Below are 72089 nucleotides of genomic sequence, written 5' to 3'. Positions count from 1 at the left end.
AGCTCCACAGAGAATGTGGGTCTACTATCGTTCGTGCTTCATAGCTCCATAGAGAACGTGCGTCTATTAGCGTTCGTGCTTCATAGCTCCACAGAAAACGTGGCTCTACTGTCGTTCGTGCTTCATAGCTCCACAGAGAACGTGCGTCTACTATCGTTCGTGCTTCATAGCTCCACAGAGAATGTGGGTCTACTATCGTTCGTGCTTCATAGCTCCATAGAGAACGTGCGTCTACTAGCGTTCGTGCTTCATAGCTCCACAGAAAACGTGGCTCTACTGTCGTTCGTGCTTCATAGCTCCACAGAGAACGTGGGTCTACTATCGTTCGTGCTTCATAGCTCCACAGAGAACATGGGTCTACTTCTGATCTTTACATCAGCAAAAAAACATATAGTCTGTCTCTGGTTTTTACACCAGCAGTATTATATGTAGTCTGTCTCTGATCTTTACACTAGCAATAAAACATAAAGTCCGTCTCTGGTTTTTACACCAGTAGTAAAACATGTAGTCTGTCTCTGATCTTTACACCAGCAATAAAACATATAGTCTGTCTCTGGGTTTTACACCAGCAAAAAAAAATATAGTCTGTCTCTGATCTTTACACCAGCAGTAAAACATGTAGTTTGTTTCTAATAATTACGAAAGCTGTAATAACATGTCGTCTGTCTCTGGTCTTTACACTAAATGTAATAACATGTCGTCTGTCCCTAATATTACACAAACAGTAATTAAATGTCCTCTGTATGTGATCTTTACATCATCATTAAAATGTAACCAAGTTTCAACAAACACTTACTTACAATGATCAATTAGCAAATTCTAGGAACTTTACGAACCTCGGCTAATTGAATGCAAGATATTGGATATAAACACATATCATATAGAACTAATTTATACGAAACAAATTAGTAACAATCACTGATATATCATTATCATACACGTTAAAATAAGTGAAAATAAACTTTGAAAAATGATAGATTCACACAGCGATCAGTCATGAACACGAATCCAGTGATTGGTGGAAGACTTTAGTCCGTTATGCTGGCCATCCACGTACGTCTTTGAGCGGAAAGTATCAAAGCGATTTCAGGTGAAGTAGTCTATTCTTAATCTCCCCATTCACACTGGTCGTGTTTTTAGAACATAAATGTGTCAAAAGAGAACAATAGCCGGCCACAAACTGGGACATACTCAAGTCATTATAGTCAATGTCGGAATGACCAGATATTTGAGCCGGTACAATGGCATGGGGCCATAACTGGGGGTGACGAAATGAAATATCAATTGATTTCGCAGATTTACCTGATTTCAACTTTTTGGAAGGTGTAAATACATGTTGCTATCTCCTGTTGTCGCGGAACGTCATCATGGTCACGTCCAATTGAAAAAGAAGCCAGCTGCTGTTTCAACGTATCTATCTCGCTGAAAAGACGCTTCTTATCTCCATGGGCCGTTTTCTCTTCAACTTGCCGTCGTAAAATGTCCCTCTCTCAGCAGTGTGTCGAAGTCAAATTTTTTTTTGTCGATTTTGCTCTTGCAGTAAGTTCTCGCAATTCCCGGGACAATAGCTCACCCTTTTCCTCTAGGTCGCGGATGGAACCCTCAACATCCACTGCGTTCTCCAATCTCGCACCACCAGACGCAATTCTTCAGATTTAATTCTTAACAATGACCGCTCGGCTGGAGGCGCGGTTAACAATGATTTAAGCGCTAAAAAACAGCGCCACCTATCAGAGAATTATGGGAAAAGAGTGACGTCAGAGAGCGCTTAATAATTATCGTATTTATGTCTAAATACTTAAATTAAATATCCATTTTTAATGGATGTGTTATCATGTACTTTTATTTTGACATATTATTGTCTGCAAATAAATCTATCTATATGTTTTAAAGAGTTAACGCATTCCACAATGTCAAAAGGGAGGTGAATTTTCAATGCTCAGCGACACAACGTTGTTAGGAAACGTATCCTTTGCCACTTCCACTACTAAAATACTACTGTTCACATTAACCGTATATATTCTTCGTCATAAGGCTGGGATGTTTTGGTATCTCGGTAAAGTTAATATTATTTATTAAGCTTTTAATTTCCTTCTCGGTTGCATTGTAATTACTCGTCTGAATCCTGCGTACCATATACTTTAAACATATTTACAACCATGTTTAAAAGTGTGCACACTTAATAGTATACCATTTTTACGAGTGCCCACTAATCAGTTAACCCATTGGGTTCGTTTGTGGTTTCGTTGGCCGTACCAAAGAGGTCACCCAAACTATATTGTTACTTGATTTATTAAAGCTGCACTCTCACAGATTTACCGTTTTGACAACTTTTTTTTATCTTGGAACGAGCAAATTTTTGCAAAAATCCATGGAAACCAGTAAGACTGCTGACAAAAAATCAAATCAAAGATTTTCATATTTAAGTTCAAATATTAGTGTTTTATGCATTTTTCTTAAACCGTTACGCCATAAAGCATTAATTTTCGAACAAAACTGTGAAAATATGCAATCTGATTTTTTGTCAGCAATTTTTTATTATTGGTTTGCAGATGTTTACGCAAAAAAATGCTCTTTCCAAGACAAAAAAAAATGTAATATTAGTATGTCTGTGAGAGTGCAGCTTTAACAGTATTGTTTGCTTTGTGCTTGTTTTTGTTAGTTTCTTTTTGTGAACGTTGTCATTTGAGTTGTGTGTCACTAAATATGATCATAATAGCATTTATCTCACTGGGTTTGGCTGTGTAGCGTTCTTTTTGTCTTCCCCCATAATGTGCAATCTTATCTTTGAGTTGCAATGTTTTAGTCTATTAACCAGAGACTGTGGACAATTACTGATGTTGACACGGCATTTGTAATATACTGATTGCAATTAACGTATTGAGGAAGAACAAATAAGGAAATAATTGTATGCAACTGGATGTCCTGTCCCGAGAGAAATGTCCACTCTGGACAAGTGAACGAGCAGAGACAATCACAATATTCGTATCTGTAAGATGAAGAAAGTATACTGCTAACGCTCTGACCTAACGCCAAAAGAGTAAGCGATAAAAAGATGGCTGGCTTAAGTCGATTGGAGGTCTTAAATTATCATCGTGTTTTTCCTTTGATAATCAAAATTTGTCGAAGGCTGAATAAAAAAATCAAATTCTTGAAAACGTTACAACCAACATGTATCGAGGTGATCAGTTTCTTCAATTGCATGACAAAACTCATTCTGTGTTAATGTAATCGCTGATTTTTTTTTATCCAACTTCAGAAAACCTTTCTGTATTTGCGCAAAGTTGTTTGATCACGATACAATCTGTATTAAATATTGACTATATTATTATACTTTAATGTCAGAAACATGCTTAAACGCACGAAGTTAGTAAACTTAATAGAATAATTAATATCGTAAGCCAGAAACTCGTTAATAAAATGTAAGCGCTAATAGGATTTGATGCGCCGCCGCATTTGTTGTTAAGAATCTGATTCATTTTAATCATTTTGGTATAAATATTTATATGAAAAACTACAGAAACAAGTACAGTAGTTGAAAGGTTAATAAATCCCGTTTCATGGCACAGGGTCAACGCCAAAGACATAGAACACAAAAACAAACAATCACAAATCATGAAACAACAGCACAAAACTCCACCTTTTACATATATAACATATATACAAAACTAGGAGTAAAGGAATTATTTTAAAAAAAAATATCGAATTTAAAGTTTCCTGCAATAATAGATAAAAATCGTTAAACTATTCGATTTACTTAGTTGGGGAACAGATAAATACATAGAGTATATTTGTTAATTTCAGTGATTTTCATTGTATATTATTTCACGAATGACAAAAAAAACATATTTTACTAATGGCAATTACTATATTTAAGATAAGTTTTATACTATAATTCCACACAATTTTTGTTCCTGCAGTCCAGTCCCGTGTCAGTTTGTAATGTCTTTGTTTTGTATTCATGACTTCTTGGATACTGTTGTGCTAATAATCGTTGATCTCTCAGTTTAAACCCCTTAGTGAATAACTGACGGTAACCCCATGATTTCACGGTGTATTCACATTAATGTTTATTGTGCGTGGTGTTTTTCGTCATCCATGTTGTCTGTTAGAATATTGTACCAATAAATATTTCGACTGCTGTTATTGGTCTTATAGATTCCTTTGTTCTCCATGTTGTCTGTCTGTCGTTAGAATATTGTACCAATAAATAGTTTGAAAGTTGTTACTAGTCTGATAGATGCCTTTGTTCTCCATGTTGTCTGTCTGTCGTTATAATATTGTACCAATAAATAGTTCGAATGCTGTTTTTCGTCTGATAGATGCCTGTGTTCTCCATGTTGTCTGTCTGGCGTCAGATTATTGAACCAATAAATAGTTCGACTGCTGTTATTAGTCTGATAGATGCCTTTGTTCTCTATGTTGTCTGTCTGGCGTCAGAATATTGAACCAATAAATAGTTCGACTGCTGTTATTAGCCTTATAGATTCCTCGGTACTCCATGTTTTATGTCTGTCGTAAGAATACTGTACCAATAAATAGTTCGTTTGGTGTTATTGGCCTCATGGATTCCTTTGTTTTCCATGTTGTCTGACTTAAGTAGTTCGTCTGCTGGTCTGGTTCATACAGGTTCCTTTGTGTTCTATGTTGTGTGTGTGTAGAGTTAGAATATTATACTATTAAATCAATTGACTGCTGGTCTTGTTCCTATAGGTTCCTTTTGGTTCCATTATGTCTGTCTGGCATTAGAATTTCGTACTGTTCAATAGTTCGCCGGACGGCTGTTCTTGCCCCTACAGGTTCCTTTGTGTTCTATGTTGTGTGTGTGTGAATAGAGTTAGAATACTGTACTATTAAATAGTTCGTCTGTTGATCTGGTTCCTATAGTTTTCTTGGTGTTCCATGTTATCTGTCTGGTGATAGAATATTGTTCTGTTAAATTGTTCGACTGCTGGTCTCGTCCCTATAGATTCTTTGTGATCCATGTTGTCTGTCTGGCATTAGAATATTGTACCATTTATAAGTTCGTCTGATGGCCCTGTACCAATAGTTTTCTTTGTTTTCCATTTTGTTTGTCTGCCGTTATGATAGTGTACCATAAAATAGTTCGACTGCTGGTCTAGTCCCTTTGGTTCTTTTGTACTCCATTTGTTTGTCTGTCTGGCGTTAGAAAATTGTGCCATTAAATAGTTCGACTGCTGTTCCTTTGTATTATCAATAAGGTGAAAAGATACCGAAACCCTATTCCTTAGAGAGGTTTACACAAGTTCAAGGAATTACAAGATTTATCACTGCCTATCAAGATTTATCACCGTTTTCTTTTCTGTCTGTCTAAAATTATTCTATAACGAGAGGGATGTGCATTTAACACGAACCCACTAGTTCGTATTATCTAAAAGCAGTTGACACGCAAAGGCACGTACTTTTGGTTTAAGTCGATTTATAAAAAAGTGATATTTAGATTTTTGGAAGCATGAGCTAATCTCTGCTGAAACTAGGTATATACACCTGTTAAATCATTTGAGATGAAAACAGAAAAGCAGGCATACAATTGATATTTTTAATTCTTGAAATGATGTGCAAAAATAATTGCGTAATAAAAGAATAGAAGAGAACTATGTTATGAATATTCAAGTTAACTTGAACAGAACACCCGTGCTCAAAATGGACTTTAAAGGAATCGTATAAGAGACAGCGTTAGTATATCCATAATCATCAAAAAACAAACTATAAAACCAAGCGCCATATTGACTGATAAGCTAAGCCTTTCTTATGTGTCGAATGTAGCTTGACTGAGACTTTAAACGATCCGATCGAAATATAAAAAAACCTCACATTTGTTTCGTTAAATATAAAAAATAGAATCATTGTATGACATCTTAAATGGGATGCCATTTATTGATGCCTGGTTTATTCAGCTTTATAGAACATCAAATAATTGCATTAACGTTATACCTAAACATAAACATGTTTAGCCTTCAATTACACATTTACATTTTTAGACGCTGGATTTTGCAGGAATGTAAATGAACGCTCTCGAAATATATTGTCTATACATTACAAACAAGCAACAAGTTAGATATGATGACGCAGGACAATTGTTTTTAAACCCTCAGACGACCTCCTGTATGTTGTTATGACAGGTCGTTTGTCAAAAATATTGATTACAGTTATGGTAAAGAGAGGAAATTCCGAATTCCCTAGTTTTTCACGAGGTTATTTTCTTAACCAAAACATTACATAAAGAGTCACATACAAGTTTACGGACCAGGCAATCAGGCTGAGCACGCAATGTCTCTCTATACAGTTGTATAGACAAACGTGAGACAAAGATAACTTTCCCATTTCTTCACCATTTTAGATGAAACATCGCGCAGTCTACGCCTCTTACGGAGCTCCGCATTCGGTCTTTTACCAAAGTTTGATCGAGGGTTAAGTTTCTTCAAACACTTCAAAAAAGATATTTCACAATACGGCCGTCTGACGAAGCACTGTCAAAACAGTATATTTGAAACAGGTTTGTTGAAGTGTTTGAGGAAACTAATCACCTAATCAAACTTCGGTAATAAAACGAAGGCGGGGCTCTTTAAGTGGCATAGACTGCCCTTTGTTTTATTTAATTTGGTGTAGTAAACGAAAAGTTATCTTTGATTTAAGTCTTCATTTTATGCAAAATGTTGCCTTCCGACGTAGCATATACAGTGTGTGTATACCACGTGATAAATTGCGTCATAAATGCTACGTCGGACGGCAATATTTTGATTTGAACAAAGACTTTAAAAAAAGATAACTTCACTATTTCTTCACGATTTTAAATGAAGCATAGCGCAGTCTACGCCGCTTACGGATCCCCACCTTCGGTCTTTAACCAGAATTTGATTGCGAGTTTAGTTTCTTAAAACACTTCGACAAACCGTTTCACCTTACGGCCGTCTGACGGAGCACTGTCAAAACATTATTTTGGAAACATGTTTGTCGAAGTGTTTGAAGAAACTAATGAACTCATCAAATTTCGAAAATAAAAGAAATGCGGGGCTCTTTAAGCGGCATAGACTGCCCTTTGTTTCATTTAAAATGGTTTTGTATATGAAAAGTTATCTTTGATTTACGTCTTCATTTTAAGCAATTTTTGCCGTCCGACGTAGCATATATGACGTCATTTATCACGTGGTATACACACACTGATATATGACGTAATTTATCACGTGGTATACACACACTGAGAATTCGTTCTTTCTCTTTTGCTAATCAACCCGATATCAAAGGGACAATGGATAAGCTTAGTTAAGTTGAGTTTTTACTTATTTCTCTTAGCTTAACTGTGGCCCAAACTGATACTTAAAAGAATCACGATCAAGTACGTTTCTTGCTAGAAACCAGTACTCATGCCAAATGTTGGAGGTCATGAGAAATTTCTCTCCTTTGGGGACACAACCCACAATCTCTTGAATGTAGGGCGAACACCTTTACAAAAAGGCCACTATTATCCGATAGTGACCAAAAGGCAATAGTGTTACCGTAAACAATCATGGCTTTTGCCATTAAATTATAATGTATTATAGTGATAGGTGTAAAGGATATTTGTTGATGTCATAAAGCCGCGAATGAGAATATTATTTGTCTATGGCCGCGAGTGAAATAAAAACAACAACAACACTATATTTCACTGAAATCAACAAATGTTCTTTTTATTTCATGTATTGTTCGAGCTGTCTCTATTTTCCCCACATTTTAAACCCTCCGATAATCCATTGGGGCTGCAGTAGAAGGGAAGTAACCGCTGCGTGGAGTCTGCTCCCAAAAAGCGCAAGCTGTAAGCCCAGTTAAATAAAGTATTTCAAAGGTTATTGAAATGTTTTCAAATATTAATATCTCAAATTTCATTTAACTAAATAAAAAAATCATCGGATTCAGATAAAACAAATAGACCTACATGTATATTTTAAATTTAAAAGGAAAAACTTATTCGTTATTTGCGTAGTAGTAGTATATTTGACATTAAACACAGAATTTCATCGATAATATTCAATTTTAGTTCGGTAATAAATCATATTTCTGAAACGTTTTGTTGTTAAGAAAATAAGGCAGTTGAGATATAGTTGTACCTGACCCGAACTTTATTTTATTACTTAAGGTTACTTTCCTTATCATAAAATTTGCCACTTAATAAATAATTTGGACTACACATGATACGACCTTATGGTATTTTTTCCTATTACCATGAGCATAAGAGGATCCGGGTAGGGGGGGGGGGGTGCTAAATAAGCCCAAGTCTACTTTTAATCAATATGGGAGAAAAACGTAAAAAAATCCTCAAAAATGGCCCAGACCCCCTTCGAGCACTTTATTTAAAACAAATTTCGATCCTGGGGTTGGGCGCAAAAAGTTAAGCCCTAAACGTTAAATACTGGAACCGCCCAGGGAAGGTTTCCAATTATAGTGAATGTCAACGTGTAACAAATGCGTAGTATGTTGTTGTTTTTTGGTAATTTCTGTTGTATTTGTATGAATGTCATTACAATTGCAACTTATCCTTACAAAACAACTTGGGAACAGTAAGTTAGTCATTACGACTTCAACTTGGCAACAGTAAGCTGGTCATTACGACTTATACTTGGCAACAGTAAGATGGTCACTACGACTTCAACTTGGCAACAGTAAGTTAGTCATTACGACTTCAACTTGGCAGCAGTAAGCTAGTCAGTACGACTTCAACTTGGCTACTGTAAGCTAGTACTTGAAACTAGAACTTGGACGACAGAGAGTTGACATTAAAAACTTTTGAGTTGTTTAATTTGAGCGCTTCATGAATGCTGCGGCGGCTTTACGTTGTTGTCCTGATAGACAACTGATTATCACATAATCCATTAGGCGATGTCCCGATGATCGACGTTCTGAAATACTTTAAAATTGAGAGAGAAGCGTTTTGATTCCCTGGGATGAGAGATAGCACTAAATCTATAATGTATGCTTTTGTAAATTAGTTCAGTAGAAGACTTTATAAACCTATTTGATATCAAACAAACTAGTGCATGACCATTTGACATTTCGGTTGGGCTCTAGCAATTTGTGAAGAAAGACTTTATAAGAGGTTTTAGCAGCTTTACTAATGTTAAAAGTTAAAGTATTATTATATATACCGGTAATTTATGTTAACATAAAATAGCATCTTTTCAACACCCCAAGACCCCAAGGTTTCTGGGGGGGGGTCTCTTTTAAATGGTAATGTTGTTTTTCATTTAAAAAAATGTTTATTTTAACAGTGTTGGGGCCATTTGACATTTCGGGCCTATATTGAGTGAAATTATCTCCCGCCATGTTATTGTCTTTACTCTGCCTCTTCCATCCGATATTTGAAAAGGCTGTCAAACGAACAGAACCTGTTCTAAAGTGTTTCGTTTGTCGAACTGGCTATTATGTTATCATCAACGCAGTTCCAGGGTAAATTATAATACTGGAGCTACTATTATTCGTGCTTCATAGCTCCATAGAGAATGTAAGTGTGCTAACGTTCGTGCTTTATAGCTCTATATAGCACGTGGGTTTACTATCGTCCATTCTTAATAGCTCCACAGAGAACGTGGCTCTACTAGCGTTCGTGCTTCATAGCTTCACAGAAAACGTGGGTCTGCTAGCGTTCGTGCTTCATAGCTCCATAGAGAACGTGCGTCTACTCGCGTTAGTGCTTCATAGCTTCACAGAAAACGTGGGTCTGCTAGCGTTTGTGCTTCATTCATAGCTCCATAGAGAACGTGCGTCTACTAGCGTTCGTGCTTCATAGCTACATAGAGAACGTGCGTCTACTAGCGTTCGTGCTTCATAGCTCCACAGAAAACGATGCTCTACTGTCGTTCGTGCTTCATAGCTCCACAGACAACCTGGCTCTACAGTCGTTCGTGCTTCATAGCTCCACAGAGAATGTGGGTCTACTATCGTTCGTGCTTCATAGCTCCACAGAGAATGTGGGTCTACTATCGTTCGTGCTTCATAGATCCATAGAGAACGTGCGTCTATTAGCGTTCGTGCTTCATAGCTCCACAGAAAACGTGGCTCTACTGTCGTTCGTGCTTCATAGCTCCACAGAGAACGTGCGTCTACTATCGTTCATGTTTCATAGCTTCACAGAGAACGTGGGTCTACTATCGTTCGTGCTTCATAGCTCCACAGAGAACGTGGGTCTACTTCTGATCTTTACATCAGCAAAAAAACATATAGTCTGTCTCTGGTTTTTACACCAGCAGTATTATATGTAGTCTGTCTCTGATCTTTACACCAGCAATAAAACATATAGTCTGTGTCTGGTTTTTACACCAGCAATAAAACATGTAGTCTGTCTCTGATCTTTACACCAGCAATGAAACATATAGTCTGTCTCTGGGTTTTACACCAGCAAAAAAATATATAGTCTGTCTCTGATCTTTACACCAGCAGTAAAACATGTAGTTTGTTTCTAATAATTACGAAAGCTGTAATAACATGTCGTCTGTCTCTGGTCTTTACACTAAATGTAATAACATGTCGTCTGTCCCTAATATTACACAAACAGTAATTAAATGTCCTCTGTATGTGATCTTTACATCATCATTAAAATATAGCCAAGTTTCACCAAACACTTACTAACAATGATCGATATGCAAATTCTAGGAACTTTACGAACCTCGGCTAATTGAATGCAAGATATTGGATATAAACACATATCATATAGCACTAATTTATACGAAACAAATTAGTAACAATCACTGATATATCATTATCATATACGTTAAAAGAAGTGAAAATAAACTTTGAAAAATGATTCACACAGCGATCAGTCATGAACACGAATCCAGTGATTGGTGGAAGACTTTAGTCCGTTATGCTGGCCATCCACGTACGTCTTTGAGCGGAAAGTATCAAAGCGATTTCAGGTGAAGTAGTCTATGCTTAATCTCCCCATTCACACTGGTCGTGTTTTTAGAACATAAATGTGTCAAAAGAGAACAATAGCCGGCCACAAACTGGGACATACTCAAGTCATTATAGTCAATGTCGGAATGACCAGATATTTGAGCCGGTACAATGGCATGGGGCCATAACTGGGGGTGACGAAATGAAATATCAATTGATTTCGCAGATTTACCTGATTTCAACTTTTTGGAAGGTGTAATACATGTTGCTATCTCCTGTTGTCGCGGAACGTCATCATGGTCACGTCCAATTGAAAAAGAAGCCAGCTGCTGTTTCAACGTATTTATCTCGCTGAAAAGACGCTACTTATCTCCATGGGCCGTTTTCTCTTCAACTTGCCGTCGTAAAATGTCCCTCTCTCAGCAGTGTGTCGAAGTCAAATTCGTTTTTTTGTCGATTTTGCTCTTGCAGTAAGTTCTCGCGATTCCCGGGACAATAGCTCACCCTTTTCCTCTAGGTCGCGGATGGAACCCTCAACATCCACTGCGTTCTCCAATCTCGCACCACCAGACGCAATTCTTCAGATTTAATTCTTAACAATGACCGCTCGGCTGGAGGCGCGGTTAACAATGATTTAAGCGCTAAAAAACAGCGCCACCTATCAGAGAATTATGGGAAAAGAGTGACGTCAGAGAGCGCTTAATAATTATCGTATTTATGTCTAAATACTTAAATTAAATATCCATTTTTAATGGATGTGTTATCATGTACTTTTATTTTGACATATTATTGTCTGCAAGTAAATCTATCTATATGTTTTAAAGAGTTAACGCATTCCACAATGTCAAAAGGGAGGTGAATTTTCAATGCTCAGCGACACAACGTTGTTAGGAAACGTATCCTTTGCCACTTCCACTACTAAAATACTATTGTTTACATTAACCGTATATATTCTTCGTCATAAGGCTGGGATGTTTTGGTATCTCGGTAAAGTTGATATTATTTATTAAGCTTTTAATTTCCTTCTCGGTTGCATTGTAATTACTCGTCTGAATCCTGCGTACCATATACTTTAAACATATTTACAACCATGTTTGAAAGTGTGCAGACTTAATAGTATACCATTTTTACGAGTGCCCACTAATCAGTTAACCCATTGGGTTCGTTTGTGGTTTCGTTGGCCGTACCGAAGAGGTCACGAAAACTATATTGTTACTTGATTTAATAAAGCTGCACTCTCACAGATTTACCGATTTGACAACATTTTTTTTGTCTTGGAACGAGCAAATTTTTGCGAAAATCCATGGAAACCAGTAAGACTGCTGACAAAAAATCAAATCAAAGATTTTTATATGTAAGTTCAAAAATTGATGTTTTATGCATTTTTCTTAAACCGTTACGCCATAAAGCATTAATTTTCGGACAAAACTGTGAAAATATGCAATCTGATTTTTTGTCAGCAATCTTATATTATTGGTTTGCAGATGTTTACGCAAAAAATGCTCTTTCCAAGACAAATAAATGTTATATTAGTATGTCTGTGAGAGTGCAGCTTTAACAGTATTGTTTGCTTTGTGCTTGTTTTTGTTAGTTTCTTTTTGTGAACGTTGTCATTTGAGTTGTGTGCCACTAAATATGATCATTATAGCATTTATCTCACTGGGTTTGGCTGTGTAGCGTTCTTTTTGTCTTCCCCCATAATGTGCAATCTTATCTTTGAGTGGCAATGTTTTAGTCTATTAACCAGAGACTGTGGACAATAACTGATGTTGACATGGCATTTGTAATATACTGATTGCAATTAACGTATTGAGGAAGAACAAATAAAGGAAATAATTGTATGCAACAGGATGTCCTGTCCCGAGAGAAATGTCCACTCTGGACAAGTGAACGAGCAGAGGCAAGCACAATACTCGTTTCTGTAAAATGAAGAAAAGCTAACGCTCTGACCTAACGCCAAAAGAGTAAGCGATAAAAAGATGGCTGGCTTAAGTCGATTGGAGGTCTTAAATTATCATCGTGTTTTTCCTTTGATAATCAAAATTTGTCGAAGGCTGAATAAAAAGATCAAATTCTTGAAAACGTTACAACCAACATGTATCGAGGTGATCAGTTTCTTCAATTGCATGACAAAACTCATTCTCTGTTAATGTAATCGCTGATTTTTTTATCCAACTTCAGAAAACCTTTCTGTATTTGGGCAAAGTTGTTTGATCACGATACAATCTGTATATTAAATATTGACTATATAAGTATACTTTAATGTCAGAAACATGGCTAAACGCGCGAAGTTATAAATCTTAATAGAATAATTAATATCGTAAGCCAGAAACTCGTTAATAAAATGTAAGCGCTAATAGGATTTGATGCGCCGCCGCATTTGTTGTTAAGAATCTGATTCATTTTAATCATTTTCGTATAAATTTTTATATGAAAAACTACAGAAACAAGTACAGTAGTTGAAAGGTTTAACATAAATCCCGTTCCATGGCACAGGGTCAACGCCAAAGACATAGAACACAAAAACAAACACTCACAAATCATGAAACAACAGCACAAAACTCCACCTTTTACATATATAATATATATACAAAACTAAAGTGTTTATAAAGGATATCTATTTTGCCGCGTTTTATTTCACGTTTGTAAAGGAATTATTTTTAAAAAAAATATTGAGTTTAAAGTTTCCTGCAATAATAGATAAAAATCGTTAAACTATTCGATTTACTTAGTTGGGGAACAGATAAATACATAGAGCATATTTGTTAATTTCAGTGATTTTCATCGTATTTTATTTCACGAATGTCTGAGTGGCAAATATAACAAATCCCTACTTTACTCCGAAACCGGTTATTAGTTTATTATAACCATTTATAACTTTAAGAACGATGAATTATTTATTTTAGTTAGCCACAAATTGTATACTAGCAAAGAAAATAATTTCAAATTATCGTCCAAGATACATTCATACAGTGTTTATGTAAAGAATCCTTCATATTTCAGAATATGTGAAAATCATTCACTTAAACTGTGTCAACTTGTAATTCATCAGATAAATCTCTGGCGTATTTTCTTTAAGATAAGTTTTATAATATAATTCCACACAATTTTTGTTCCTGCTGTCCAGTCCCGTGTCAGTTTGTAGTGTCTTTGTTTTATATTCATGACTTCTTGGATACTGTTGTGTTAATAATCGTTGATCTCTCAGTTTAAACCCCTTAGTGAATAACTGACGGTAACCCCATTATTTCACGGTGTATTCATATTAATGTTTATTGTGCGTGGTGTTTTTCATCTTCCATGTTGTCTGTTGGAATATTGTACCAATAATTAGTTCGACTGCTGTAATTGGTCTTATAGATTCCTTTGTACTTCATGTTGTTTGTCTGGCGTAAGAATATTGTACCAATACATAGTTCGACTGTTGTTTTTGGTCTTATTGATTCCTTCGTACTCCATGTTGCCCGTCTGCCGTAAGAATATTGTACCAATAAATAGTTCCACAGCTGGTATTGGCCTCATAGATTTCTTTGTTCTCCATGTTGTCTGTCTGGCGTTAGAATATTGTACCAATAAATAGTTCGTCAGGTGCTATTGGCCTAATAGATTCCTTTGTACTCCATGTTGTCTGTCTTAAATAGTTCGTCTGCTGGTCTGGTACCTTCAGGTTTCTTTGTGTTCCATGCTGTCTGTGTGTAGAGTTAGAATATTATTCTATTAAATAGATTGACTGCTGGTCTTGTTCCTATGACCTATAGGTTACTTTTGGTTCCATTTTGTCTGCCTGTCGTTAGAATTTCGTACTGTTAAATAGTTCGACTGCTGGTCTCGTCCCTATAGATTTCTTTTTGTTCCAATGTGTCTGTCTGCCGTTAGAATTGTACCATTTAAATAGTTCGTCTGTTGTTCTTGCCCCTATAGGTTCCCTATTGTGGCGTGTTGTCTGTCTGGCATTAGAATAGTGTACCATTTATGGCCTTGTACCAATAGTTTTCTTTGTGTTCCATTTGTTTGTCTGCCGTTATGATATTGTACCATAAAATAGTTCGACTGCTGGTCTAGTCCCTAGTTCTTTTGTACTCCATGCTGTCTGTCTGGCATTAGAAAATTGTGCCATTAAATAGTTCGACTGATGTTCCTTTGTATTATCAATAAGGTGAAAAGATACCGAAACCCTATCCCATAGAGAGGCTTGCACAAGCTCAAGGAATTACAAGATTTATCACTGCCTATCAAGATTTATCACCGTTTTCTTTTCTGTCTGTCTAAAATTATTCTATCACGAGAGGGATGTGCATTTAACACGAACCCACTAGTTCGTATTATCTAAAAGCAGTTGACACGCAAAGGCACGTACTTTTGGTTTAAGTCGATTTATAAAAAAGTGATATTTAGATTTTTGGAAGCATGAGCTAATCTCTGCTGACACTAGGTATATACACCTGTTAAATCATTTGAGATGAAAACAGAAAAGCAGGCATACAATTGATATTTTTAATTCTTGAAATGATATGCAAAAATAATTGCATAATAAAAGAATAGAACAGAACTATGTTATGAATATTTAAGATGCCAATATTGATGCCTGGTTTACTCAGCTTTATAGAACATAAGTTAATTGCATTTACGTTATACCTAAACATAAACATGTTTAGCCTTCAATTACACATTTTTAGACGCTGGATTTTGCAGGGATGTGAAAGAATGCTCTCGAAATATATTGTCTATACATTACAAACAAGCAACAAGTTAGATATGATGACACAGGACAATTGTTTTTAAAACCCACAGACGACCATCTGTATGTTGTTCTGACAGGTCGTTTGTCAAAAATATTGATTACAATTATGGTAAAGAGAGGAAATACCGAATTCCCTAGTTTTTCACGAGGTTATTTTCTTAACCAAAACATGACATAAAGAGTCACAAACAAGTTTACGGACCAGGCAATCAGGCTGAGCACGCAATGTCTCTCTATACAATGTATTTTGATTGCTGTCGTTATAGACCAACGGATTATAGACACTAAGATATATTATGGTACTCATGCCAAATTTTGGAGGTCATGAGAAACTTCTCTCTGATGGGGACCCAACCCACAATCTCTTGAACCTTTACCAAAAGGCCACTATCATCCGATAGTGACCAAAAGGCAATAGTGTTACCGTAAACATTCATGGCTTTTGCCGTTAAATTATAATGTATTATAGTAATAGGTGTAAAGGATATTTGTTGATGTCATAAAGCCGCGAATGAGAATAATATTTGTCTATGGCCACGAGTGAAAAATAAAAAACAACACTTTATTATACTAAAATCAACAAATTGTCTTTTAATTGCATGCATTGTTCGAGCTGTCTCTATTTTCCCCACGTTTTAACAATCCGATAAACCATGGGGGCTGCAGTAGATGGGAAGTAACCGCTGCGTGTAGTTTGCTCCCAAAAGCGCAAGCTGTAGGCCCAGTTAAATAAAGTATTCCAAAGGTTATTGAAATGTTTTCAAATATTAATATTTCAAATTCCATTTAATTAAATAAAAACATCATCGGATTCAGACAAAACAAATAGACCTACATGTATATTTTATATTTAAAGGGGGGGGGGTGCTAAATTCACCCAAGTCTACTTTTAATTAATATGGGAGTAAAACGTAAACAAATCGTCAAAAATGGCCCAGACCCCCTTCGAACACTTTAATTAAAATAAATTTCGATCCTGTGGTTGGGCGAAAAAGTTACGCCACTAAACTTTAAATACTGGAACCGCCCAGTGTAGGTTTCCAATTATAGTGAATGCCAACGTGTAACAAATGCGAAGTATGTTTTTTTTTGTAATTTCTGTTGTATTTGTATGAATGTCCTTACCATTGCAACTTATCAATAATATAAAATATACAAAAAAACTTGGCAACAGTAAGCTAGTCATTACGACATCAACTTAGAAACAGTAAGCTGGCCATTACGACTTCAACTTGGCAACAGTAAGCTAGTAATTACGACTTCAACTTGGCAACAGCAAGATAGTCATAACAAGTTAGTCATTACGACTTCAACTTGGCAACAGTAAGCTAGTCATTACGACTTCAACTTGGCAACAGCAAGCTAGTCATAACAAGTTAGTCATTACGACTTCAACTTGGCAACAGTAAGCTAGTAATTACGACTTCAACTTGGCAACAGCAAGATAGTCATAACAAGCTAGTAATTACGACTTCAACTTGGCAACAGTAAGCTAGTCATTACGACTTCAACTTGGCAACAGTAAGCAAGTCATTATGACTTCAACTTGGCAACAGTAAGCTGGTATTTCGACTTCAACTTGGCAACAGTAAGCTGGTCATTACGACTTCAACTTGGCTACAGTAATCTAGTCATTACGACTTCAACTTGGCAACAGTAAGCTGGTATTACGACTTCAACTTGGCAACAGTAAGCTGGTCATTACGACTTCAAGCTTCGTGTCCAGGGGACAATTTCCATTAAGATGTTACTGTCATATTTTCGTTAAACACAAAGGAAATAAAAACTATAAATATTCTGCCATTCATGAAGTTTAAAAAGATGTAAGGTTATTGAAAATACAATTGAAATCCTTAATTGAAATGGCCACCATGTACGAGTCATCATCTACCTCAGAGGCCAGGGAATCATCCAACATCTGTATATAATAATAACTGCTGATGTGATGGCAACAGTAAGCTGGTCATTACGACTTCAACTTGGCTACAGTAAGCTAGTCATTACTACTTCAACTTGGCAACAGTAAGCTAGTCATTAGGACTTCAACTTGGCAACAGTAACCTAGTCATTACGACTTCAACTTGGCAACAGTAAGCTAGTCATAACGACTTCAAATTGGCAACAGTAAGCTGGTATTACGACTTCAACTTGGCAACAGTAAGCTAGTCATTACGACTTCAACTTGGCAACAGTAAGCTAGTCATTACGACTTCAACTTGGCAACAATAAGCTAGTCATTACGACTCTAACTTGGCAACAGTAAGCTGGTCATTACGACTTCAACTTGGCTACACTAAGCTAGTTATTACGACATCAACTTGGCAACAGTAAGCTAGTCATTACGACTTCAACTTGGCAACAGCAAGCAAGTCATAACAAGCTAGTCATTACGACTTCAACTTGGCAACAGTAAGCTAGTCATTACGACTTCAACTTGGCAACAGTAAGCTAGTCATAACAAGCTAGTATTTACGACTTCAACTTGGCAACAGCTAGCTAGTCATTACGATTTCAACTTGGCAACAGTAAGCTAGTCATTATGACTTTAACTTGGAAATAGTAAGCTGGTATTACGACTTCAACTTGGCAACAGTAAGCTGGTCATTACGCCTTCAACTTGGCAACAGTAAGCTGGACATTACGACTTTAACTTGGCAACAGCAAGCTAGTCATTACGACTTCAACTTGGCAACAATAAGCTAGACATAACAAGCTAGTCATAACGACTTCAACTTGGCAACAGTAAGCTGGTCATTACGACTTCAACTTGGCAAAAGTAAGCTAGTCATTACGACTTCAACTTGGCAAAAGTAAGCTAGTCATAACAAGCTAGTAAATACGACTTCACCTTGGCAACAGTAAGCTAGTCTTTACGACTTCAACTTAGCAACAGTTAGCTAGTCATTATGACTTCAACTTGGCAACATTAAGCTGGTATTACGACTTCAACTTGGCAACAGTAAGCTGATCATTACGCCTTCAACTTGGCTACAGTAATCTAGTCATTACGACTTCAAATTGGCAACAGTAAGCTTGTCATAACAACTTCAACTTGGCAACAGTAAGCTGGTCATTAAGACTTCAACTTGGCTACAGTAAGCTAGTCATTACTACTTCAACTTGGCAACAGTAAGTTAGTCATTAGGACTTCAACTTGGCAACAGTAAGCTAGTCATTACGACTTCAACTTGGCAACAGTAAGCTAGTCATTACGACTTCAAATTGGCAACAGTAAGCTAATCATTACGACTTCATCTTGGCTACAGTAAGCTAGTACTTGAAACTATAACTTTGACAGAAAGTTGACATTATATTTTTTGAATTGTTTAAATCAAGCGCTTCATGAACATTGCGGCGACTTTTCGTTTCCGACCTGTTAAACAACTGATTATCATACAATCCATTAAGCGATGTCCCGATGATTGACGTTCTGAAATACTTTAAAATTGAGAGAGAAGCGTTTTGATTTCCTGCAATGAGAGATAGCACTAAATCTGTAATATATGGTTTCGTAAATTAGTTCGGTAGAAGAATTTCAAAACCTTAATGATAACAATAAACTAGTGCATGACGATTGGGCTCTACCGAGTTGAGAAGAGAGACTTCATAAGATGTTTGAACAGCTTTACTAATGTTTAAAGTTAAAGTATGATAATTAATGTAAACATAAAATAGCATCTTTTCAACGCCCCAAGATTTCTGTATTTTTTTCTCTTTTAAATGGTAATCTATTGTTCGTGCTTAAGAGCTCCACAGATAACGTGGGTTTACTACCGTTCGTGCTGTATAGCTCTACAGAGAACGTGGGCCAACTATTGTTGGTGCTTAAGTGCTCCACAGATAACGTGGTCTTCTATCGCTCGTGCTTCATATCTCCACAGAGAAAATGGGTCTACTATCATTCGTGCTTATTAGTACCACAGAAAACGTGGATCTACTATCGTTAGTGTATAAAATCTTCACAGAAAACATGGGTCTACTATCGTCCGTGCTTCAATCACCTCCACAGTTAACGTAGGTCTACTATCGTTTGTGCTTCATAGCTCCACATATAACGTGGGTCTACTATCGTTTGTGCTTCATAGCTCCACATATAACGTGGGTCTACTATCGTTTGTGCTTCATAGCTCCACAGATAACGTGGGTCTAATATCGTTAGTGTTTTATATCTACACAGAGAACATAGGTCCACTATCGTTCGTTTTGAATAGTTCCACAGATAACGTGGTCTACTATCGTTCGTGCGTTATAGCTCCATAGAGAACGTGGGTCTCCTATAGTTCGTGCTTCATAGCTCCACAAATAACGTGGGTCTTCTATCGTTCGTGCTATACAGCTCCACAGGGAACGTACGTCTTCTATCGTTCGTGCTATACAGCTCCACAGGGAACGTAGGTCTTCTATCGTTCGTGCTATACAGCTCCACAGGGAACGTAGGTCTTCTATCGTTCGTGCTTCATAGCTCCACAGATAACGTTGGTCTTCTATCGTTCGTGCTATACAGCTCCACAGGGAACGTAGGTCTTCTATCGTTCGTGCTATACAGCTCCACAGGGAACGTAGGTCTTCTATCGTTCGTGCTATACAGCTCCACAGGGAACGTAGGTCTTCTATCGTTCGTGCTATACAGCTCCACAGGGAACGTAGGTCTTCTATCGTTCGTGCTATACAGCTCCACAGGGAACGTAGGTCTTCTATCGTTCGTGCTATACAGCTCCACAGGGAACGTAGGTCTTCTATCGTTCGTGCTATACAGCTCCACAGGGAACGTAGGTCTTCTATCGTTCGTGCTTCATAGCTCCACAGATAACGTTAGTTTTCTATCGTTCGTGCTTCATAGCTCCACAGATAACGTTGGTCTTCTATCGTTCGTGCTATACAGCTCCACAGGGAACGTAGGTCTTCTATCGTTCGTGCTTCATAGCTCCACAGGGAACGTAGGTCTTCTATCGTTCGTGCTATACAGCTCCACAGGGAACGTAGGTCTTCTATCGTTCGTGCTATACAGCTCCACAGGGAACGTAGGTCTTCTATCGTTCGTGCTATACAGCTCCACAGGGAACGTAGGTCTTCTATCGTTCGTGCTATATAGCTCCACGGGGAACATAGGCCTTCTATCGTTCGTGCTATACAGCTCCACAGGGAACGTAGGTCTTCTATCGTTCTTGCTATATAGCTCCACAGATAACGTTGGTCTTCTATCGTTCTTGCTATATATCTCCACTGAGAACGTGGGTCTAGTATCGTTAGTGGTTCATAGCTCCACTGCAAACGTGTGTCTTCTATCGTTCGTTCTTAATAGCTCCACAGAGAACGTGGGTCTACTTTCTTTCGTGCTTCATAGCTCCACAGGGAACGTAGGTCTTCTATCGTTCGTGCTTCATAGCTCCACAGATAACGTTGGTCTTCTATCGTTCGTGATATATAGCTCCACAGGGAACGTAGGCCTTCTATCGTCCGTGCTATATAGCTCCACAGAAAACGTTGGTCTTCTAGCGTTCGTGCTATATATCTCCACTGAGAACGTGGGTCTACTATCGTTAGTGGTTCATAGCTCCACTGAAAACGTGTGTCTACTATCGTTCGTTCTTAATAGCTCCACAGAGAACGTGGGTCTACTATCGTTCGTTCTTAATAGCTTCACAGGGAACGTGGGTCTACTATTGTTCGTGCTTTATAGCTCCACAGTAAACGTCGGTCTACTATCGTTCGTGCTTTATAGCTCCCCTGAGAACGTAGGTCTACTATCGTTCTTGTTTTATAGCTCCACAGATAACGTGGGTCTACTATCGTTCTTTCTTAATACATCCACAGGGAACGTGGGTTTACTATTGTTCGTGCTTTATAGCTCCACAGTAAACGTCGGTCTACTATCGTTCGTGCTTTAAAGCTCCCCTGAGAACGTAGGTCTACTATCGTTCGTGTTTTATAGCTCCACAGATAACGTGGGTCTACTATCGTTTGTGCTTCATAGCTCTACAGATTACGCGGATCTACTATCGTTTGTGATTCATAGCTCCACATATAACGTGGGTCTAATATCGTTAGTGTTTAATAGATCCACAGAAAACATGGATTTACTATTGTTTGTGCTTCATACAGCTCCACATATAACGTGGGTCTAATATCGTTAGTATTTTATATCTACACAGAGAACATAGGTCCACTATCGTTCGTGTTGAATAGTTCCACAGATAACGTGGTCTACTATCGTTCGTGCGTTATAGCTCCATAGAGAACGTTGGTCTCCTATAGTTCGTGTCTCATAGCTCCACAAATAACGTTGGTCTTCTATCATTCGTGCTCCATAGCTCCACAGATAACGTTAATCTTCTATCGTTCGTGCTTCATAGCTCCACAGATAACGTAGGTCTACTATCGTTCGTGATATATAGCTCCACAGGGAACGTAGGTCTTCTATCGTTCGTGCTATATAGCTCCACAGAGAACGTGGGTCTACTATCGTTCTTGTTTTATAGCTCCACAGATAACGTGGGTCTACTATCGTTCTTTCTTAATACATCCACAGGGAACGTGGGTTTACTATTGTTCGTGCTTTATATCTCCACAGATAACGTGGGTCTACTATCGTTCGTGCTTTATAGCTCCACTGAGAACGTGGGTCAACAATCGTTCATGCTTTATAGCTCCACTGAGAACGTGGGTGTACTATCGTTCATGCTTAATACACCCACAGAGAGCGTGGGCCCAACATTTTTCGCACTTTATAGCTCCACTGAGAACTTGGTCTTCTATCGTTTGTGCTTAATTGTTCGTGCTTTATAGCTCCACATAGATCGTGGGTATACTATCGTTCGTGTTCCATATTTCCACAGATTACGTTGGTCTACTATCGTTGGTGCTTCATACCTCCACAGATGACATAGGCCTACTATCGTTCATAGCTCCACAGAGAACGTGGGTCCACTATCGCTCGTTCTTAATAGCTACACAGAAACCGTGGGTCTACTATCATTCGTGTTTACTAGTTCCACATATTGCGTGGGTATACTATCGTTCGTGCTTAGTAGCTCCACAGAAAACGTAGGCCATTTATTGTTCGTGCTTAAGAGCTCCACAGTAAACGTGAGTCTACGCTCGTTCGTGCTTAATTGTTTCACAGAGAACGTGGGTCTCCTCTCGTTCGTGCTTAATAGCTCCAAAGGGAACGTGGGTCTACTATCTTTCGAGCTTTGTAGCTTCACAACTCTAGAACGTGGTCTACTGTCGTTCGTGTTTCGTAGCTCCACAGATTACACGAGTCTAATATCGTTAGGACTTAAGATCTCCACAGGTAACGTGGGTCAACTATCGTTCGTGCTTAATATCTCCACAAAGACGTTGGGTCTAAGTACTATCGTAAGGGTTTAAAATCTTCACAGAGAACATGGGTCTAATATCGTTCGTGATGAATAGTTCCAAAGATAACGTGAGTCTTTATCGTTAGTGTTTAATATCTCCAAAGAGAACATGGGTCTAATATAGTTCGTACTACATAGCTCCACAGATAACGTGGGTCTAATATCGTTAGGGTTTCAATTCTCCACAGAGAATATGGGTGAACTATCGCTCGTGCTGAATAGTTCGCCAGATTACGTGAGTCTACTATCGTTCGTGCTGAATAGTTCGCCAGATTACGTGAGTCTACTATCGTTCGTGCTGAATAGTTCGCCAGATTACGCGAGTCTACTATCGTTCGTGCTGAATAGTTCGCCAGATTACGTGAGTCTACTATCGTTCGTGCTGAATAGTTCGCCAGATTACGTGAGTCTACTATCGTTCGTGCTGAATAGTTCCACTGATTACGTGAGTCTACTATCGTTCGTGCTGAATAGTTCCACAGATAACGTGAGACTACTATCATTCGTGCTAAATAGTTTCACAGATAACGTGAGTCTACTATCGTTCGTGCTGAATAGTTCCACAGATAACGTGAGTCTACTATCGTTCGTGCTGAATAGTTCCACAGATAACGTGGGTCTACTATCGTTCGTGCTTCATAGCTTAACAAAGAGTGTGGGTCTTATATCGTTCTTGCTTTATAGCTCCGCAGACAACGTAGGTCTACTGTTGTATGTGTTTCACGGCTCCACATAGAGCTTGGGTTTGCAATCGTTCGTGCAGAGTTATGAGGAATAACAATTTGTTATCACGAAAAAAACGACAACAGTTGGAGCAAAACGTCAACCAGGATTTGTCGAATGAGGTTGTCACCTCCGGTTTGGTTTTCAATGTTTTTAAGGAGCTCTCGGTTCTCAAGAGGGTGGTACTAGCTACGCAGAAGGTTGGCATTTTTCGACACGCATACTCTCGAAATAGTAGATATACTATTATCTGTTACGGCGAACATGGGTAGACAATGAAGGAGTACTCTGTACGCAAGAAGGAAGGTGGGTTACACCCACTCTAATCACAAATCTACTCTCGTCGCATCACGATTTCTGTAGTTAAACAGCATTCTATATACAGTACATGAAGATACGATGGCCAGAATTTGTGTGTTATGTGTATCACTTTGAATGTATTGTTGAACATCTTAACGATTAAAAAGGGAGGAGCAAACGAATTAAACTAGTCATTTAGATTATACACAATATGGTCTGACTAAAGGAGATCACAATGCTTACATGTATTTAGCAGGCGAATAACCAAATTATGACATCATGTCAGTTAAGTTGTAAAAGTGCAATTCTGAAAAATAAAGCAATGTCCTTTATTTGAGGCCGATATGTGATATCAAGAACGTTATATGTCACAGATAAGTAAACACTTGTTATTAAATTCGTGGCTACAATAATGGCCTTCAGCATACATAAACGAGTGAAAAGAAAAATCTCACCCAAATGGGTGCCTAAACGTTATGCACCAGTCAATTGTAACCACGCCCCCCCCCCCTCCCCCGGTCCAGGGGTATACCAGGGATAGCCGGGGAAATGGGCCCTGTGTTTACCTTTCAGGTGGCCCCGCAGTGCTGGGTGAATGGGGTGGTTTTGTCTTCGCGCAAAATATAGCGGGGAAAGGTCCTAACCTAAGGTCCCTTGGGTGCGGGGGCATTTGGCGGGGATTTTACCATCAGTTCGTCCCTACAGAGCGCGGATTTTAGCCGGGGTTAGCTGGACCGAAAGTCAAAGTCCCCGCTATTCCCCGGACCTGGGCGTGGTTACAATTGACTAGTGCATTAGCAGGCCTCAAAGCACATCATTTCTCAAGTCTTCTTCGTGGCTCTATTAATGACAATAGCACACATTTACTGACGTCGCACGGTTGTTTTGTGTCGTGTTTTGTTATTCAAACGGGACTGCAACTAAAATTAAGTGAAAAGCGTCAATCGGTCAACTTACTGGCATTTAGATGCCCCATGGGACAAATATAACCCGCTTGTAATGACACCGTTCAATTCAGGGAATGGAGGTTATACCACTGCCAAGAACGTATATTCAATTACCACTTCAACAACTGTTCGGCGTATATCAATCACTTAGGATTATTAGTTCAAGAGTATATATAGATGAACTGCCAATAGCTTTTTACCCCTATGAAGTATCATTTTTTTAAATGAAATTAATGTATAAAAACAAATAAAAGTGAGGTCATCGGAAATTTGTTCTATTTTGACAATTCAAGGGCCATTACTCCAAAGTGAATATTGCAATTAGATTAATCTTAGTCGAGATCATAAATAATGTAGTCAAGTTTGTTAAAGTTTCATTTTAAGGGCTATAACTCTGGAGTAAGATCTGGCTGTTGATCGAACGAAGTACATGTGTATTATGCAAATAAAACAATTTAACATAATTCGTTCAAGGTTGGCTGACAAGAGCGGAAAATGCATGAGAAAACCCGCCAACATGATCCTGTATGTCTGCAATGCTATGCAGGTGACATAAAATACTTATTCAGTAAAAAAAAAATGTAAACAGAAGTTTTTAAAAACAAAATGGATTCAATTACTTGACCGTTTTTTTTGGCACTCGTGAATTATTACAGGTCAATGCCAAACAAAGTCTGTCCTTTTTTCATCCTAGGTTAAAATGAATTGAACTGTGTGAGATTTTATTGCGACAAAGCTGGGGGGTTTTATTTCTGAATGATGATCAAGTTTAATAAAGAGTGAACTGAAAGGGATGGTCTCTGGAGTGTAACCAATGTTGTTGTGGTTTTCCCTTATTTGACCTAGTGACCTTGTTTCAGAACCTAGATGACCCAGCAATGTACTTGACAAAAATAAAAAATAAATCTTCAATATAAGGCCAAACATTTCCATTTTGTTGTTGTACTGAAAACATTATATGTATTCAAAACGAAAGGTAAAATACATTTGTTATAATTTATTATCCGTTTTATATACCCATTACAGGAGTACAACATTGCGATATAACAAACAACCATAATAGATTGATACTAATGCAGTATACTGGAATATGACACACTAGGAGTGATGGATTCACATTGATGAAGGCATGATTTATACATGTAGTATGGAAACTATTTCTTATTATAATCACACTGTTTTTAACATTGTAGCTAAAATGATGATTGTACGCAATCCCTGACCGACACTGCCTACTATGTAACTTAGGGCCAATTTCAATGAAGATTTTAGTGTTCAAGAGAAAATATTTTAGTGTTATATCTTGGTTACTTTTACATATATTTCCAAGAACAATACTTAGTTTTTATTCAATTTGAATTTTTAATTAGTGGCCATATGTGATGGTCATACATATTGAAATAAAAAAGACCCTTTAATGAAAAAGGCCGGGAGCGAGACAAATCGGCCCCTTACCAAATCGGCCTACTACCAAATCGGCCCCTAAGATGTTTCGGCCCTGCCATTTCGTCCCCTTAATTAAATTGACTTGAGACGTTTCGGCCCCTTACTGATTTTCAACAGAGACATTTCGGCCCCTTAATTCTATTTTATTTTTTATTTTGAATATAAAGAAAAAAATATAATTTGTCAAATTTTATTTCAAAAGAAGTTGTAAATTAGATCTATAAATGCCCAAATAGACAAATATTCATGAAAAACATTGATAAGATTGATAAAAAAAAAAATCATTAAAATCTAAATTTAAACCCTTATTTTTAATTTAAAATGTTAAAAATGGAAGAATGTATTTTGTGACTGTAAAATATTAATTGATCAATAAAGACTTCAAAGAAAATTTGTCTTTGAACCAACAGGCCCATAGGCTTTTAAATTAAATGTTCATAACATTTTTTGGTTATATATTAGATAATCAATTTTAAATAAAAAATATATTATCTATACGGTCTACTAAATTAGTGACATCATTCATTTGCTCAGTGAAAACATAAAAAAGAGATTCTAACAATAATATGCAATATTTTACACAAACTGCAATCAATATATAAATATTGCATGGCTTCCAGTGTGACACAGACAGTATATATTGTCAACATGAGGGAAATGCTGTTACCCAAGGCAAATGTTGACAATATGAACTGTCACTCTAGTAGACATGCGATATTTTATCTCACAGATTTACCATTTTTACAACTTTTTATTTTTCGTCTTGGAAAGAGCAAATATTTGCATAAATATCTGCAAACCAATGATATAAGATTGCTGACAAAAAAATCAGAGCGCAAATTTGCATATTTCCGTTAGAAAATTAATGTTTTATGGCTTAAACCATTACTAACGGTTTAAGAAAAAATGCATAAAGAATGATTTTTTTAACTTAAATATAAAAATCTGCGATCTAGTTTTTGTCAGCAGTCTTTTATCACTGGTTTCCATGGATTTTCACCCAAAATGGCTCGTTCCAAGACAAAAAATAAAAAAGATGTCAAAATGTTCAATTTGTGAGAGTGCAGCTTTAAAATGCAACAAAAGAAGTATTGATAAACAACAAGTTGCAAACACTGGAAGTTGCAGCATAACATCACAAGGGCTTTCCTACTCAGACTTGGGGAGACCAGACATGAATAATTTTAGACACTCATGCTATGTGACAGTATCATGTCAACTCGTCAAAACCGTACTGTCGATGTGTGGCAGTATGAAATTACCAATGATGGGTAAATGAGAATTTAACACTGCAAAGTCGAGTGAGGTATAATAATTATAATGATGATTATCGCATATCATTAAGCAGTAAAAGCATTTGGATTTTTACAGTGAGCATAACAAGTACATGCAATATTGATAAACGAGGACGATTGACCAAAAGACTTAAACAAAAACAAACATGAAATAAAAGGAACAAAACATCCTTTTTGGTTGTATCACAGTTAAGCTATACATGCCTAAAACATAACAATATTGAATGAATGTATGGATCAACTAGGACTCGATGCACAAACATTGTAACTACTTTATGTTATGTTCGGAAATAGCATTGTGTTTCCATAAAATATTTAAAGGCGAGAAAAAATATGTTTGTTTCAGAACAATAGTTATTTGTAAACAGATAAATCTCTAGAAACAAATTGCATAATAAAAAAATAATCAAAAGATTTTCCAGCCTACCTACCCTATTTATTGGTGTATGCATGAAATCGGAAACGAACACTATTTTTTACGCCTAATTCTCGTGCATCTACGATATAACAATAATTCCTAGCTAAAAAAATAAATTAACCAATCAAATTCATCAAATTGAACACACCAATCATCTCAAATACATCAACAAAATTCAATCTTCTTGAACCTAGCCTATGACTATATGTATTTTACAATGACCTACTGGTTTTGTAGTTTTATTCTTATTTATTTTAGCTTGACTTGAAGACAGCTGAAAGGTGATATCAAATCATTCTGGAGTCTGTTTCCTGCAGAGAAATTTGCACTGGTGTCCTTTTTGTGAGGCGTCGAGTCCACTTCCCTGGTCCGGCTCAAGCCCACAACCTCTTGGTCGAGAGGTGGACACATATACCACTAGATAGACCAAGCTCACCCCTCGATGACCTAATGACATACAATGGTTGTGTTTCGTAGGTTTTTTAGAGTACCACATTAGAGCCATCATGATCTAAGCAACAACCGAAATTAAAATAGTACTATACGGATAAAAATAAAATAAGTTAGCCAACAGAAAATGAGTGGGAAAAGTTAAGTCCATGTATTTTTTAAATGCAGTTTTGTTATGCAACAATCAAAATCAAACTAGTGGTATCCTTGAGGAAGCAGAATTCTAAGGTGGTGTAATGTGCTAAGTACCTTGCATAGGATTGGGTTGTATAACATTTGACATTGAACAGTTTTAGCAACAAGCCCAAGGTGTAAATATGTCTACATTAAACAACTTGACATTATTAATCTGGCACATCATTAATTTGAACAGAATTTGGTGCAAACTAATATTATCAAAAACAATATTCTAAAATGCTTAACAGAATTTGGTTAACAACAGTTGCAAATGTATGATAGGGACATCTTTTTCAAAGAGGTACTATTTATACAAATTTACATGTTTGAAAACAAAAATGTGTTCAAATGATTTGAGTATTGTTTGTGTCCAGTAAAATCATTGGAGAAATAAAAAAATGGGATAAAAATTCAAACTTGAATGAAAATCGTCATCCCTTTTGCAAATCAGTCACATTTTATTACGTGTTTTTAGCTTTATAAAACAAGACATTAATTTAACAAAATCAGATCACAGGATGATGAATGTTTTCCCATTGATGCATAATTCAATAAATAAAATGATATTTTTTTAAACTTCATCAAATTGTAAAAGTATACTAGCACAAATTAAAAAAAAAATATTCCCCCACCACCTCCTCCTCTCAATATTTTCTGAAAAGTCTGCGTATAAACAAAAGAAAACAAACTCTTGCCTTACTAGCAATACACCATCCTATTTTAAGAAATTAAAAGTTTAAAGTAGTAATAACAGAAAGATATTGCAAAAAAAGGAATTGTATCTTAATCATAATTCTTTAATAATAAAAAGAATGAAAATGCGAATATAATGTATTACAAATGTAATATGTTCATATATTAACCTGACAGGCAACAAAATAAATTAATATAAATATCAAAATATAGTTGAAATTGAGCTGTTTAAAGCTCATGGTGGGTTGAAATGATAGTCTGTAATATGGTGGACAATGTTTAACAAAGCGGATATATATACATCCTGATGTCAGCATTCAAAGTAGAACTGCCATAAAAAAAGATAAATTTAAACGTAAAATTTCCCAACCACTACAAATCAAGCATCTGTATTTTCGAAGTTGAAATAATAATTTAAAATTTTGACATAAAAATGCATTCCATACTTTTTATCATTTTTTTTTACAGAACCAACTTACACATAGTGTAGTATTTTCTTATGCAGACTTGTGCTGTTTTCAAATGCTTTATGTTAATTTATGCATTATTCAACTTCATGTAAATCAAACGAGAATAAGTCGTCTATCAGTGGCAGCCATGTTTAAAGACTCTACATCAAGTCGTTCAAAAGGTAAGATGACGATAAAGATAACTCCTGACAAAGTAATCTCTATGTGTCTGCCAGAGTGTTTTGCACGCAACACAACAAAGAAACAAAAATGACCATTCACCCTTATAAATATACCTAAGACTATTAAAATTGAGATCTAAAGCCAAGCTATTCATCATATGGTCGAACAAGAAAATGGTAGAGGAAAGCCGCTTTCTTCATGTCCTCAGATTTTACTGCTGTTCTTCGAGACTTGGTCATTCTTACTGGTGGGGGACGGAGGAATTTGTCTCCAAATAATGGACCTGAAAATTTATATACAATTTTATACATGTGGTATAAGCTATATTTCAGGTGGGATTTGAGTACAGGGACTCTTATCTGCCCTTATTATTATTATAAGGAAGGAAAAAGTTTAGCAAGCACTTAGCTTCATGTAAATATAAAAAGATATCTGATGTAAAATTAAGCCAATCTATGGTGCTATTAAGAAGCTTGTTTGTATTATTTTTTTCAGAATAATTTTGACATTCACTTTTTCTATACGGTACATATACGGTATCTTCGTATTCAAGACTTGCAGGTCTATAACAACATCGATCCTATGAAAATGTTTCATCTGTTGTCTTTGAAAAATGGACAAGCTTAATTCATGTGAGCATAAATATTTTCCAAATTATCCTTTTTCAATTGTAATGACATTTATCCCAGTATGGTTATCTTTTAGTATGCAAATGAAGAAATCAAAATGTGCATGTCGTAAGGTTAAATAAAGCAAGTTCACTCAGTAATTCTATTCCAATGAAAAGGTCATGACTTTTAAATCCGCCCAGAATAACACAATCAGGCTCAACATTTCAAACTGGTTTCGATTCACGTTTTAAGTCACCAAACTGCATTGATAAGTACTATTATGGATATTGTGGAATTTTAATCATATTTATGGCATTCCCAAATCCTTTCATCCGTGACACTTATTCACCCATAAGTGGTCTTTGAGTATTCCTGAAACTTCAATACTCCAGCAGTCAATCATGGTTTGAGGCAGAGCTTTGAAACTTTTAAACACTGAGTTGCAAACCATAGTAATATAGAGAACATTATTTCTGAAGTATAAAACTCACTGAGATATCACTCCAAAGTCTAATACTCAATTAGAAACTATTCCCTAGACTTATATCCTGTGAGATATAACTCCCCTAGTCTAATGCTCACTGAAATATTATTCCCTAGTCTTATATCCTGTGAGATATAACTCCCCTAGTCTAATGCTCACTGAAATATTATGCCCTAGTCTTATATCCTGTGAGATATAACTCCCCTAGTCTAATGCTCACTGAAATATTATTCCCTAGTCTTATATCCTGTGAGATATAACTCCCCTAGTCTAATGCTCACTGAAATATTATTCCCTAGTCTTATATCCTGTGAGATATAACTCCCCTAGTCTAATGCTCACTGAAATATTATTCCCTAGTCTTATATCCTGAGAGATATAACTCCCCTAGTCTAATGCTCACTGAAATATTATTCCCTAGACTTATATCCTGTGAGATATAACTCCCCTAGTCTAATGCTCACTGAAATATTATGCCCTAGTCTTATATCCTGTGAGATATAACTCCCCTAGTCTAATGCTCACTGAAATATTATTCCCTAGACTTATATCCTGTGAGATAAAACTCCCCTAGTCTAATGCTCACTGAAATATTATTCCCTAGTCTTATATCCTGTGAGATATAACTCCCCTAGTCTAATGCTCACTGAAATATTATTCCCTAGTCTTATATCCTGTGAGATATAACTCCCCTAGTCTAATGCTCACTGAAATATTATTCCCTAGTCTTATATCCTGTGAGATATAACTCCCCTAGTCTAATGCTCACTGAAATATTATTCCCTAGTCTTATATCCTGTGAGATATAACTCCCCTAGTCTAATGCTCACTGAAATATTATTCCCTAGACTTATATCCTGTGAGATATAACTCCCCTAGTCTAATGCTCACTGAAATATTATTCCCTAGTCTTATATCCTGTGAGATATAACTCCCCTAGTCTAATACTCACTGAAATATTATTCCCTAGTCTTATATCCTGTGAGATATAACTCCCCTAGTCTAATGCTCACTGAAATATTATTCCCTAGTCTTATATCCTGTGAGATATAACTCCCCTAGTCTAATGCTCACTGAAATATTATTCCCTAGTCTTATATCCTGTGAGATATAACTCCCCTAGTCTAATGCTCACTGAAATATTATTCCCTAGTCTTATATCCTGTGAGATATAACTCCCCTAGTCTAATGCTCACTGAAATATTATTCCCTAGTCTTATATCCTGTGAGATATAACTCCCCTAGTCTAATGCTCACTGAAATATTATTCCCTAGTCTTATATCCTGAGAGATATAACTCCCCTAGTCTAATGCTCACTGAAATATTATTCCCTAGACTTATATCCTGTGAGATATAACTCCCCTAGTCTAATGCTCACTGAAATATTATTCCCTAGTCTTATATCCTGTGAGATATAACTCCCCTAGTCTAATGCTCACTGAAATATTATTCCCTAGTCTTATATCCTGTGAGATATAATCCCCTAGTCTAATGCTCACTGAAATATTATTCCCTAGACTTATATCCTGTGAGATATAACTCCCCTAGTCTAATGCTCACTGAAATATTATTGCCTAGTCTTATATCCTGTGAGATATAACTCCCCTAGTCTAATGCTCACTGAAATATTATTCCCTAGACTTATATCCTGTGAGATATAACTCCCCTAGTCTAATGCTCACTGAAATATTATTCCCTAGTCTTATATCCTGTGAGATATAACTCCCCTAGTCTAATGCTCACTGAAATATTATTCCCTAGTCTTATATCCTGTGAGATATAACTCCCCTAGTCTAATGCTCACTGAAATATTATTCCCTAGTCTTATATCCTGTGAGATATAACTCCCCTAGTCTAATACTCACTGAAATATTATTCCCTAGACTTATATCCTGTGAGATATAACTCCCCTAGTCTAATGCTCACTGAAATATTATTCCCTAGTCTTATATCCTGTGAGATATAACTCCCCTAGTCTAATACTCACTGAAATATTATTCCCTAGTCTTATATCCTGTGAGATATAACTCCCCTAGTCTAATGCTCACTGAAATATTATTCCCTAGTCTTATATCCTGTGAGATATAACTCCCCTAGTCTAATGCTCACTGAAATATTATTCCCTAGTCTTATATCCTGTGAGATATAACTCCCCTAGTCTAATGCTCACTGAAATATTATTCCCTAGTCTTATATCCTGTGAGATATAACTCCCCTAGTCTAATGCTCACTGAAATATTATTCCCTAGTCTTATATCCTGTGAGATATAACTCCCCTAGTCTAATGCTCACTGAAATATTATTCCCTAGTCTTATATCCTGAGAGATATAACTCCCCTAGTCTAATGCTCACTGAAATATTATTCCCTAGACTTATATCCTGTGAGATATAACTCCCCTAGTCTAATGCTCACTGCAATATTATTCCCTAGTCTTATATCCTGTGAGATATAACTCCCCTAGTCTAATGCTCACTGAAATATTATTCCCTAGTCTTATATCCTGTGAGATATAACTCCCCTAGTCTAATGCTCACTGAAATATTATTCCCTAGACTTATATCCTGTGAGATATAACTCCCCTAGTCTAATGCTCACTGAAATATTATTGCCTAGTCTTATATCCTGTGAGATATAACTCCCCTAGTCTAATGCTCACTGAAATATTATTCCCTAGACTTATATCCTGTGAGATATAACTCCCCTAGTCTAATACTCACTGAAATATTATTCCCTAGTCTTATACTCAAATAAAAATTATTCCCTAGAATTTTACTCACTGAAATATAATTACCTGGTCTAAAACCCTAGGAATTTTTTTCTCCAAATCTAGTACTCAATAAGATACTGTTCCCTAGTTTATTACTCACTGATAATCTTCCCTTATCTAATACTGACAGAATTAAGTCACTTTTCTAATACTCTGTTAGATATTATTCGAAGTCTAATACTCACTGTGATACTGTCCCCAAGTTGAATACTCACTGTGATATTATTCCCTAGTCTTATACTCACTGTGATATTATTCCCTAGTCTAGTACTCACTGTGATATTATCCCCTAGTCTTATACTCACTGTGATATTATTCCCTAGTCTAATACTTAATGTGGTATTATTCGCTAGTCTAATACTCACTGTGATATTATTCCCTAGTCTTATACTCACTGTGATATTATTCGCTAGTATAATACTCACTGTGATATTATTCCCTAGTCTAATACTCACTGTGATATTATTCGCTAGTCCAATACTTACTGTGATATTATTCGCTAGTCTAATACTAACTGTGATATTATTCGCTAGTCTAATACTCTCTGTGATATTATTCCCTAGTCTAATACTTACTGTGATATTATTCCCTAGTCCAATACTTACTGTGATATTATTCCCTAGTCTTATACTCAATATGATATTTTTCGCTAGTCTAATACTTACTGTGATATGATTTGCTAGTCTAATACTCACTGAGATATTATTCTCAGTCTAATACTCACTGTGATATTATTCCCTAGTCTAATACTCACTGTGATATTATTTGCTATTCTAATACTCACTGTGATATTATTCCCTAGTCTAATACTCACTGTGATATTATTCCCTAGTCTAATACTCACTGTGATATTATTCGCTAGTCTAATACTCACTGTGATATTATTCCCAAGTCTAATACTCACTGTGATATTATTCCCAAGTCTAATACTCACTGTGATATTATTCCCTAGTCTAATACTCACTGTGATATTATTCCTAAGTCTAATACTCACTGTGATATTATTCCCTAGTCTAATACTCACTGTGATATTATTCCCAAGTCTAATACTCACTGTGATATTATTCCCAAGTCTAATACTCACTGTGATATTATTCCCTAGTCTAATACTCACTGTGATATTATTCCTAAGTCTAATACTCACTGTGATATTATTCCCTAGTCTAATACTCACTGTGATATTATTCTCAAGTCTCATACTCACTGTGATATTATTCCCAAGTCTAATACTCACTGTGATATTATTCCCTAGTCTAATACTCACTGTGATATTATTCCTAAGTCTAATACTCACTGTGATATTATTCCCTAGTCTAATACTCACTGTGATATTATTCTCAAGTCTCATACTCACTGTGATATTATTCCCAAGTCTAATACTCACTGTGATATTATTCTCAAGTCTCATACTGTGATATTATTCGCTAGTCTAATACTCACTGTGATATTATTCTCAAGTCTCATACTCACTGTGATATTATTCCCAAGTCTAATACTCACTGTGATATTATTCCCTAGTCTCATACTCACTGTGATATTATTCCCAAGTCTTATACTCACTGTGATATTATTCCCTAGTCTCATACTCACTGTGATATTATTCCCAAGTCTAATACTGTGATATTATTCCCTAGTCTAAAATTGATTTAGACTTTATTCAACATTTACAAAACTAACTGAGATATTATATTGATAGTCTAATACTCACTGAGGTATTATTACCTTGTGTAATACCCACTAAGAAATTATCTCTTAGTCTAATACTCACTGATAGTATTCTCTAGTCTATTACTCACTGATAGTATTCTCTAGTCTATTACTCACTGATAGTATTCTCTAGTCTAATACTCACTGATAGTATTCTCTAGTCTATTACTCACTGATAGTATTCTCTAGTCTATTACTCACTGATAGTATTCTCTAGTCTATTACTCACTGATAGTATTCTCTAGTCTATTACTCACTGATAGTATTCTCTAGTCTATTACTCACTGATAGTATTCTCTAGTCTATTACTCACTGATAGTATTCTCTAGTCTATTACTCACAGAGATATTTAATGTCCAGGTTATTATATTTCGATTCTTCCAACAGCTGTCTCAGGAAGGCACACAGATACTTGAACACGTTCCTATGGCATAATGGCACTTCAGACATCACCTACAGCAAAATAGCATTAAATTTCATGTCACCGGATCAGAGCAAGACAGGCTTAACTCCATTTCGAATTCTTTGTAAAAGCCTAAGAAGGAGTCAATTGTTTTGAATTTATGAAAGGAATAAATAACTTTAACACGATACTTTGTTTTAATATTTGACCTAGTGTTTGATCAGAGTTGACCAATATACACTGGTATTTTATATCATGTTGACAAATTTTCTTACCAAGTTTCATGAAGATTGGATAAACATTATTACGTTGCAAATATGTGTTTGCTTTTACCTAATGATCTACGTTTTCACAACTGGCTTAAATATCATAACAACAAGTATTCTGACCAATTTTCATAAAAATTTGTTGTATTTATTGCATGGAAAATAAAAACGTTTATGCAAAATTGATAACAACCAGGGCTTTAAAAACCGGCAATTTGCAACAATGGACATTCAGGTTTTTTAAGAAGTGACATGGCCATGTTTGTGAGAAATATAATCCACATATCTGATTGCTGGACTGGTTACATTATTTTTCATATGGCATATTTCACTTTACCTGTTTACATAGAAGATGGTTGTTACTAACGCTGATGCAGTTTTCATACAGGCTGTAGGGTATAACTGGCTCAGCAAGGGATTCAAGGAAGAGAAGAAGGGCCTCACACACGGAATGGATACCGCCTGCTGAGAAAGGGTTAAGGTTCCATGATAAAATATTTACATAAAATTTTCAAGTGAGAATGGTCTAGTGGCAAAGGCGTGTTACTCCCACAAAGAGGTCTTGGGTTCATGCTCCACAGGGAAATGATCTCTTGACCTATTAAAATGGACACAAGTATGTAGGAAACTGGATCAATCTTCATTCATTTCAGCCTATAGCATTTTTTTACAATTAAGCTAAAAAATATAGTATTTACTAAAACAATTGGACAATATCACATGCATGTACCCCAGTATATCTGTTGATTTGATTTCATCACTCATATTCACTAACGTCAAATTTTTACAAGTATCTTTTATCTTTTACAAAAGAGATATAAATTTTTACAAAATATTTCATCTTAAGCATATGCAGCAAATAAAAACCATTAGGCTTATATAAATTTCTAGATTTTCATCTTTTTTTAATGGGGGTGGGGGTGCCATTTTATTTTTTAATTTTCTCAGATAATTGTTTCACTGTCGAATATATGCTAATGCTCTTTTTGCTAATGCTCTTTTTTTTATTGCATAAGGGTCATAAAAATGTGTTTCTAGATGAACCACGAACACGATCGTAACAACTCTCCTTTATAACATTTAACACTGACACCGCAGGCATGAGTAGGTGCTGTTCCCAGACAGTACTGGGAAACAGTACGCTAATACAGACCCTAGCTCAACATTTTTATTGGAGTCAGTCAAATTTAAGGGTGGTGAAAAAAGAGGGGTCGGGCAGGGATGAAAATCTAGAAATAAATTTATATTCCCCTTATTGTCCTTCAAATAGCAATATAACAAAACAAAAATATTTTCAGTTTTGACTTGAGTCCCTTAACTTAGTGAATATTGTCCCAGCTCTCCAGCCTATTTCCAGTTACATAAATATTTCTTGTTAAAAACGACAGTAACAAATAGAAGCACATCTCAAAAGGTCATTCTTTCATACAGAAAAAAAAACATTCCCTTAAGGGTATTAATTTTTTATTCCCATACTAAAGTCATAGACCAATTTAAGAAATGATAGTATTCATCAGGCTTGTATGTTTAACCAATTACTTGCTGACAAGGAGTCGCCATATATCAATCATTTTAGGGCCGCAACTAAATATGAGCAGACATGGGGAATATTTACACAACCGTTGTTTACAGCTTTTTACGAAAATATTTCCACATCGTGACTAGGTCCATCAACCAAGCTGTCCAATATTCATTGATCCTGTCGAAAAATATTACCAGAAAATAAAGATGAAATATTGACTACAGGAGAAGAAATTGGAAATTTAGAAGATGGAAGCAATAATTCATAGATGTAATGTCAGTTCGGCATTTGAGTTTCCTTTCAAAACGTCATAATGTCTGTGGCAAGTAATAGGCTCCATTTTAATCAATTACGGCGCAAATAAAATATCATGGTTGTCAAAATAAGCACTTTCTTTCTGCTTCAATTTGAGAAGTTTGCAATTTGTGACCAGGCATTTAATGGCCATCATCAATCTGTGAAGTCATTACAGCATCCTAGACTCAAGACTCCGGTTGATTATTCAATAACTTTAATATAGTGTTTAGGTCTTTCCTACCGACATCAGGGGCAATACGCAATTAAAAAATTCAAATTCTCATCACCTAAAGAGTCAAGTCTTGGTGGGTTTTTTTTTTATCAGACTTTAAAGCAAGATTGATAACTACAGCCTGCTTAAAGAAAATTATAAAAAAATTGTCAGAAATTGAATTTAGATTTTCACTCGCAAATTAAAATATTCAACCCTGTGACTGTATTCTCCATTTATGCTATTTTTAGCATGCTCAACCCTATATGTATCCTACATGTACACTTAATTTTATTCTAAAAGTGCATATTTCTTTTTTCATTTGTCACAGTTTTCCCGCATATGTCTGCAATACCATGCGCTTTACGCTGCTTTTATATTTTATTTTGAAATCTGCTTTTGTATCATTATTTTTGCAATTTTGGATTTCAGTTTTTTTCCAATATTATATTCAGAGATACCAGATAAGCACATCATCTGAATGATTTTGTAACCATAGTTTTAATAAAAAAAACTTTTAGTGATAATTTGAATTCTCTTGTTTGTTTATAATTTCTATTTCTTTTAAATTGATGTACATAATTAATCACTTAATATGATATTATTTTTATGTCTTAACTATACTCGGCAAAAAAAGTCATGCGACAACGTGTTCCCTAATGATTTTTTCAGGCGCTTTAAATATCCATTAATAATGGTATTCATTTTGTGAAAGTATTTTTTATTTTGAATAACTGTACGTATAGTAAAGATTATTCATTGGACATTCACTTTAAGATAATACCGTTAAAATTGGGAAGGGGTCTACAGTCAACAAGAGCCGTCGTAAGACAGCGCGCTTGACTACGCTGCTTTGACTTAGAATACAATAACGTCCTCAGCCAAGTGCCCATCTGTCACTGGGTGTTTCGCCCCTTATCTCGGTACACCCTCTAGATGGCGGGGCAGGTAGTGGTGATCAGTCACTACCTCGTCTATGTTGGCTTCCAAGTCGGTTCACTGCGTCGTAGCCAGAGCCACCTGGACGCCCTCCCTGCAGTTTTCCCAAGAGCGTGGACGGCGGTCTTTCTGACTCGTCCTTTGATGCCCACAGCTCCCAGCATTTTCCACACTGACTGTGAAGGAAAGCCTCTACATCCAACTTCCACTGGGAAGATCCATGTCTTCCAACCCCTCTCTCTACAAGTGTCTACCAAGTCTTGGTATTTTCCCTTCTTCAGCACGTATGCCTCCTCACATCTCTCTTCCCAGGGTACTGTTAGCTCCACCAATACAACCAGCTTTGGAGACGTGGACCAAAGAACTATGTCTGGCCGGAGGGTGGTATGGGCCACTTCCTCTGGAAACTTCAACTTTTTCCCCAGGTCTACCAACATATCCAAGTTTTGAGATTCTTGTAGGATGCCGCTACATGTTGTTGTTGCCGGCTTCTTCTCCCCTTGTCTTAAAAAGCTGATTTACTGAGAGACTGTCTGTTTCAAGGGTCTCTCTTTCCTTCTCTCATTTTCTAAGATGTTTGCCATCTCTCTTAGAACCTGGTCATGCCGCCAGGTATATATAATGATGTAATAATACCAAGTTTGGTCTCTTTATGTCAAACCTAACTAAAATTATTCGATACATAAGGTGACTTTGATGCTGTCCTCCCACCAGCCCGCCAAAACAATGACGCAAGTCATTCAAATAACTTGATTTCCCATTATGAACATATGGTTAAAAATATACAAATATGCCTTTCAAAGGAAATTAAAAAAATATATAAAAAAATTCAAGGGCCATAATTTGTATTTAGGCTTAAAACGGAGTTATGTTTCTTGTTGTAAGATGGTCATAAATAATTTTGAATTTTATTAAGTGCATTTAATGAACGGTATAGAAGTTTTTTTTATTAAAATCCCAACTTTTACTTGCCTAAAACTTTAACCAAAGTCAATCAGGGGCCATAACTTGTATTAAGGATATGGAGTTATGTAACCTCATTGGGTGATGGTCCTAAACAATTGTGTGAAGTATTAAGTCAATTGAATGAAGGGTATAGAAGTTATTAAACAATATCCCAATCTGCCCTAAAACTTTAACCTTAGTTCCATAGTCAATCAGGGGCCATAATTTGTATAAAGGATAATATGGAGTTATCTAACCTCATAATGTGATGGCTCTGAACATCTGTGTGAAGTATTAAGTCAATTGCATGAATGGTATTGGAGTTTTAAGTGAAAATCCCAACTTGCCCTAAAACTTTAACCTGCCCTAAAACTTTAACCAAAGTCAATCAGGGGCCATAACTTGCATTTAGGATAATATGGAGTTATGTAACCTCATTGTGTGATGGTCCTGTACAACTGTGTGAAGTATTAAGTCAATTGAACAAAGGATATAGAAGTTATTAATAAATATTCCAACTTGCCCTAAAACTTTAACCTAAGTTCCATAATCAATCAGGGGCCATAATCTGTGTAAAGAATAATATGGAGTTATCTAACCTCACCATGTGATGGCCCTGAACAACTGCGTGAAGTATTAAGTCGCATGAATGTAGGGTATTGGACTTATAAGTGAAAATCCCAACTTGCCCTAAAACTTTAACCGGACGCTGACGCCGACGCTGGGGCGAGTAGTATAGCCCACCTATTCTTTGAATAGTCGAGCTTAAAATCACAAAATGCACATGTTTTTTCCAGAAATACGGAGCAATTGCATAACTTGTCTTGTTCGCATAATTGGTTCTTTTTTACATTCATTGATAAAATGGCCACATTCATTGATAATATGGCCACATTCATTGATCAGAAAACCACATTCATTGATAAGATGGCCATATTCATTTATAAGATAACCACAGTTATTGATAAGATGGCCATATTCATTGATAAGATGGCCACATTCATTTATAAGATAACCACATTCATTGATAAGATGGCCACATTCATTTATAAGATAACCACATTCATTGATAAGATGGCCATATTCATTTATAAGATAACCACAGTTATTGATAAGATGGCCATATTCATTGATAAGATGGCCACATTCATTGATAAGATGGCCACATTCATTTATAAGATAACCACATTCATTGATAAGATGGCCACATTCATTTATAAGATAACCACATTCATTGATAAGATGGCCACATTCATTGATAAGATGGCCATATTCAATGATAATATGGCCACATTCATTTATAAGATAACCACATTCATTGATAAGATGGCCACATTCATTTATAAGATAACCATATTCATTGATAAGATGGCCACATTCATTTATAAGATAACCACATTCATTGATAAGATGGCCACATTCATTTATAAGATAACCACATTCATTGATAAGATGGCCACATTCATTTATAAGATAACCACATTCATTGATAAGATGGCCACATTCATTTATAAGATAACCACAATTATTGATAAGATGGCCATATTCATTTATAAGATAACCACATTCATTGATAAGATGGCCACATTCATTTATAAGATAACCACATTCATTGATAAGATGGCCACATTCATTTATAAGATAACCACATTCATTGATAAGATGGCCACATTCATTTATAAGATAACCACATTCAATGATAAGATGGCCACATTCATTTATAAGATAACCACATTCATTGATAAGATGGCCACATTCATTTATAAGATAACCACATTCATTGATAAGATGGCGACAGTCATTTATAAGATAACCACATTCATTGATAAGATGGCCACAGTCATTGATGAGATGGCCACATTCATTGATAAGATGGCCACAGTCTTTGATAAGATAACCACATTCATTGATAAGATGGCCACAGTCATTGATAAGATGGCCACATTCATTTATAAGATAACCACATTCATTGATAAGATGGCCACATTAATTTATAAGATAACCACATTCATTGATAAGATGGCCACAGTCATTGATAAGATGGCCACAGTCATTTATAAGATAACCACATTCATTGATAAGATGGCCACATTCATTTATAAGATAACCACATTCATTGATAAGATGGCCACAGTCATTGATGAGATGGCCACATTCATTTATAAGACAACCACAGTCTTTGATAAGATGGCCACATTCATTTATAAGATAACCACATTCATTGATAAGATGGCCACATTCATTTATAAGATAACCACATTCATTGATAAGATGGCCACATTCATTTATAAGATAACCACATTCATTTATAAGATGGCCACATTCATTGATAAGATGGCCACATTCATTTATAAGATAACCACATTCATTGATAAGATGGCCACATTCATTTATAAGATAACCACATTCATTGATAAGATGGCCACATTCATTTATAAGACAACCACAGTCTTTGATAAGATGGCCACATTCATTTATAAGACAACCACAGTCTTTGATAAGATGGCCACATTCATTTATAAGATAACCACATTCATCAATAAGATAACCACATTCATTTATAAGACAACCACAGTCTTTGATAAGATGGCCACATTCATTTATAAGATAACCACATTCATTGATAAGATGGCCACATTCATTTATAAGACAACCACAGTCTTTGATAAGATGGCCACATTCATTTATAAGATAACCACATTCATTGATAAGATGGCCACATTCATTTATAAGATAACCACATTCATTGATAAGATGGCCACAGTCATTGATGAGATGGCCACATTCATTTATAAGACAACCACAGTCTTTGATAAGATGGCCACATTCATTTATAAGACAACCACAGTCTTTGATAAGATGGCCACATTCATTTATAAGATAACCACATTCATTGATAAGATGGCCACAGTCATTGATGAGATGGCCACATTCATTTATAAGATAGCCACAGTCATTGATAAGATGGCCACATTCATTTATGAGATAACCACATTCATTGATAAGATGGCCACAGTCATTGATGAGATGGCCACATTCATTTATAAGATAGCCACAGTCATTGATAAGATGGCCACATTCATTTATAAGATAGCCACAGTCATTGATAAGATGGCCACATTCCTTTGTTCATTCTAAATGTAAAATTGTTTATTATGGTTCCTTTTCTGATACAGCTTTGTGCACAAATTAAATTAAGAGCACCGCAGTCAGGCACGTGGCATTACTGAACAGAACATTATTAAAGCTAGAGTTATGGGCTTTGCTCTACATGTGTGTATTTGCTTTGGCAACATGTATACCAAGTTTTGTTTAAATACCTTGCACAGTTTTTGAGTTATGGCCAAGTTGAAAGCACTACAATGTGAATGTGTTGAAGTAACAAAACTTCGTACATGCATACTAATTTTAATGGTAAAACCGTTTTCCTTTATCAAGGGGAAAAACTCTTCAATTATTTTGGTCAAAGTAATGTTACTTGGCAAATATCCATATAATTTATCCTGATACTATCAAAGGGAAATAACTCCTCATTTAGGCCTAAATGTTGTGACTGCAATATATCAGATATATTTCCAAACTGACACCAAAGACTTTGTAACACTTTTTCACAGCAGATATTCCAGTTACTCCACATGTACATAGAGTTTAAACTTCCATAACAGTCACCTGTAGAGGCCAGTCTTCCTACATAAATTGCCAGTCCCCTTCCCCGTAAACAAAACACGCTCAATAAGTCGTCACCTGTTGATTGCTGTCATTGTGTAGCATGAGCCAAGACAAACAATGTGATCTCCACGAATATACACCTCATTATCGGTCAATAACTGCATTATAATGCACAGTACATCACTGTGATAATAAGATTGAAACAAATGTGCACAAAGGATACGTAGTTGTTCAGGTGTTCCCGTATCAAGACAGTCCCGTATCTGGTGCATCTCCGTGTTCAAACCCTGTTGCTGGAATAGATCCTCCTGTAACATATACACATCAATGTTAAGTATTATTTTGGAGCCCCGTATGAATGCACCCGTATCTTGTGCACCTCAGTGTTCAAACCCTACTGCTGGAATAGATCCTCCTGCAACATATTCACATCAATGTTAGGTTCTGTTTCGGAGCCCCATATCAAGACAGTCCAGTATATCTGGTGCACCTCTGTATTCAAACCCTGCTGCTGGAATAGATCCTCCTGTAACATTTCACATCAATTCTCAGGTACATCAGAAAAATACTAAAACTACCCGAAAAATCGACTCGGTCATACAAATAGTGAACGATGCTGTTCATCTCTGATACCCCCCGGGTTGGCGACAAAAGGTTGAAACACAATGCAGCCTAGATTGGCAAACAATATGGCCCCAAATTGGTCATACGATCTGGGCTGTATTGTCTTCGACACTGGGCCATGTCAAATCTGCCAATTGGGTCTGTATAGTCTTGGCATTTTAGTCTTCCAATCTGTAACATTTTGTCTGGGCCATATCGCCAGGGATTGGCTGTTATTTCTATATACCTCACACACACACACACACAAATGTGTAGAGACATACAGTTATTTCGCAAAATTAAAGTTTTGCAATATAATTTAACACATAATTATAAAAACAACAAATATGTCACAATATGCCACTCTTCCAGGAAAAACGAATTTCAATATTAATAACACTATTGCACATAATGGAAGTCTGTAATTTAAAGCAGGAAAAAAAAAACTCAAGAGAAGTTATACATCATCTCTAACTAACATAAGAACGGAAATTTGATTATTTAAATCCTCCATTCAATAGACATTAAAATGGGAGAGACAGCAAATTTAGGGAGGAAATTAATTTCAGAGGCAGAATTTTACCCTTGAATGTTGGTAATTTTTACCTAGAGAGTAATTACTGACAATGAACAGTGCTAAATTACATTTCTCAAATGGGCAAATCTTTTCATCTAATCTAAGATATATTGTTTGCTTTTTCTCAATTGTCTTTAAAACATTTTCTGCGCATTTTCTAAACCTATCTCCAATATTGAATTTTAAGGAGAAAATTGGAACAAATTTTAAGTACACAAATTGTCAAAAGTGCATGTAGTCCCTCACTGTTTAAATAAGTCATCAAAATTAGACTTTTAGGTGAACAGTCCTGGCTCCAATTTTTCTTAAGTAGCTTTAAGCTGCACTCTCAGAGATTGACTGTTTTGACATTTTTGTTAGTTTTTGTCTGAGAATCAACTAATTTCAGTAGCAATCCCTTCAAATCAGTAATATAAGATAACTCGCAATAGAGCAGATCTCACTTATTTAGAAAACTGCCTAATTTTTAATTTCTCTCAAAGAGTAAGTAACACTTTCAGCTATAAAACAACAATTTTCAAAAATTAAAAACTGTGATTAGTTTTTGTCAGCAGTGTTTTATCACTGGTTTCCAGACATATATGTAAACAATGGCTCATTCCAAGACAAAAAGATAAAAGAAAGTTGTCAAACCCGTCAATATGTGAGAGTGCACAGAAATAAATAACTATTTCATTTTATATGCAAGCTACCATCTAAACAAAAGGCATTGCCAAATAAACAGAAAAAAACTCCTTCTAGTCTATAAACATTAATTTCAAGATAAAAATGAATAAATGAAGATTAGTAACCACCACTTCCAGACAACATCTGTTCTATATAACTCCATTTTTCTATCTCAAAACAGTAATTGAACCAAAAGTTTATCAAATAATACTCTAACAATTGTCTCCGCCGCATTAATTCTTATTTGAAAGCAGCTATTTAATGACAACAGCATCTGTTTTTGTGATCCTTGTACCAAAATTGAGATTTATATGGTATGGAAGTCCAGTTTACGATATTTTTTTTGTTAAATAGATGCAAATGAAGTAAAGAATATAAGAAAGAAAATATTTCATCCTTGCCTTTGTTATTAGGGCATTTTCGGTAGAATAAATGTCTGCAATTAAACTATTCATTATAATTGAAGCAAATGTAAAAGCAGGATGGGCTGTTCAGTGCAGAAAACATTGAGAAATGATTATTTAATCATCTGGCAACTCTAGTGAAACATTAAAAGAAAAATTTTCTAGAATAAAATGTTTAAGTTAAAAAAATGCATCATACAAATTAGACTAACTATTAATTTGAAAGAGAATCATATTTAATAAAATATTTTATAAAAGCACCATTTACAAACATTGTTAATGACTTATTAAGACTTTTGTTGCAATAAATCTTTGGGTTCATTTAAAGGATCCAGACACATTTATTAACTTATAATTTTAGGAGAAAAAAAATAATCCCTTTGGCCCTTCTGGCTTTCGATGGACAATGGTAAGTAAGCCCTTCAGGCATTCAATGGAAAACAATCCTTCTGGTTTTCAATGGACATGGCTTTCAATTAGAGATAAGCCTTTCTGACTTTCAATTGAAGATAAGCCTTTCTGACTTTCAACTGATTATAAGGATCTTCCATGGCCGAGAGTGTAAGATAGGTTCATTCCGACCCGAGCGTAGGGTGTTTTGTGGAAACGAGGTTTACCGAGTTTCCGCAAAACACCCTGCGCGAGGGTCGGGATGAATCTATCTACACTCTCGGCCATGGAAGATACTTTTTCTCCCACCTCAGTTAAACAAAATTAAGTAAAAATGTATTTTTTTGCCGGAACTCTTTTGTGCTTAGTGAAAATAATTGTGTACAGATATTGGTTGTCATGGATATTCGCCCAGTGATTCAGAGTATGCAAATGGTCTGATCAGGCTTTGAATAGTTCTAAGAAGAGTGAAGCATTATTTCTTGAAAGGTGAGTGAAAACTGTTTTCTGGTGAGATTTGAAGCGAGAAATAATTAACTCGCGTTCTAAATATTGTCACCAGACAAGTTTTCCATGATGCGCTACAGACGACAGTCTTCAACAAGGGAGGTAATTACAATGTGGTGACCATTAAAAGAAGTTCCTGACGGGCCATTTATCTTCGCCCGTGGGCAAGATAAGAATTTCTAGCATGGTTAAATTAATGGATCTACTTATCTGAGGTGGGAGAAAAGCCTTTCTAGCTTTCAATTGAAAATAAGCCTTTCTGATTTTCAATTAAAGATAAGCCTTTCTGACTTTCAATTGAAGATAAGTCTTTCTGATTTTCAATTAAAGATAAGCCTTTCTGACTTTCAATTGAAGATAAGCCTTTCTGATTTTCAATTAAAGAAAAGCCTTTCTGACTTTCAATTGAAGATAAGCCTTTCTGGTTTTCAATTGAAAATAAGCCTTTCTGGCTTAAAATTGAAGATAAGCCTTTCTGGCTTTTAATTGAAGATAAGCCTTTCTTGCTTTCAATTGAACAATTCTGGCTTTCAATTGATGATAAGCCCTTCAGGTTTTCAATTTACTTTAAGCACTTCTGACCTTCAATTGAAGATAAGCCCTTCTTGCTTTCAATTGATCATAAGCCTTTCTGACCTTCAATTGAAGATAAGCCTTCCTGGCTTTCAATTGAAGATAAGCCTTTCTGCTTTCAATTTATGATAAGCCCTTCTGGCTTTCAATTTACCATAAGCCCTTCTGGCTTTCAATTTACCATAAGCCCTTTTATTTTGCTTTTTATGGATGAATCATCAGTGAAATTAATTCTGATTTTTTTTTGTGGCTTGGAAAGGATCAATATTTTTGAGATATATCGGATATGTCAACTATACAGTACTGCTTTCATTTTTTGACCACAGATATGCACAATACTTTTCTTCCAAAGAACTTGTGCTCATATTTTCATACCAATTCAATAAACTTTTTAAATACCTGATGTTTGCCATATTGCCGTATATGGTCAACAAGTCTGAATATCTCCTTGGGTAACAGCCGGGTATCTACTGCATGTGTGTCTACGTTGTCAAGGCTACCAGGCCGCTCCTGAAGTAAGATCATACTTATATAGTAGCTGATTTTGTTTGTGGATTTACCATCATTCTTTATAGAGTATTATTTTATCACTGAGTGTATAAAAGATCAAGGTTATAAGAAAACAAATCAAGCGATGAAAGCTGTAAGGATCTATCTTTATCTATTATATGCTTAACAGTGGTTTATAAAGATTTATCAGTGAAATACAAGTGATATTTCACTATTTTATTTCACTGTTTTAAACAGTGAAATAACATTATATTTATCATTGTTATGAAGTTTTAGCCACTCTCAATTCCAAATCAAATGTCAGCACGCACAGGGCTGGGACACAATTTCAAAACATCATTTCCAGAATGACATTAGGAACACATACAAACTGGCGCCCTTTTACAATTACAATTAATTGTTCTTTTTTTATCCATTTTAGTCATATAATTATAAGAAAATTTGTTGATTTCAGTGTAAAATTGCAATATATTTCACTATGTGAACACCAGACGTCAATATTCCACTCGTGAAATATAACTTTTGGTGCTTACTCAGTACGTTTTGGTATTTTTTTTACAATTATGATATCAAAGAGTGTTTAACATTTTATTAAATACTTGTCCTGAGATTCGTTACAGAAAAAAACTTGCCAATCTGTTGTACAGTCCCTTTAATGGTTTTTAATACTTGATTAATGATGATTTTGGGCATCCATTGAGAATTATTTCATTATTTAATGAGCCCTCATGAACTCATGTCTTGCTCTAAATCTATGATATGTCTAATAACACCTACCATATTGACCAAATCAGCTGTGGGGACCTCCCGTATCGGCCCATGCATCTGCACCAGTGCCTCGATGGACGACCCAAAACTGCTCACAATGTAGTTACCACTGATGGGTATCTTACAACAGGTTAAGGTAGCTAATCATGTGGAAATAATTTTGAAAATATTGTTGACATTCTGGATCGTTATGTTTAGTTCTATAATCAGAAAATGTGATGAGAACTTTTACTATGTTCAAGTATTAAACATGGCTAAGTTCTCAAGTTCAGTTATGAGCTGAAATATCTACAAATAAAATGATATATTATTATATCTTATAGTATAATTTATAATGACTAAAATTTGTTTGAACATTTCATAATGACAATTATGTTTAAGTTATTTCACAGTGTGTTTTATTTTACGGTCATCCATATGGCATTTGTGACTTGCATTGTATGTCTTGAAATGTTTGGATCATGGGTAACATTGACCCAGTTCAAACATTATGTTGTATATATAGATACTGAATAAAAGTTCTACCTCTGCTGACATCTATCTAATTTATTTTATGTACATAATAGATGCTTAAATTTAATGTTTTATGTTCTCTAATGATTTAACAAGTTTGGTTAAAAAAATAATACTTTGAGTCATAGGGTATGGGCGTTTATTTGTCCCAGATTTTTATTTTTGGGTCCATTCTTTATGAAATTAAGTTAAATCCTGCTATTTGTCATTGAAATTACAGCAACATGTGCGAAAGATTAGTCAAGCATTGTGATTTTATAAATCAGCATTTGTCACAATTGAGAAATTAGCATTAACTTAACTTAAAATTGCCCGATTACCCATTGACCTCTCCAGCGACAACTGTAGTTATCATAACCAGTGATATTAAGCCAATAAGCCAATGCCATGTATTTTTATCAACAACAAGAGCTGTCACTGAGACAGCGCGCTCGACTATTCCGCCACTTTTCGGTGTATGGATTGAAAAGTTTTGGCAAAACATGCATGGATCACTGTTAGATTAGATTTCAATGCATTACATGATGTGCTGAGATATTTACATAAATTGATTTGGAAAATATTTGAGGTGGTACGCAAACTTTAATGTAAATTTTAAATCCAAAAAGGGGCATTATTTTATAAAAGTGCTTGATAGAGTTACCTCCTCCTGTGTACAGGTTGGGGGCATGATGGTGAACAAGCGTGCAAAGTTTCAAAGCCAGATGTCAATGGATTTTGAAAATATTTAAGGTGGTACGCAAACTTTAACGTAAATTCTAAGTCGAAAAGGGGTCATTATTTTGTCAAAATGCTTGATAGAGTTACCTCCTCCAGTGTACAGGTTGGGGGCATGATGGTGAACAAGTGTGCAAAGTTTCAAAGCCATATGTCAATGGACATTGAAAATATTTGAGGTGGTGCGCAAACTTTAATGTAAGAGGTTACGCTGACGCTCGGGTGACTAGGATAGCTCTCCTTATTCTTCGAATAGTCAAGCTAAAAATCAAACTCAAAGGATACAAAGAAATCTTTGCCACCATGCAGGTGAAGTACGAGGATATCTTCTATCTTCTGGTGTCCACAGTTGAACTGGTAGGCAATGTGATGATCCACCAAAACCTCCAGGAATATCTCCACACTGTCACCTGGGGTTTTACAAAATAAACATTGTCAACATATTTGGTAAAGATTGGATGAAGAAAACATTTAGAGAGTGGACAGCAATGTGAACAATTTCAGCGCACTACATGATCCCTACATGTTTGCCCTGCTACTCGGGCGAGTGCAACTATAATCAGTTAGTAGCTGGATATATGTATATTAATAATTATGAAGGTCAGTAACAACCACCCTTAATGCTTGTTGAGAGAGTGTCACCTTTTATGATACCACCACAAGAAGATGGCAATGTTCGTCCCCTCTCTATAAAGATGGTCAAGGGACATAACTCATGAAATATTGTTGATTACTTGACTTGCTTTACCGGAGCCAATTGTCTTGTCGTGGTGAACATTGTCAAAATTGTACATTTTCCTTAAATTCAACAACTGTTTTATTACTGAAGATAATAATTAATGGTAGGAAGTCGGAAGTGTTATGCTAAATGTATATTTTACATTCAAAATATGGAAACCTATATATTTGGAAACCTGAGTTTTAAAAAAGAAATTTAAAATCATTTTTAAGCATTAGCTTTTTTTCAAGAAATATAACACTTCAATATTTAAAATATTTTTGTTCTACGGCCCCTAGGTTTATAGGTTTTGAATGCCAAAGATAGAGACACCACAGGCAGCACTAAGGCTATGACAATACCTCCATTTTAAATCACACACATCTTCTACCGCCAAAAGTCTCATAAAAGTCTCCATTATTTGTTTACATCATTCATACTATAAAGTAAGTCATTATCCAAGTACATGCTTTCATTTCTTACCTGGTTCAATGACAGCTGATGATGGGGACACTTTCAGCCAGGGTTTGCAATATGTGTCTTCATCCGGCTTGTTAATAAACTCAAATGTCACTGGGATCTATAAACAAAAAGTCAGTTATCCAGTTAGAAAAGCTTTTTTATAGTTTTATACTTATACCTATGGCATGTGTGTGGTCTGGCATAGTTCTTGTATCAGGTGTTATGAAAAGTATCACTTCTCCCTAAAGTCTCCCCACTTCTCCCCAAATTTTCAGCCTAGTGAGAGCCCTGTATGCAAAACAATGCTGCATACCATACAACCATCATTTTACTGATAATCAATATATTATTACCTAAGATGAACTAAATCAATGGTTTATTCTGGGTAAAACTAAGAACTAATGGTACTAGAGTGTCATGGAGCAAATACTGATGCTTGTCCATTTTTCCAGTATAAAAGAGACATTACTCAACAACTATTAGTCAGAGATAAGGGCCTTCCTTAATTTGTGTTTTGTCTCTGGTAACATATACTGTGAAATCATTAATGTTCGTGGGCATGAAATTTCGTGGTTTGCCTAAAAAAAACATTTTCGTGGGTACTTGAATTCGTGAATTTTCATTTTTGAAAAAAAAATCGAAGATGCGATCGTCCTAGATCGTCTGCATAATATCCACGCGCTGGCCCGTGATTTCCATCTTCTACGTCACTCGGTTTATGACACTCGCTAATGTGGTACGACATGCCAATTAGTGCATATACCCATGTCACTTATCGATTTAATTGGGAATAAAGGTAATAAAAGAAGATGTACCCTGATCATAAATACAGATAGGGAAAGCCATTGAATGCCAATTAAGAATTTTGCAAACTGTGAAAACACCGAAAAGGTGCGTATATTGTCACGTTCGGTGCTTAGTAACCTTCAATGTACTAGTAATCGATTAATTATTTCATTAAATAAAAAAATCGAGTACAGACACTCATCACGCACATCTTGTAAACTTTGAGATTTTCATTAAAAGCACACGTTTAAACACGTGCTTATAACTGTCATTTGCTGCATAAAACACATTTAATTGATTTGGTTCATTATTTGTTAAAGGCAGTTATAATATATTAACAGAATAATGATCGTAAGTTATACAGTGAGACATGTTTTAACACTATATACTGCGACCTCTGTAAGTAATATACTAGAGTATGTACGAAACAAGGCAATTGAAAAAGTGAATAAAGGGTTTATATTTCGTGGGATCTTGAATTCGTGGATCACCCAACCCACGAAAACCACGAACATTAATGCCCCACGAACATTAATGACTTCACAGTATACCAAATTTCATTTCAATATATTAAATGGTTTTTGAGTTATGGACAAGGTTTTGCAGAATGCCAACACCAAAGAAACAAACACAGAAGACGACTTTACGACAACGACACCTTAGATGACTGCAACAACGTTACCGACACCGAAGATGACTAAGTGACAACAACACTAAGGCTATCTAGATATCTCAACTTGTTTTCTTTGAAATCAGACAAAGTAAACATCAAACAAAAATTTTACACAATATTATCAATGAAGTGCAATAAATAAGCATACAATTATGTATATATTACATGAGCATTTGACATAAAGATACTAAGTTGACCTTTCTCACAGTCCTTTACCTGTCCAGTATTTGCTACAGCCAGAATCAGTTCATGGGGTTCGCTAAATTTCACATCCAGGAACAGGAACTGAAAGGGAATAAATTTAATAAAACATTTAATAACAGTTAAAAGCAAATTTAGCATACCGGTAAATCGGTTGGCAATCAACTAGAGCTGAATAAACCACACCAGAGTGCCCTCTGTCTGTTATATTGTCCATATTGCTGGATATTCAACATTAATTTTTATCATTTTTAGTAATATCTGGAATGTCCTCGTACACTAGCTTCATCAATCCCAGATCCCTTTCTCTTTACCCACCTATACCAGAGCACATGTGCATACCCCTCTCTATGTAAATATATCCTCAGGGGCGATAGTTATTGTTCAGTCAATCGGACTGTCCTCTTATACAATTTCTCCCAACCCCAAATCCTCTATTTATACTTCTCCCCATGCCCCATGTACAATCCTGCCCCTGGCTTAGTAGCACCTGTGATAGGTAGTCGTTTTCCAGTCAATCAAGGTGTTTAACCATGTTCTCCCCAGTCCTTTCCCCTCATCCCCCATCCCCAATCTTTTAATACTCTCTCTCTTTTCTCTCTGCATCCCCCCCCTCCACACCCCATGTACATACCTCTCTCTTCAATCAATGACACATATGGTACACGTAGGTAGTAATTCTCCAGTGTCAAGCTGTTTCTACCCTATCTACCCAATCCCTTATCCCCAATTCTTTAATGTCCATTCACTCTTTACCCATACACATCCCATTTACACCTCCCTCTAGGATAATGATATATGTGATAGGTAGCCATTCTCCAGTCAAACAAGATGTTTCATACTGTCCTCCTAAATCCCTTACCTTCATTCACAAACCCTTTAATATGTGATAGGTAGCCATTCTCCAGTCAAATAAGATGTTTCATACTGTCCTCCCAAATCCCTTACCTTCATTCACAAACCCTTTAATATCCCCACACCTCCCCCAGCCCCTGTACACATCTCTCTCTGGGTTATTGACACTTGATCTAGGTGGTCGTTCTTAGGCAAACAAAATGTTTTATACTGTCCTCCCCAATACATTCCCTCTAATCCCTCAATCCTTAAATATTCCCTCTCTCTTCACCCTAACACAACTCCTTTACACCTTCATCTGGGTTAATACCATCTGTGGTAGGTAGTCATTCTCCAGCCTATATAGCTGCTTTATAATGTTCTCACTAATCCCTTCTTCTCGTCCCAAGCCTCCCCCTGCCCTCTGTACATACCTCCCTCTGGGTTAATGACACTTGTGGTAGCCAACAGTCATTCTCCAATATATCTAGCTGCTAATAAAGTCCTCCCTAGTCCCTTCCCCTAATCCCAAGCCTCCCCCTGCCCCCTGTACATACCTCTCTCGGGGTTAATAACACTTGTGGTAGATAGTCGTTCTCCAATCGATCTAGCTGCTTCATAATGTCCTCATACACTTTCTTGTATTTCTCTTTCAGTACCACTTTGATCTGAAAAATCATTTGTCAATCATGTTCACTGCTCATTTGCTATGATGGGTGCAAGAAGGCAAACTTGAAGATGTTGTGTTTTTGTTGGACCTTTCATTATAGGGGTCCTGGATTTGATTCTAGGAATAGATCACAATGATCATCATGTTCGACACTGGAGTCCAAGACTATTAGACTCCTAAATTTTGTCCCAGGGGGCCATTTCAATAAAGGATATTTGTCGTAACTTTAATTATCTTCATGGAATAGATGTCACAAATGGCAATCACAAAAAAATGAATAAACTTTTTGCTAATTTTCAATGTTCAATTTACACAAATATGTAGCAAAATAATAAAGCTATGGCACTGAGAGAATTTCCATTTCCACCTAAAACAACCCTATGACAAAGATCTTCAACGAAAACAAGAGGAGTCTACAGCAGAAAACAAGATCTAAAGTCTTTTAACTTTTCTAATAACAGAAAACACACTATCCTCTTACCCCAGTGTAAAAGAGACTGCTGACTGGTTTATGGTCACTGATTTTGAGGTCCGGATGAGATCTGTAGATGATTTGTCGAACGCATGAACCCTTCCATAACACCCTGTCACACCAGGCAGGATTGCGGGCCTTTTCACTGGAAAATAAAGGTTTGTAATTAATGATTGAAAATCAAAGCAAGATTCAATTTTTAGTTATGGAGCTATACTCATGAAGCAAATTTCATCTTATAGGAACAATTGCCTTTTTCTATTTAAAGTGGTATCATTGTTAAGGAAATTATAGCAAAGTTTTGCACGCCCATGAAAACCATGCAGACAAAAAACCAAGGCCTTAACTTTCTTTTTCTTCAAAAACAGACTGGCTACAAATTGATGTATTAAGTTTTTCAAATGCAGTCCATACCTAGTATCAAAGTTGTCTGTCCCAGTGTCGTATCTATACGTGGGTGGAAAGTTTATTTCGCCCTCTGAGTAGCTTTTATAAACAATATTGGTACTCATGTGTTTCCGCAACTGAAAATTTTACATGAAATAACCAGGGTTAAATGAATGCAAACTCTGTATAAAACCAACAAGAGCTGTCACAGAGACAGCGCCCTCTACTATTCCGCCGCTTTTCAGTGTATGGATTGAAAAGTTTGGCGAAACATGCATGGATCACTGTTAGATAGATTTCAATGCAATACATGATGTGCTGCGATATTAACATAAATGTGGTTACATGGAAAATTTCAACCAGAATTTTTAAGTCTAATAATAAAGGGCAATTATTTGCAAAATACAGTTATCTATCTTGGTTATTCAATTACGTTATGTGGTTGAATACCATTGTATAAAGTCGCAATGCAATACATCAAGTATTCGCTGAGATATTATCTTACGTGTGCTAACATGCATGACCTTAACCAGAATTTCTAAGTCGCATAATAAAGGGGCAAAAATGATATAATATGAAAGATAGAGTTATCCTACTTGATTAAAGAAGAATGTTAAATGGTTGGGAGCCTATGTGTAAAGTTGCAATGCAATACATGCTGTATTCGCTGAGGTATTGACTTAAAAGTGGTTACATGCAAAACCTTAAACCAAAATGTCTATGTCAAATAAAATTGAGTAGATTGGGTGGTTGAGTACCTTTCTATAAAGTTTCAATGCAATACCTCAAGTAGTTGCTGGGATATAAACCTATGTGTGTTTACACGCAAAACCTTAACCAGAACTTCTAAGTCGAATAATATAGGGAAATCATTTGCATTAAATGCAAACTAGAATTATCTTACTTGGTTAATTAAGTAGATTGGATGGTTAAGTACCATTGTATCGAGTCTCAATGCAGACCTCAAGTAGTTGCTGGGATATTAAAATTATGTCTGCTTGCTCATAAAAACCTAAACCAGAATTTCTAAATCTAATAATAAAGGGCAATTATTTGCATTAAATGCAAACTAGAGTTATCTAACTTTTGTTACTAAGTAGGTTGGATGGTTGAATACCATTGTATAAAGTCTCAATGCAATACATCAGGTATTAGCTGAAATATTATCTTATGTGTGCTAACATGCATGACCTTAACCAGAATTTCTAAGTCGTATATGAAAGGGGCAAAAATGATATAATATGAAAGATAGAGTTATCTTACTTAATTAAAGAAGAAGGTTAAATGGTTGGGAGCCTTTGCGTAAAGTTTCAATGCAATACATGCTGTATTCGCTGAGGTATTGACTTTAAAGTGGTTACATGCAAAACCTTAAACAAAAGGTCTATGTCGAAAATAAATAAGTAGGTTGGATGGTTGAGTACCTTTTTATAAAGTTTCAATGAAAAACCTCAAGTAGATGCTGGGCTATAAACCTATGTGTGCTTACACGCAAAACCTTAACCAGAACTTCTAAGTCGAATATTAAAGGAAAATCATTGGCATTAAATGCAAACTAGAATTATCTTACTTGGTTAATTAAGTAGGTTGGATGGTTGAGTACCATTGTATAAAGTCTCAATGCAATACCTCAACTAGTTGCTGAGATATTAACCTATATGTGCTTGCACGCAAAACCTTAACCAGAATTTCCAAGTCAAATAGTAAAGGCCTATTTTTTGCATTAAATGCAAACTAGAGTTATCTAACTTAGTTAATTAAGTAGGTTGGATGGTTGAGTATCATTATATGAAGTCTCAATGCAATACCTCAAGTAGTTATTAAGATATTAACCTATGTGTGCTTGCAAGCAAAACCTTAACCAAGGTGTGACGCCGATGCTTGGGTGAGTAGTATAGCTCTCCATATTCTTCGAATAGTCGAGCGAAAAACAAAAACAAAATCTGAAATATCATGCACCATTAAATTTTGAAGATTGATAGATCATACTGGTAAACCATTAAGACTTTTGAGTAACATTTTGACTACAAACTATTTAATGACGAGCCTTGGAAAAGACTTATGGTAAGATTTTAAACATAGATGTTCAATTGTGCTTCTTAGGCGAGATAAATTATAATACTTTAAAAGGCTAGGACCTAGCCCAATATTACAATAACCTAACAAAAAGGGTTAAATTGCTTAAGAATTCTGGGGGTTTTCCATGTCACTTAATGATTGCAATGTCACTTATTGATTGCAATATTAACAATTGGCCATGTGCTGTTATTTCATCTAAAGATCATTCAATAGTGAGTTATTACTAATTTCTTTAAGCTTGATTGTTATGTGGGCCTAGAGATTATAGAATCACTATTAAGTCTGTTTCTTAGGTATAACCCAAAACTGGTGTCAATCATGAGGGGCCAGGAGAAAGTACCCCTGGAATTGAACCCATAACCACATGGTGAGAATTTGATGTCTATACCGCTAAAACCCCTCTCACCCTTCAATACATGTAGTATTTAGGCTGAGGAATCACCTGACTTAAAGATGTTTTCACATGGGTCACCATGGGTCACAACCGATGTAAACAAACAAGTGACGTTTATATCTAAATAACTTTTGGGACAGAAATTGAAATATAAGAATTTTAATGCCACTATTAGCCAATCAAAATTTATTAGCCAACAAACAGATCTTTCAGAATAATAGAAAAACAAAATTGATTGTGTATATATATTTACATATACACACAATATATAAAGTGCACCTACCTGGTCATGTGGTAGAAGGTTATGTAACCTGCCCTGGGCCACACAGTCTTTCACAACAGTTATGTCCTGGTCTATCCGGTAGTTCAGGTCACCCAGCCAAAACACAACACTAATATAGAACAAAGTTTCACATATCATGATTGTCATATTTTATTTTAATGCAATCTCTGGTCAAAATATGTGCTGAAAAATAACAATATGTGTGACAAATAAATGTATTGTAACATTTCTGCAATAAAATATTTAATCATATTTCACTTTAAAATCATATTATGTTACTAGATACGCAGCAATGCGATGAAAACCAGGTTTTCAACATTTGTGCAAAAAGAGGGTTTGGGATAATATAAACAAGAGCTGTCACAGAGACAGCGCGCTCGACTATTCCGCCACTTTTCAGATTGAAAAGTTTTGGCGAAACATGCATGGATCACTGTTAGATAAGATTTCAATGCAATACATGGTATGCTGAGGTATTAACATAAATGTGGTTCCATGCAAAATTTAAACCAGAATTTCTAAGTCTAATAATAAAGGGCCATTATTTGCAAAATACAGTTATCTAACTTGGTTATTCAATTAAGTTGGGTGGTTGAATACCATTGTATAAAGTCTCAATGCAATAATCAAATAGTTGCTGAGATATTATCCTATGTGTGCTAACATGCAAGACCTTAACCAGAATTTCTAAGTTGCATAATAAATGGGCAAAAATTATATAATATGAAAGATAGAGTTATCTTACTTTACTTAATTAAATAAGAAGGTTAAAAAGATTGGAGTCTGTGTGTAAAGTTTCAATGCAATACATGATGTATTCGCTGAGGTATTGACTTAAAAGTGGTTACATGCAAAACCTTAACCAGAATTTCTGTGTCGTATAAAAAGGTGCCATTATTTTAATTTAATGCAAACTGGAGTTATCTTACTTGGTTATTTAAGTAGATTGGATGGTTGAGTACCATTGTATCAAGTATCAATGCAATACCTCAAGTAGTTGCTGGGATATTAACCTATGTGTGCCTACACGCAAAACCTTAACCAGAATTTCAAGTCGAATATTAAAGGCCTATTATTTGCATTATATTCAAATAATTGTTATCTAACTTCATTAATTTGGTATGTAAGATAGTTGGGAATACATATCCAAAGTTTCAATGCAATAACTGATGTATTTACTGAGATAATGACTTAAAGGTGCTTACATGCAAAACCTTAACTAAGGTGTGATGCCAACGCCGACGCCACCGCCGACGCCAGGATGAGTAGAATAGCTCTCCTTATTCTTCGAATAGTCGAGCTTAAAATGATGGATAAGAATATAGATGAAAATAGGAAACTCTTAAAGGTTTATTTGCTTCCCTATGTTAAAACATGAGCACCTTACTGCAAACTAAAGCGCTTGTTTAATGTATGCTATTTGACCAAAAACCCAAAATCCAACAAATTTTGACCAAAGACATTTAAGTGTGACCCTGACCTTTAATGTACAGACGTGAGTGTGGTGACAGTATTTCATTTTATGTGTGCCAAATTATCTTGAATTCTCAATCCAAACAAGGAAACATACTAGGCAATGACCTTTATGTGTGACCTTGACATTTAATGTACAGGCATGAGTGCAGTTATTGTGAATATTTCTGCCAAGTTATATCCCTCAATGCATGGCCAAGTCACAGCTGAGACAAGCCAAAACAAATAATGTTGATTAATAATCCTAAAGTGTGACCTTCACTTATGATCTGCAGAAAAAAAGCACTTGCAGGCACTTGTCTAGTAATTGTGAACGTTTGTGCCAATTTATTTCAAAATGTTATTATGCATGCCCAGGTAACAGTCCAGACAATGCAAAATACAGAATTCAGCCTAGACAAGCCAAAATAAATATCTTGACAAATGACCTGTTAGTGCAACTTGACCTTTGACCTACAGATACGGGTCTTGCTTATTGCTTTGTCGTGGTGAACAATTTTGCCCAGTTATTTTAATATCCCCAATGCAAGAGGAAATTACAGCATAGAAAAGGCATCTTGACCAATAACTTTTAACTGTGACCTTAACCTCTGTCATACATTCATGAGAGATAAATGGCAAGTTACAACAGAAACAAAGTACTAGGCATTTTGACCAATGACCTTTAATGCTGTCCATGACCTTTGTATGGCAATGTTACAGTCGGAACACAAATTGTTGACTCTGCCCGGAAGTATGTCTGCAAGCCTGCAGATCGCCCGCCCACTGACTTACCTTCGGAAAACCTGTTTAAGAATTGTGGATCACTATCATTCATTTAAAACATCTACATGTATAATAATAAACAAAAGAACTCACTCATGATCTTTGACAGTAAGTGGTGTAGGGAATCTCTTGAACATTTTGCTTTCTATATCGAATGCATCCTGAAGGTACAAAGAAAATTATGTCTTAATTACACTATAAGCATTTTTTTTCAAATTAACAATGAAGGAAATTGGCATGCATTGTTTGCCTACAGCCATCCAAATTATATCATTATGACTCTAGAATCCAAACCATGCTCTAGAGCTCTCAAAGGTAAACTATTTTTCTCAACCATTTACACATCCCCCCACACACTAAGTAGACTGTTGAACAAGAGGGCCATAGGACCCTAATTCCCAAGCTATTCTAAAGCAGGGATGTGATTGCCTTGGCAGCTGAAGGGCTGAACAATGTTACCGAGGAGTTTTGTGGCATGCTCAAGGGCCCCAGTGGGGGTTTAAAGGTGGCAACGTCCCCTTAGCCAAAGAAAAACATACTTTTTAGAAGCCTTTTAAGGGCTCTTCTGGCTTCAAATTTGAGGCAAACTTGAGTGTCAATACTTATAAATGAAGTAATTACCAAATTTATTAGCAGAGCAATACATCAATATTTCATACTATACTTTTCACATACCGTCTTAGTATATACTAATAAAAAAATCAGAAAAAGTAATCAAAAAAAATCAATAATATTTATCCCACTAATAAGAAAGCAATTTAAAACAGTAAATTAAACAACAATCTGGTAACTGATGAAGGAATCAAATCACAGACATTTTTTTCCCGTCAATGTCAATCTTGTGGATACAAGATGACATGTACGGCATTAAGTGTGAACATTTACTAATGATTCTAGCCAATCCAACTGAAAGTTGCTTCTACTATTTGACTCAACAATATCCACAGCGTTTCCACAGCCTCATCTGCTCGGTTAAATATATTTTCAATTCTGTTACAAAAAGTTATATTTTTCAAATTTTTTTGATTGGACTAGATGGAAGGCTTCCACCAATGTGTATTAATGACAATTGCACCAGGCATATTTCTCGGCTCAAGGAGGAACACGAGCACTAACCGGTAAATTTACTTCACTTCCCCCATTTTTTTCAGATATAAGCAATTCACAAAAATGGTCCCTGGAGCCATTTGATATGCAGAAAGATGCGAATCTGTGGTCAAATCACATCTCTTGCAAAGATATCTAAGGAGGTTAGTGGTTGCTAAGGAAGCTAATGGTTTCTAAGGAGGTTCATAGTTGCTAAGGAGGCCCATGGTTGCTAAGGAATGTAATTGTTAAAGGGAAGCAAGACATTGTCAAGGTAGCCATTGGTTACTAAGAAAATATGCAGTTGCCAAGGAAGATGAAGGTTGCTAAGGAGGTCCATGGTTGTTAAGGGAAGAGATGGTTGCTAGGGAAATAAGGTAATAAGAAGCAATTGGTAAAGTACCACTCTGCAAATCTCCTTTGTAAATATCTAAGCTCTGTGCACTGCAGATTTTCTGCAATGTTCTTATTTAAGTGAAGTCTGTATTAAACAAGTGGCCAAAGATATTAAAGATTTTCCTTATTTAAGTCTACATAAAACTAACATCTGCTGGCCATGAAATGACTTGGTAGAGGTTGACCCTAGGAACATTTATGTTAATCAATTTTCAAATCTGGCCTGATGTTTCTGAGGAATAGATTTTCCAAGTTTTCTATGTAGCCATAGAGTGAAAATTAGACCCTCCATCTGACGACCATTTTTAGTACAAAACTGACATGGTTTGAAGCAGTTTGATTAGAGGGTCACCCAAGGAACATTTCTGTGAATCATTTAAATCAGGCCAGCTGTTTCTGAGAAGAGTTTGGCATAAGGGACCATATACATGTTTACATTTATGGCTTGAAGGTAGTTGGTCAAAGTATATTTTCTGTGAAATCATTTTCAAATAAAGCCAAGGGTTTCTTTGGAGAAGATTTTCTTATAGCCAAATAGTGAAAACTAACCCCACTTCCTGAAGGCAATGTTTTTTTATGAACCAACTTTGTTTGAAGGAATTTGATAGAGGGTCACACAAAGATTATTTTTGTTAATTTTTCTGAAATCTGGCAAGCAGTTTCTGAGGAGGATGTTTTCAAAGTTTATCATTCTGGTTGCCATGGCAACAGAGTTCCGCATAAAATTCAATTTCTTAGACAGTTTTAAATTGAAACCACTTAAGAACCATTCCAGTTAAATTTAGCTAAAAAACAGCAAGTGGTTTAAGAGCAGAAGTTGTTTGAAGCAAAAAGTTGACATACGACACATGACGATGGACGCCGAACAAAAAGCAGTCCAAATAGCCGACCTTCGTGCTCCAGTGAGCTAATAATGAACCCAAGCTGGATACACTTACCTACATTGGGTTGTACTGAGTTATTAAAGGCCTTTTAAATTTTATTTGTAAATATATTGAGGTTTTAATTTATTTTTTCGCTCGATCTGTTGTGCAGTTAAACTAATTTGGCATGATCTGAATAGATTATTTTTTTTGTTAGTGCTATGTCAGTAAATTTTATCCTTACCGCAGGAAGGCTAACAAAACTATTTACATGTACATGTACTTACATTACAGAGCAACCAAAAGGGCACTAACTTGGTTTCTACATAGATAAACAATACGGTAGAGTGTTGGAGGGGAAACTTTCACTTACCCTCCCCTTGTTACCATGGTAACAGTTTCTATAATATAAGTGACCCTTACCTGGTTTCTACGCTCATATTCCTCCTGATTGGCTGCTAGATGCGAGTTGATAAACAGTAGGGTGGATTCATGTAGGGAGAATCTCACACCAACCCCGCCCTTGTTACCCTGTGTGACAGTTACATGGTAAACAACTTTAGAAATAGATGAATGATGCTATGCTAAATATTGTCTTAGGGAAAACCTATTATATGTATGCAACACAACTCTTCAAATCACATTTGATACTGCTGTGTTTCTAAAATTACAAAAGTTTTCCGATCAACTTAAGATTGCATTTGCATTGCAATTGTACAAAGAAAGCTATCTAACCTTTTTGTAAGTATTTATGTAAAAATAACATGACATTATTTCATTTTTTTCACAATCACCAAACACTAGAATTACGCAAACCAGATGTGTCACCTTGACCTCAACATAATGACCCCAAGAATCAATAGAGGTCATCTACTGACCTTGACTAATGTGTATACTAATAAGAAGACTCTACAAAAAGTCATCCAAAAGTTTTCGATCAAAATCAAAAGTGTGACAACGACAGTGCCCTTATATGTCTGCAATGCCAAGCAGACGACACACAAAAATCAGATTACAGTCCATTGAAAGAAATTAGAGAATTATTATAACCTCGTACCAACATTCCCATGATGCCAGTGGCTACATAGTCAGAGTCTATAAGGTTGACATGAGTCCAGTGTATATCCTTGATGAAGACCATCAGTAAAACACCAACAAGTCGGATGGACTTCAACTGTGGAAAAGGGAATCTTTATATACTTGGTTTATAAAAAAAGCATAAACTGTGCATATATAAGAGCGTATGATGTAAATAGCAGTTTTACAATAGACACAGATTTATATCAACAGCAAATTATTTTCAGCCTTTTTTCAAGTAAGAACCAAGCCCCTTTTTGGACACACTCTGCTGTTTGAAATTTCTGGCTAAAACACTGATTTCACCAATATCCAGTAGCCCAAATAAAACTAAGGCTATCTGCAAGTATAGTATTATTGTAAAGGTGATCTCTTATAACTATTTACAACAAGCACTGATTGTATGACAGTTATAACTTCAAAACATCGAAGCCAGATTTCAAACACAGCCATTAGATAGAGCATTATTGGGGCTGTTGATGGAATTCTTTGCCCATTTGCCATCTAGTTTCCTACCTTCTGATATACAGCTCGTGGATGGAGGTGTTTTGCTACGGCGTCCTGCCATTCAGCCTCCCGGGCAGAGTCTGAGAAAATGTATGCCTGGTTGCTCAAGTCTAACTCCTGAAAACTGTAAGAAAAAAGTATTGTATAGCAATTGCCATCAAATATAACTGTAGCAACATATCAAACTAACAAACACTAAAAGGTCTTTATGTTTATTTTCAAAGATGCTCTCTTACTCCCAAATAAGATGTACCACAATTAAAACAATTGTTTTGATTTACTGAAAAGGATGAATAAATATCCAAAACAATGGTTCTTATAAAGAATACCGTGTTTAAATTGAAGGAAAGGTGCAGAAAGCACGGTATTTCTACCACATGAGACAATAGTTGATCACTGTAAAGTTACAATCTTGTTATCAGTAATTAATATTTTTCAGAAATGCATTCTTTAGTTAGTAGCTAAAGGTTCATCAGTCAAAATTTATGTTTGTTATACATGTGTATGTATTGATTTTAAATAAGAATGTCACTTTAATAGTAACTGATATGAAACGTGAACCGTATCAACCCCAAAAAACAGAAATGGGTGAAATTATAAATTTTTGTTATCATTCAATTTAAGCATCAAGTAAAATATATATTACACAAAATTGACTTAAATAACCATTAAAGTATCTTTAACCTTCTAAACATGTCACCCTATTGGAGCTGCCATTCTATTAGCTGTGACAGCAATCTATGACGTCATAATCTGGCTTACGTCATATTTACTATTAGACCGATTCCTGTTTGTCACGATTATAACAAGATGAAGTAAAATAAAGTTTGAAATGAAGTTTAAAAAAATCAATATTGTGTATCAGTAGACCTTAGCAATTCAATATCAAATGCCAATTCTATAGTATAGATGTCGTGACTTTGAGGCAACAATTGAAATAAGGGGTATAACTTGCCAATACCAATCACACTAAGACATACGACAATACCTCAACTTTTTTCTCTTAAAAAAGACAAGCTAAAAAAATGGTTGTAGTCTGAAGCATAGATATGTGTATGCCTACCCGATAGCGTAGATGTCAGGAGGCTCCTTGTCACAAGCCAACCACTCATCCAGGTTGGTTGTAGCCTGACCGTTGACATTCCACGTCCCCACGAACACCCTGAATATGATACCAAACACAATGAACTTCACATACCTTTTTAAAGCATGTTATCAACATTAATCCTTCAAGTATGATAGAAGTTGATAACTTCAGGAGTTCCACTCACCAAAAACAGAAAAGGAATAATAAGAATGATGGTTTTTAAGAACAGATTTTAAGATAAAAGTAGGAATGGTGTTGGGATCTGAAGTTACCTTTTTGAAGCAAATAAATGTCTACTGAACTTTTTTCACCACTTTTGATGTACACAAATAAACTTTTGATGAACTTGCCGATATCAAAAGTAACTAACCACCAACAGGTTGGTTCACTTCACAATTGAGAAGTTCATTTTCTGCCTTCTGGGCCATTATGAGGGCAGTTTAGAAAACACATTCATTCACAAAAACAAGAGCCGTCGTAAGACAGCGCGCTCACCTACGCCGCTTTGACTTAGAATACAATAACGATGTAATAATACCAAGTTTGGTCTCTTTATGTCAAACCTAACTAAAATTATTTGATACATAAGGTGACTTTGATGCTGCACTCCCACCAGCCCGCCCAAACAATGACGTAAGTCATTCAAATAACTTGATTTCCCATTATAAAAATGTGGTTAAGTATATACAAATATGCCTTTCAAAGGGAAAAAATTCAAGGGTCATAACTTGTATTTAGGCTTAAAACGGAGTTATGTTTCTTTTTGTAAGATGGTCGTAAATAATTTTGAATTTTATTTAGTGCATTTAATGAACGGTATAGTTTTTTTATTAAAATCCCAACTTGCCCTTAATTTTTACTTGCCTAAAACTTTAACCTAAGTTAATCAGGGGCCATAACTTGTATTAAGGATATGGAGTTATGAAACCTCATTGGGTGATGGTCCTGAACAAATGTGTGAAGTATTAAGTCAATTGAATGAAGGGTATAGAAGTTATTAAACAATATCCCAACCTGCCCTAAGTTTAAGTTCCATAGTAAATCAGAGGCCATAATTTGTATAAAAGATAATATGGAGTTATCTAACCTCATTATGTGATGGCTCTGAACATCTGCGTGAAGTATTAAGTCAATTGAATGAATGGTATTGGAGTTTTAAATGAAAATCCCAACTTGCCCTAAAACTTTAACCTGCCCTAAAACTTTAACCTAAGTCAATCAGGGGCCATAACTTGTATTTAGGATGATATGGAGTTATGTAACCTCATTGTGGGATGGTCCTGAACAACTGTGTGAAGTATTAAGTCAATTGAACAAAGGATATAGAAGTTATTAATAAATATTCCAACTTGCCCTAAAACTTTAACCCAAGTTCCATAGTCAATCAGGGGCCATAATCTGTGTAAAGAATAATATGGAGTTATCTAACCTCATCATGTGATGGCCCTGAACAACTGTGTGAAGTATTAAGTCAATTAAATGTAAGGTATTGGACTTATAAGTGAAAATCCCAACTTGCCCTAAAACTTTAACCGGACGCCGACGCCGACGCTGGGACGAGTAGTATAGCCCACCTGTTCTTCGAATAGTCGAGCTAATAACAGAAAGTTAGGGCGCGTGTGAAAACCTGCATATTACATAAAACAATCATACCTGAATTTTCGTATCTCTACAAACTCGCTCTGTCTGTTTTTCAGCTGATTTTCGACAAGTTTTTTCCTCGCGTCCATATTGGCTCCCGGCTCCTTTTCAACCCCTTCCAAGAATTCAGTCAACGCACTGAAATAAAATTCTAGTAATATACTCTATTTAATGTTTAAAAAATTGTTGCTAACATAAAATCAGTGAGTGAATCGATTAAAGCACCAACAGGTGAAAGAAAATACAATTTCAGACAACCTTAACATTTAAAGACGATATATAATGTGTCTTCAAAGAGAACACAAATATTACTTAATTCAAAATCAAAACATACACATGTATAACAAACATAAATTTTGAGTAATAAGCCTTTAACTTCTTTCTAAATAAAACCTATCATACATGTCGTTTCCCCCGGCGTTCGACCCATCCTCCGATCTCCCGGAGAAGGATAAATATCCCCTGGAATAAAAAAGTGTATTTAAAATTAATCGAATTTATCAAAGGGTTGAATTATATTAGCCTGTTGACAGTTATAATGCCCTTCCTGTCCTGCAGCTTAATTGGATTATCAACTGATGGTGTGTTTTAACAACACCTATTGGGTGACACTTAATAAATCACCAAGGCACATTTCAGGCATTGTTTTGTTTGCAATTAACAGAATTTGCAAAGAAATGTCAAATAGACTGGTAAGATAAAAGGTCAATTTTCATTGGTTAAACTGTAATTTTTATCCAATCAGAGAGGATGTAACAAATTAAAGGGTTCTTCAAAACTGTCATTGTCATCAAAAGGATTAATAATTTAAAGGTGACAGTAAATTATTCGGTAAAGAAAAGGATTAAATAACTAATAGACAATGCTGTTCTTTGTTATGCCTCACTTACATGCATACATGTGATAATTTCTTGGGTCGATTCCGGGACACTCGTCATAATGTCAACGCACATTAGGGGGGTCCAGGGGCATGCCCCCCCCCCCCCCGGAATTGTTTTTTGAAATGGGGAACGTCTGTGGTGCATTCTAGAGCATATCTGGGGCTATTTTAGTCATTTTTAACGTCGGGAAAATGTACCTATTTTGACTGCCAAGATGTATTTTTTACTTGACATGGTTTGTTTGTTTTTCTGGATTTTCTTGAAAAAATAAAACCACCAGATATTTTCACAGGCTTTAAATGAAGTGCTAACCAGGAGGATATGCAGTCTACTTTCGGTTTCATCAAAACAGGAAATAAACTATACGGGCACCTGTTTTCCCGCGCTTTTGAGAACATGCGTAACACAATATTTATTTTTTCATCACATTTAAAACGTTTGCAATTTATGACACACAATATTTTCCAGACGATCAATAAGATTTTCCAGTCGATGAGCTTTTTCCCGTTTGGAGATGCATATAATTTTGATAGAGACGTTTCAACAATCGGCTGTATAAAGCGATCACGTGACTTACCATGGTCACGTGATTAAAGCACTCTATATAACCACCTTTAAACACCATATCGTCAGTTTTATTTCGGCGTAAAAATACACAACGATAGTTCGAAAAAAAGTTCAAAACACTATAATTCCTTATGGACGCGTAAGTTTTAAGTATAACGACGTATCGACCTTGAAATTTGAATGGCATATGGGATGTTTTACGTGTTTTAATTTTGTTTTTTTACTCATTTTGTCACTTTCTTTGAACTTACCTTCATGCTCGTTTGTCGGTAAAATGTGTGAAAAATATCAATTCTTCAATTAAAAGCTATCATTCATAAGACCAAACAAATCCATATGAAAACAATGAATTTGTATACAAGAACGCACCCCGACTCGTTAAGCACAACAATAGGCCAATAGATCAATTATCGGGTGTTTGACGATGACCTCGACGACACACGTACCAATTAACGGATTAGTGTCAACAAGTCCTGTGTTTTACGACCAGTGTCCCGGACAGGCAAAATAGCTGACTTACATTGGTAAAATTAAGATAATCGATTCCGAGATTATTTTTTTTATTTTTTTTACATGACTTTCCGGGACAAACATGCACCCTCCGTGACTCCGTGACAGAGATTTCCGGGACAATGCCGGACGTTATCACATAGTACAATGACATTAACCTTCATCGTAAATATCGGAAAATAACAGAACTTCAGAAGTGAACTGAAAGTAGACAATTCGGATGAAATGACTAGTATTTATTTATTATGGTGGTGATGTTTTTTTTGTTTTGTTTTTTTATGAATGCCAAAGGAAATACTTAAACAAAAAATTATGCATTTGCTTTTCATCAAATGCAAACAAATCTGACTATTTGGGAATTGGAATAAATGAAAAATATTGATAATTCAATCCATTCTCTCTATTAGTCTGAAAGTCATCATTTGTGATAGGCAGCAGATTTTGTATCCAAATTTTAGAGGAAGGTAAGCCCATCAAATTGTCTCTGAAACATATTTTCCTATTAAGTATTGTATTTTGCAAGTGAGTGCTTTTATCATGCAATATGACCGTGTCTCATAAAAATATAGTTGAAGTGTTGGAAAAAGGGGTAAACAAGGTGAATTGGCACGTGCGCCATAGCGCTACATGGCGATAATGAAAATCTGGTATGTGACCCAAATCCCCTGGAATTCTGGACAAATCCCCTGGGGAGCCTTTCAAAAATATGGCAATTTTTTTCGTACTTGCGTCTTAAAATACTTTGAAATTTCGCCAACTTAGACCTGCTAAAAATAATCCCCCTGAATATTACCAAAATCCCCCTAAATTTTCAGCTTTTCTGAACAAATCCCCCTGAATGGTCTCCAGAAAATATGGCATGTATGGCCTATGGAAAATATTAATAACTGATAAAAAGATTGTAACCGTGTATTTAATAGTTTCATAAGGTAGGACTACCGTGTTTTCTGCACCATTCTTTCAAATAAAACTTGGTACCCTTCATAAGAACCTTTGTTTTCAACATTTATTCTTTTCTTTTTCTTTTTTTTTCTTTTTTTTGTATTGCGTTTGTATTTATTTACTCTTTTTTATTAACTTTTGTATATATTATTACATCAGTAAATATTATACACATAATAATGTTGAACTAGTTACATGTTATTAATATCCATGTATATATATATTTTACAAAAAAACTTCTATATTTAATGTCATATTCCGACTTCAGAAAATAGACTGTTAATGTATGTCCAGTTTGTTTTAGTTAAGGCTATATGTGCTTCCATTTCTTTTCTTTCTTTAACGAATTTAATAAAATATTCGTATTTAAGTTGAAATTGGTTCACCTTACACTTGTAGATATAGTATTTTGCTGCTAATATAATGAAGTTAGTTATTACGGAATAATCTGTTTTGGGCTCTACACCAAATGATATTGTTTTATAATCAATTAGTTCTGGGATATTATTTTTACTGATTAGTTTTTTTTATATTTGACCAAAAAACATGACTATGATGGCATTCCCAGAACAAGTGCTTTATTGTTTCAATATTTATGTTACAGTCCAGGGAAATTGCCTCCCAAACTCCTCATTTTGAGAAAAGGGCTTATCAGTCCATGAAATTGAACCAGTCAATAAATCACCACTTAGCATGTCATCCTGCTGGGCTATTTACTGTGTGTATTACCAGATGTTTCTTGTACTGACCAATTTCAGTATGTTAGCATTGAGTTTTCATGAATGAAGTGCATGTATAATCAAAGCACTAATGGTGCTGAACGGTTTGAGCGATGATGCCTTTTATGTGATAATACGAAAACAACATATGAATGATAGCATGGCACTCACTCACTCACTCTCATACCTGCCCGTCAGTCCATCCAACTTGCCGACACACACACCCATCCACTCACTCACTCACCACTCAAAACCGACTCACAACCAAACCCACCCCCAATACTTATTCTTAAAACGGGCATAATAGCAAAAGGTTATATTCAGATTCAACTAAACTTTTATACTAGTGTTATATTTTATTATGCCCATCAACTACAATTTTAAGAGAATGCGAACACAATTTATTATTAAAGAAAATACTATTTCCATTCAGATCACAGCTTTAAAAAGAGAGTATATCAAATTATTTACAAATGTACATATTTAAACCAATTATCCATAACAGCACTATATGGAAATAAGAGTGAAATTAGAATGTTCAGAAGTATATGACTTAAAAGCGCAAGGCTAGATTAGGTTTGAACACAAAAACATACATGTACAGAGGAAAATGACCCAGCATACCAAGAAGTTGTAGTATGAACACCAATATATGTCTGCAAAATTATTATAGTTATATATTAATGAATATGATAAAGGATAAATGTTCTTCCATCTTACATACAAGAACACAGTGCAGGCAGAAGGAAGAAACCCGCACTGAATGAATTATGGATTGTACACCTAAATGTCCTTTCCTGTAGTATCTTATTTATTGAATTATTATGCAAGACAGTTACAATTAGCTCAACACCAAACCTTCAAGTATTTTTTTCAGTTTATGGGAGTTCTCCCATTCATATCCGAGTGTATATATGTGTTTTACTGTTTATATACGCAAACTATTACATACTCGTACATGAACTTATTTGGTAAATCAAACATTATTGCAGGTATGATTCAAAGACTGATTTTCATTGATATTTGGTACTTTCGAGTATGGTTTTCATCTCCACATGAACTCAGTTAAATTTTTGTGGTCTTTTACAAAAGTCTTGGGCCTAAAAACATCATTGAAAAGGAGGTACATGCAGTCGGTCCCTCCGTCCCGTTTTTGTCGATTCTATATCTTTCTCATTCATGTCCTGATGTTTTGGCAGAAAAGACCGCCATAGCATGAGGATGTGTCGCGCTCAAGATCCGTGCCCCTAACTTCAAGATCAAGGTCACAGCAACCCTCTAAACTAGGTATGTGTCCGTCAGTCTGTCTCGTTTTTGTCAAGTCCATATTTTGATGGTCGGATTTGAAAAACAAAATGTTTGGCAGAAGTGACCAGCATAGTATGATGAAGTTTCGCCATTAAAACCCTACCTATCTATTCCAAGTTCACAGCAACCGTTTAAACTTAGTATGCTTTGCTATAAAAGCCTTACTGATATGGTGTATTAGGCACT

At 35.7% G+C, this 72089-nt stretch overlaps 1 protein-coding gene across 1 annotated transcript; it reads right to left on the bottom strand.

Moving 5' to 3' along the window:
• Window positions 1-25967: 25967 nt before the first annotated feature.
• Window positions 25968-70823, bottom strand: LOC128237977 (inositol polyphosphate 5-phosphatase OCRL-like). Its single transcript, XM_052953552.1, has 21 exons — window positions 70783-70823; window positions 67379-67438; window positions 66989-67114; window positions 65312-65410; window positions 64258-64372; window positions 63722-63838; window positions 63088-63195; window positions 60413-60480; window positions 58082-58190; window positions 55353-55462; window positions 54948-55083; window positions 54354-54464; window positions 52978-53046; window positions 51324-51420; window positions 50408-50532; window positions 48902-49012; window positions 48014-48124; window positions 44118-44202; window positions 36649-36776; window positions 35984-36095; window positions 25968-30353 (listed from the first exon to the last, which is right to left on the bottom strand). Exons 1-21 carry the CDS (start codon window positions 70821-70823, stop codon window positions 30217-30219), a joined length of 2175 nt encoding a protein of 724 aa, XP_052809512.1. The 3' UTR covers window positions 25968-30216.
• Between the last annotated feature and the right edge of the window lie 1266 nt (window positions 70824-72089).

Source organism: Mya arenaria, chromosome 6 (genome assembly GCF_026914265.1).
Source record: "Mya arenaria isolate MELC-2E11 chromosome 6, ASM2691426v1".
Taxonomy (NCBI): Eukaryota; Metazoa; Mollusca; class Bivalvia; order Myida; family Myidae; genus Mya; species Mya arenaria.
The sequence above is the reverse complement of the archived record's forward strand: the minus strand, read 5'-3'. Positions and strand labels throughout refer to the sequence as shown.

What these genes read in the sequence shown, in the direction of transcription:
- LOC128237977 (XM_052953552.1), bottom strand. Translation starts at nt 70,823, where the DNA reads ATGGGTGTGTGTGTCGGCAAGTTGGATGGACTGACGGGCAG. An exon ending in TTGGATGGACTGACGGGCAG is followed by an intron (nt 67,439 to 70,782) that starts GTATGAGAGTGA and finishes TTTTTATTCCAG; the next exon opens with GGGATATTTATCCTTCTCCG. An exon ending in ACCTTCTACCACATGACCAG is followed by an intron (nt 55,463 to 58,081) that starts GTAGGTGCACTT and finishes TAAAATTTTCAG; the next exon opens with TTGCGGAAACACATGAGTAC.